Source organism: Lutra lutra, chromosome 4, assembly GCF_902655055.1.
Source record: "Lutra lutra chromosome 4, mLutLut1.2, whole genome shotgun sequence".
Taxonomy (NCBI): domain Eukaryota; kingdom Metazoa; phylum Chordata; class Mammalia; order Carnivora; family Mustelidae; genus Lutra; species Lutra lutra.
Window position 1 is genome coordinate 191534376 of NC_062281.1, and position 70334 is coordinate 191604709.

General features: G+C 48.1%; 2 protein-coding genes across 5 annotated transcripts in view; one reads left to right on the forward strand and one right to left on the reverse strand.

Annotated features, from left to right (window-relative positions):
- Positions 1-7431: 7431 nt before the first annotated feature.
- CA6 (carbonic anhydrase 6) lies at positions 7432-31769 on the reverse strand. Of its 2 annotated transcripts, none has more exons than XM_047724031.1 (9): positions 31727-31769; positions 26966-27104; positions 24691-24870; positions 19184-19332; positions 18417-18509; positions 14787-14856; positions 10847-11004; positions 9780-9903; positions 7432-7897 (listed from the first exon to the last, which is right to left on the reverse strand). In XM_047724031.1, the coding sequence occupies exons 2-9, from the start codon at positions 27042-27044 to the stop codon at positions 7791-7793; spliced, it is 960 nt and encodes a 319-aa protein (XP_047579987.1). In that variant the 5' UTR covers positions 27045-27104; positions 31727-31769; the 3' UTR covers positions 7432-7790. The 2 variants fall into 2 exon arrangements, with proteins under 2 accessions (XP_047579987.1, XP_047579986.1); XM_047724030.1 differs by lacking the exon at positions 31727-31769 and adding an exon at positions 27630-27738.
- Positions 31770-63484: 31715 nt separating this feature from the next.
- Positions 63485-70334, forward strand: part of ENO1 (enolase 1) — a 14596-nt gene continuing 7746 nt past the window's right edge. Inside the window, exons 1-4 of one of the 3 annotated variants that reach the window (XM_047724028.1) lie at positions 63940-64096; positions 66488-66581; positions 69042-69137; positions 70160-70218. In XM_047724028.1, coding sequence (XP_047579984.1) covers positions 66497-66581; positions 69042-69137; positions 70160-70218 — 240 coding nt within the window. In that variant the 5' untranslated portion in view covers positions 63940-64096; positions 66488-66496. Of the gene's footprint in view, positions 63608-63939; positions 64097-66487; positions 66582-69041; positions 69138-70159; positions 70219-70334 lie in introns of those variants that run through there. The other 2 variants (XM_047724029.1, XM_047724027.1) reach the window with 2 other exon arrangements.

The window sequence follows — 70334 nt, forward strand, 5'->3', positions numbered from 1 at the left end:
CAGTGAGCAGGAACACAACTAGACAATAATATTATAGTTCCCAGAGAAGTTGTAACAATGTCAGTGGATGATTGAAAACTTTCATTTTCAATCTTTCGATACAATTAAAACAGAATATAACTGACTACAGAAAAGTGGAAGAATTGGTCATGCTGGAAGATTCTAGAATTTTCCTTCTTTCTTTTGTTGTGCTGCATTTTTTTCTTATTACAGAGGTGACGCTTGCTCATGAGGCGGGAAAATGTCATGCTCCGACCCACTCAAGAAATCCTTGGTGTGGAAACTTCCGGATCTCTTTGTACGTGCGCGTGCACACACACATACATGCATACACATACACGCACGAATGTCATGCCAGCCTGGTCTTCAGATGAATTCTTTAGGGCTAGACATTTACAAAATTCCCAACTTCTTGCTACGTCAAAGCTGAGCTAGCCTGATGAGCTGAAATGTACTGAAGTGTTCAAAAACTTTAATAGAAAATAATAATAATAATAAATAAATAAATAAAACCCTTGATAGAAGAATTTTTACCTGCAAGTGTTGCAGAGTGGACAAACCCCTTCCATGGTCACTTCCTGGTGCCTTTATCTCTCCATCTCATTTCTGCTGCCTCCAAGGGGTCTCCATCAGGCCCAAGGCTTCCGCTCCCCCAGGAGCCCCTGGAAGGCGCTGGACAGGTCCCAGCTGGGCTGGTGGCAGGTTGGCCAGGTTGGCCAGGCCGGGTGGCTGTGGGCCCCTCCACAGAAAATCAATTCCTGCCACCCCGCCTGCCCGGGCCTCCCTGCCTTTTCCAGCTCCCACCCTTCCCGCTGCTGTGCCTGTCCCCCCAACTTGCTCGCTTGGCAGTACCAGGAGTCCCTGCCTCCGGCCGCCCACTGCGACTTCCAGGAGCGTGGCACCTGGCCTGGTAAGGCCTCGGGACACTAGCACGTGAGTTTCTGGTCATACCAGCGGCTTCCTGGCTAGAGTGTCCTTTCCAGAAAACAGCCAAGCCCTCCGCCCTCAGTGAGAAACCACACTTCAGCGCTAGTGAAGGCCAGGGAACTGGAAAGAGTGGCGTTCAGTGTCCTCACGGTGCAGCGGAGTACGTTTGCTCAGGAGCAAGTGTGCCTGAAACTCGGGCTTTCGTCCCCTTGATCATTTCCTGAGTGCTGAAAGCCGTGATATTTTTGGACCTTTCCCACTCCTGGTGGGAGAGCTGCCTGATCTCCCTCCTCGCCCCAGGGAGAGGTATCACAGGATGGTGGAAAGACACAGAATCCCGTTCTATCCCTATGGCACTCTGGGCCTCAGTTTCCCTGTCTTGAATTTGGGAGTCAGAGTCCCCACCACATGGCACTGCTGTGAGGCTCAAGGGGAGGTGAAGTCTTTGGGAACTTAAGGTAACTTTCGAAGCACAACATAAATGCAAGCAACCCTCATGACTGAAACACCTGCAGAAGCCGGGTCAGGGCCGAGCCCCCACCAGCGTCGCTCGCTGCACTTGGAGCTGTGCCCTGGGCCATTATGTGATCTGCCAGTGGCCCAGGGTGGCTGGAGGGAGCCCGTGGCTCATCGGCCCAGGAATCCACTGGATAGGATTCTAGAGACCTCCATGATTCTACCTGGGACTACCTAGTCCACCCCTCCTCCACAACGCATCCTTCCTAGGGCCATTCTGCAAGCTCTTCTCCCAATGCACAGATAACTCTGCCCGGAACAGGATCACACAGCAATGGGCCCAGCCCTGGGATCACCGTTCCAGGCAAAATGGTGAAGAAGCAGCCCACTACAGTGTTACATGAGATAGTCAGTGTCATCTCAAGCTCATTGTCAATCTCTGGGGCAAAACAGAAGATGGCCTGGTGGCTTTTGTGGTGATGTGGGTGGAAGAAGCATGGCAAGAAAGAACAGAAGCCAGTGCCCCAGGGGCGCCTGGGTGGCTCAGTGGGTTAAAGCCTCTGCCTTTGGCTCAGGTCATGATCCCGGGGTCCTGGGATCGAGCCCCGCATCGGGCTCTCTGCTCAGCGGGGAGTCTGCTTCCTCATCTCTCTGCCTGCCTCTCTGCCTACTTGTGATCTCTGTCTGTCAAATAAATAAATAAAATCTTTAAAAAAAAAAAAAGAAGGCTGTGCCCTATCTGCAGTGCAAAGAGAACAGTTGTGCAAAGGCCCTGGGAAATGTATTGGTCTGTCTGAAGAACACTATAGCCTGAGCTCAGTGAGCAAAAGGGAGAGATGACATCCAGGAAATAGTCAGGCGCCAAATGGTAGAGACCACAATTAGGGCCTTGGTATTTGGTCAAAGTATAATGGGAAATCATTGGAGGGATTTGAGTAAGAAAGTGATGTGATCAGATTTCTATTTTTAAGGTATTAAATAATAATTAATAAAGAGTAATGAACACCATGTATCCACCACCCACTTTAAACAATACATCATCACAGACACAAGCGAAGTCCCTGTGTTCCCCTCCCTCTCCCCGTAATGAGCAGCACCACTGTTCTGAATTTCATGTTTTTCTCATGAATCCCTTTTACTATGGATTATGCCACCTCAAGATCACATATGTGCATAATTATTTTGTTATTGTTCAACTTTTTTTTAAAGCTTTTATTTTTAAGTAATCTCTACACCCAACGTGGGGCTCGAACTCACGACCCTGAGATCAACCCTGAGCTAGCCAGGCACCCCCTGTGATTATTCAACTTTTTACAAATAATATTGCAGTATGTATTTTTCCTGCTACTTGCTTCTGTGGCTGGTGAATGTCTTCTGCACTGATACGTGTGGTTCTGGTGCATTCATTCTTTACTACTCTACCACCTCGATGTTATGGAACGTGATCCCATTTGCAGACATTTAAGATGTTTCCCATATATTTCAACCACAGGTAATTCTGATGCAAACATTTTTGTTTCTGATGCACATATGCAAGCTTCTCTAGGGTCAGTACCTACGAGTGGGATTTCTGGGTCATAGGCTATGACATGTTCCATTTAATAGATATCACCAAGCTGCTTTCAGAGCATGGGTTCCCGTGGACAATCCTGCCAGCTGATGATGAGGATGGTCCCTCGTCCTCAGCCGTGCTTGATACTGTCAGACTTTTCGAGGCTCGTGCCTGGCTGGGGGTGTGAAACGGCATCTTGCTGTGGTTTCCATTTTCGTTACCTTAATTACTAGTGAGAGCAAGTGCTTTCATGCATTTACTGGCATTCCCATTTCCTCCCCTGTAAATCGTCAGCTTGTCCCTGTTTATGATTTTTCTCATAGGTTGCTAGTCCTTTTCCTGCTGCTTTTTAGGAATTTTTTTCTGTGGTCTGGATTCCTTCCTTCGGCCCATTGTCCCCAAGCACCGTTAGACGCCAGCTACTCTTCTCCGATACGTGGAGTTTCCTGCGGAGGACAAGTCCTCATGGAGCCTTTGTCTTCCCAGTGAACACCTGTCCTTCTTTCCCCTGCATTTTCCGGAAACTGCTCATAGCTACAGGCTTAATTAGATCCAGGCTCAAAAAAAAAAAAAAAAAAAAAAAAAAAAATCTCCAAAAAAAATCTCCCTTGCAGCCCATTTCATTGGCAGAGCTGTGTAGTCCCAGAAGCACAGAATGTTAGTTTATTTCACCCGCAGTGATATTAACACTGCTGAGTGTCTCCAAAGGTGACCTGCCCAGCCCATCTGTTGGACAAAGACCTTCTCAACCTGCCACCTGCAGGTGCTAGGAGCCGGTGAGGGTCAACACCTGCGTCCACCGCTCCACTGTGGCTGCAAAATGATTCCTTTTGAATTTACGAGCTGGAACGGCTCCAGGAAGAACTTCATTCACCAACTGTAGAGGGTTGAATGGTGCCCCCCACCCCCACAAAAGATACATCCACCCAGAGACTGAGACTGTGACCTTATCTGAAAAAAAGGATCTTTGCAGATGCCATTAAGGATTTTGTAAGTTAATGAAGGATTCTGAGATGAAATCGTCCTGGATTATGAGGTGGGCCCTAAAGCTGATGGCGAGTGTTGTAAGAGACAGACAGAGGGACACAGACACAGAGGGAAGAGGAGAAGGTGATGTGAAGCCGGAGGCAGAGATCAGAGGCACGAAGCCTCGGGCAGAGGCTCCTGGAGACACCAGAGTTGGCAGAAGCAGGGAAGGGCTCTCTGGTAGAGACCAGAGGGGACCTTGGCTTTGCCAATACCTTGAGTTTGGATTTATGGTTTCTGGAACTGTGGGGGAAAAAATACATTTCTGTTCTTTCAAGCCAGGCTGCTTGTGGTCATTATCTACAGCAGCCCGGAACCCACTACGAGATTTCTCCGAGATAGAATTTGGACAGAAAAGGCAGGACAAACACTTACTTCTTCCCCTCTATTTGTCAATTTACAGAATAACAAACGGTTCCTCTAGCAACCTCCAAAGTTGACCAATGAGTTTTCTTTCATTTTTTAGCACCATATGAGCTCCTCTATTTTCTATATATTTGGTATGTTTTGATCCATTGAGTTTTAGTCTTTCTCTTGATATTTTTTTCCGCACTTAGTTTGTCCCAAGAGCCCATTCCAGAAGGCCGCTGTGTCTTTTGGGCATGACTTCAGTAGTCTTAGGTAAATTTCTTGTTTTCTGGCCTAAAATGATATCCCAGACCCATCCTATATATCCTTGCCCCAGATCTGGACTACTCATCTGCCCAGGGAGCCCTGGTTCCTCCATGTGGGAAAGAGAGAAACCACTGGCCGGGCCCAAGGTGTCCACTGATGCCCCTGCTTGTGGTTGTCTCCAGGCCTGAGAAGTACACAGGGTTGTAAAGGACAGGCTCCTTAGTAAAGACTTTAACTAGGGGCGCCTGGGTGGCTCAGTAGGTTAAAGCCTCTGCCTTCGGCTCAGGTCATGATCGAGCCCCGCATTGGACTCTCTGCTCCGTGGAGAGCCTGCTTCCTCCTCTCTCTCTCTGCCTGCCTCTCTGCCTATTTGTGATCTCTCTCTGTCAAATAAATGAATAAAATGTTTAAAAAAAAAAAAAGACTTTATCGACTCACACTGATTATTTCCAATTCGAATTTACGATTACAACGTTTTTACTTAGATTTCTTGATTTTATATTTGGATCTCTGTTTTATTATCCTGAAATTATTGTTACTGAGGGCAGAAACCTAACTATTTCTGTACACGTAGTAACATAGTGTAGCAATTACACATACGTGGGTACACACTCAGCTTCAAAATAACAATACTTGTACTGACCAGATACCGACAAGATTCCTGTGTCCCGTTTGGATTTCTTTGCAACCCTTCTTGTCCTTAGGACATACCTACCCCATAGATGTGATGGTAAAATCACATGTTTAAAGATAACCCAGAGGGGAAAGAAATAAATTAAATTTTAAAAATAAAAAATAAAAATAACTCAGAGAGGGGGTTCAGCTGGTTCAGTCAGCAGAGCATGCAGCTCTTGATCTTGGGGTCATGAGTTCAAGCCCCATGTCAGGTGTAGAGTTCACTTAAAAATAAAATCTTTAAAAGAGGGGCGCCTGGGTGGCTCAGTGGGTTAAGCCGCTGCCTTCAGCTCAGGTCATGATCCCAGAGTCCTGGGATCGAGCCCCACATCCGGCTCTCTGCTCAGCAGGGAGCCTGCTTCCTCCTCTCTCTCTGCCTGCCTCTCTGCCTACTTGTGATCTCTGTCAAATAAACAAATAAAATCTTTTAAAAAAAAAATCTTTAAAAGAAATAAGCCCGGGACACCCGGGTGGCTCATTCGGTTAGGCGTCTGCCTTTGGTTCAGGTCATGATGTCAGGGTCCTGGAATCGAGCCCCACATCGGGCTCCGAGCTCAGTAGGGAGTCTGCTTCTCCCTCCGACCCTTCCCCCTCTCTGTCTCTGTCTCACTCTCTCAGATAAATGAATAAAATCTTTTAAAAAATAAAATTAATAAAATAACTTGGAAAAAATTCTTCTCTGTGTATGCTACCAACTCAATGTATAACTATTTGATCATTTTACTATGTTTTCACATCTTAAGTATTCTGGATTTAAAAAGATGTTTAAAATTTAGTTTTGTTTTATAACGATGTAAAATGGAAGGTTCCAAGCTTAAAACTACCGAACAGGACGCCCTCAGAGAAGCCCAACCTCCAGCCCCATCCCCCACTCTTCTTCTGCCTCCCCTTTCAGATAACCATTCTAATTAATTTTCGGTTCCTTCTCCCCTCGTTTTGGAGCACAAACAGCCATGACCCCTGTCCCTGCTGGCTCACGGTGCCCCGAGCCTGCCCACTGGGCTCCCCACGTGAAGTCCTTCAACGCAGGCCGAGCACCAGTCCCTCTGCGGAGGTCGCAAACCGTGGTTCTCCCGGGAGACGGTGATGGCTTAGGTCAATATCTGTCCTGCTCATGGGGCTTGAGTGCCCACTGTAGAAACCATCCCTCCTGTCCCATCTCTGTGCCCCAGGCCTCAGCCCTATGCCTGGCACGCGGCAGGTGCTTTAGGAAGCTTAGATAAATGAAAAGGAAGACTTCGTGTTTTTTTTTAAAGATTTTATTTATTTATTTGAGAGAGAGAATGCACACAAGCAGGGGAGAGGGCAGAGGGAGAGGCAGGCTCCCTACTGAGCAGGAGCCTGATGCGGGACATGATTCCAGGACTCTGAGATCATGACCTGAGCTGAAGGCAGATGCTTTAACGACTGAGCCACCCAGGCATCCTGAGAGGGAAGACTTCTGTAGCTAAAGCAGCTTGGATACCAAAGACCTGGTTTCAGATCCTGTCTCCACCGTCTTCTACCCTGGAAATGGTGGGCGCGTCACCCGGCTGTCCCCCATCTTGGCTTCTGTTTCAATAAACTGGGGGAAACGCAGCTTCTCTGAGGATGGCCCGGAGCGGTGAATGAAGTCAGAGGTGATGGATGACAGCGTGGGGGAACAAAGCCAGTAAAGAGCAGACAAAGCAACTGGGAAGAACATGGTGGTGGGGGCTGGGCCGGAGATGGGGGAAGCGAAGAGGGAGTGGCGAGAAAGGGCCTCCGTCAAAGACGTGCATCCGTGTACTCAAACCACGGCAATCATCGCAGCGAGCGATTGTGACAGTCAGCGGCAGAACTGGACCTGGAACCTGGCTCTAGTGACAAGGCCCAGCCACCAACTGACCCACGAGGATGAGATGTGCAGGGAGGTCCTCTCTCCTCTCCTCCCCTCTCCTCCCCATCTCTCCTGCAAGTCCGGGGTCCTATTCCTCTGTTCCTCCTTTGCTCGCCCAGCCTAGCCCAGGCTCCAGACCTCACCACCAACAAGTTCCAAGGTAAGACTCTCTTTCCTTCTTCCTAAACTTGGTCCTAGAACCCTTCCCACCTCGATCTCTGTCCCCTCACCGGTGTCCCTGGGGGGAGGGCAAAGAAGGCATATTTGAAGTGGTACAAAAGAAACAGAAAAGAGAAATTTTCAAATGACCAATTCCCAAAGACATTTTATTTCACCTAAATCCCACAGGGCAGTCCGGGCTGCTTTGTAATTTACACAGATCAACGTGCATGATTCGATAGGAAGATACTTAGGGCTCCATTTCCTTTACATTTCTATTCCAATCAATTCCCATTGGTGTCGTCTAACAAACCCCTTCTCATACCCTTAAACCACCTCATTTCCGCTCAGGGACAGTGGTTTACTCAGTCTTACTCAGAAACGGGACAGGAGCCTCGGGGAGGCTGCAATCCCGGCACCGGATTTCTTGGAAGAGCCGGGGTCGGGGAGGAGCCGGGCAGGGCGTGGGCTCAGAGGAGGGCCCACTTGTCCCGCACACCTGCCGCTTCAAGTTCGCCATCTCTAGGATTTCTCTTTGTTGTTCCTCTTTTCAATAAGTCTTCTCAAGTATTCGAGCTTATTGTCGAGCTCATTTATGTAAAGCTGGAACTCGGGACCTAGATGATACGCTATGAAAAGAAGAGTTCATGCGGGAAGGTCAGAAGTTCGGTGGTCCTTGTGGGACAGCCAGACACCATTCCCCACACATGTACTAAAGGGGGGGATTTTAGGTTCCTTAGAATCCCCTCCATGTCCTGTCCCGCCAGCTTCAAGCACCTTCCCGCTGTCTGAATTTAGGCGTGGAAGCTGCCTTAATCCAAGGGCTGACACGTCAGCGGTGGTTCTGCCCCTGGACCTTGGTTTCTCATGCGACGCTCAGTAGCCCTTACCTTAAGGGGACATGCATGTTTTCTAATAAATGAATTGCAAGACATCTATATTTGGCCATTATCTTGCTTTTGTAATCTTGCTTCTTTGCCAGGTCATTCCTTATTGTTGGGGTGACCATATTAACCCATCGGGGGTGCGATTCAATGGAACTAGGAGGCATCAGGTGGGTGACGCAATGGGGCTGGCTGGAGACCAGCGCTGCTACCTAGAAGTCTGGGTCTGAGGGCCGGGGGAGCAAAATGGTGCCCAGTTCTCTTAGCAGCAAAGGGAGGCCGTTGCTCCGGTCCCCTGACTGCGAGTGGGGGAAGAGACCTTCTTATGATCTCCTGGGAGCTGAAGTAATAACCCTAACTGGCGAGTCTCAGAAGGGTGGGCACAGGGGACACCCAGGCGAACTGCAGCGTGGGGCATCTGGGTTGGAGACGCGGATATCTAGACCATCTGTGTTCCCTCCTGAGGGTGAGTTGGAGCGACACTCCCCTCTTCGTGGAAAGAGCATTTGGGGTGTGGCATAGGGGAAACTGTGCAATCTGTACCTGTCTATTGCAAGAGCCATGGGACATTTCATCAGGGAAAAGGGGACATGGCAGAATTAGAACAAGGGGGCAGATCAGGGGGTCTGTGTCCCTTCAGCCAGGCTGCTAGCATTTGGACCTAGTTAAGAGGATGTTGTCCTTTGGGAAAGGAATTGGTACTGTTAATATGGTATATAGTGTAATACGGGGAAATGATCATTATGACAGGTGTCCTTTTTCCTCTGTTGGTATTGTTGGAGGAGCAAACAAATGCAAGAGAAAACAATCAATGAACCAGGAAGGAAGGATGGGGAGAGAATCACAAATGGGCCTTTGTTGATGGGGAGGCGGGGAGCCTGTCTGGAGATTTAAAGGTTTTGAAAGATATGTATAATCAGTTGGGGTCGTACTGAGTGGGTAATATTGATTGGAATCAATTCTATCGTATTCGAGGATGTAAAGGTCTCAGGAATGTTTAGCAGAAACAGACTGTAAAAACAATGAATTCAGGGAATGTGTATAGCTCACCATAATTTTACAGAGAAACGGGCAAAATAAAGATGGGGAAATTGCAGAATATTTGCACTCTTGCAACCACATTAATAAGGTGAGCCAAGAAGCCTGACCCAGTGGGTTAGAGGGTCCCAGGGAGGCTGGACTGGTCATACCTACTTCCAGCACCCTGGTGTCTGGGGCATGATCCCCAAGAAAATGTAGTAAACAATACATGCTCTAGTTAACCCCACCTTGAGGGGATGTGTGGGAGTTGGGGATGGGCTTGCCTGCACTCTTATGGGAGCATCAGGATGTTGTTAAGCATCTTGCTCTCCTACTGGGTGTCTCTGGCCAAGACCAAGTAGGTAATAAATCATGTAACTGTCCATCCTCGTGGTCTCCTCTGTTCTACTCACTGGCATCTGCCTGGACTGGGAAGATGAGCCACCTCCTTTGCCCACACATCCCCTGTACAGATTGGCCCATCTGAGCCTCCTGCCCTTTAGATGACTGTCCGTCCCCTACTATTGCCAGAAGAGATGCATGCACCCAGAGAAGGAAGAAAACAGGACTCAAAGAATCGCAAAGGATAAATAAGAGTTGATCTTACATAGGTGGGGGAAATTCATGAGGTTGGTTTCCACCACTCTGTTGTTCAGGGGCTGGGTCCTCCGGTAGTGATTGTGGAGGGTCTTGTTCTGGTGATCCACTATGGAATTCTCTAGCTTCCAAATCTACAGGCCACATGAAGTGAATTATGGAGGGGAAGAGGTACTGGGTGGTTAAAGGAGCGTAGTTTATTGGGTTTATTTCTATAATCCCGATAAAGTGAGTATGAGAAGATCTCAAGTTTTGCTACATGGCAACAGAGCATCCACCCACCCATCCACCCACCCACCCACCCATCCATCCATCCATTCATTCTTTCAACCATCTCTTTAAATTGTTTTCTGTGACTATTTGATCACCAGTAGAAAGGAGAAAAAGAAGCAAATAGATTTGTGGGTGGGTATCTTTGAATAGTGTTCTTTCCACCTTTTCCTGCATTGGGGAAATGAAAATTTAAAGAAAAAGATCTACTTGTTCCTGAGGAAGAACATGACCCGGAAGGAAATGCCACCTTTTCCTCTGCAACTTCAGTTACGTTTGTCCTTTCCCTAAGGCAACAAATATTTACTGTGCACCCATGCTATGCTGGGGAACCAAAGGTGGCTGACACAGCTCTTCTCCTCAAAGGACTGCAGGCCTGCTAGCATATTAAAGAGCTAACAATGTCAGTAAGTCCTTGTGTAAAGCCATTTATGGAAGTTAGAATGTAAGCTCCACGAGGACAGAAGTTCTGTCCATCAAGGACCAAGAACACTACCTGGAGGCAGCATCCTCTCAGCAAATGTTTGCCTTCGCAATGCAGCCCTTCTTCTCTGACCCAGGTCAGGTCCCAGTCCTTTGGCTGCATCCAAGGTCCCAGGGTTCCCTGGATTCCCTGATGCCTCAACTTGCCCATCTCTGTCCAAGCACTAGTAAGGTCACCCAGGCCAGGAGGGGTGAGGCACAGCAGCCCCGGGGCAGGAAAGCACCTGGGAGCCCGGGTGCTGACATTAAGGTGAGATGTGGGGAAGCGCTCTCGTCAGCCAGGCAGTCAGAAGGGGACCTGGGGAAGCGGTGTGGGGGCCTTACCTGTGCACTGGAGAGCGGCACGTGATGGGCCAGCACAAACCAGTGGACGTTTTCAGTGCAGGGAGGAGTGGTGAGCGACCCCCTGTAGCTGTAGTAGTGTTGGGCGTCCTCGGGGAGCATGTCCAGAATGTCAAGGCCACTCAGAACCGTGCTTTGTCCTAACAGAGGAGACAAAGAATAAAGGAATGTGAGGGGCCACTGGTGCCCCTTGGGGGGACAGCTCAGGCTCAGACCGCCCCACGTTTGAATCTTCTGAGTCACCAGAACACAGAGGCTGATCATTCGAAGCATTTGCCCAGTCTGCTGCTTCCTAGAAGGGGGTAAGAGCACAGACTCTGGGGAAAGACCCACTCAGATACCTCCTCTGGCTGTCGCCTCAAAGGCAACAAGGGAATGTTCAATAGGATTCCTACGAGGATAAGCGGGGAGGGGTGTGCTTATAAAATCTGGTCATTGAACTTGAGCTTGGAAAGTCCTCGTGAGCCTGTCAACCAGTTAACAGCTAACAATCTGTTAACCAGCCAACAACTGTTGGGCAGAAGATATGCTTTATGATAAATGAGAGAAGAGAATTATGACTGCTAGGGGCTTCTGGATAAGAAATCTCAAAAAAGAACAAAATGCCTTGGTTTGGGCTCACTTAGAAATGGGTGGATAGGGACGCCTGGGTGGCTCAGTTGGTTAAGCAGCTGCCTTCGGCTCAGGTCATGATTCCAGCGTCCTGGGATCGAGTCCCGCATCGGGCTCCTTGCTCAGTGGGAGCCTGCTTCTCCCTCTGCCTCTGCCTGCCATTCTGTCTGCCTGTGCTTGCTCTCTCTCCCTCTCTCTCTGACAAATAAATAAAATCTTAAAAAAAAAAGAAATGGGTGGATAGAGAGACACCAGGGGGGCTCAGTCGGTTAAGGATCTGCCTTTGTCTCAGGTCATGATCCAACGGTCCTGGGATGGAGCCCCGCATCAGGCTCCCTGCTCAGCAGGAAGTCTGCTTCTCCTTCTGCCCTTCCCCCTTCTTGTGCTCTCTCTTTCTCAAATGAATAAATCTAAAAGAAAGAAAGAAAGGAAGAAAGAAAGAAAGAAAAGGAAGGAAGGAAGAAAGAAAAAAAAAAGAAAGAAAGAAATGGCTGGATAGAGATGAGAAAGGCAGACTCAGAACCAAGTGGGGTTCAGGCACCTGGTCCTGAGCATTTCCCGCCATGGTTCCCGAGAAACCAGGCTCAGCCCCCGGGTGTGGGGGCTCGCGTGGGGAAGGGGGGCCATGGGAAGAAGTGTTTCCACAGGGTCTCCGGAGAGTCCCAGCTCAAGAACCCATCACTGCATCTCAAGAATCCCTCTTCCATTCATGTCATGACTCTGAGCTCCTGAGCTCAGCATGATGCCAACGAAGAAACACAGAGTTGAGTTGAATTTTTTCGTTTTCCCCAAAAATGCACTTTGCATTCTTTTAATGGCAAAGAGGTTACAGTTTTTACGTAGACGTAAATACACTCGCTAAACCAAGGCGTCAGAGTCTGGTAGTGGATAATCCCATGAATAGGCTAAAAAAAATTCTAAATTTTAGTGTTATTGGAAGAGCTTCCAGATACAACCTTCCAAAGGAGCATGGATTTACCTTGATCCCTGTAATATAGTTAAGTGAGTCAAGAATTCCAGGACCACGGTGCAGCCACTAGGGAAAGCGATGTGATGGCAGCTTTAAGAATTAAACCTAGAATTACCATATGACCCAGCAATCCTGCTTCTCGGCTTACACACAAGAGGACTGAAAGCAGGGAGGTGAAAACAGTAAGACGCGTGACGGTTTGGATGTGAGGGATAATGGAAAGCGGAAAATCGAGAATGATTCTGGGAGGGGCACCTGGCTGGCTCAGTTTGTAGAACACGCGACTCTTGATCTCAGGGTCGTGAGTTCAAACCCCACACTGGGGGTGGAGGCTATTTAAAAGAATTTGTTTTTTAAGTTAAAAAAAAAAAAACAGCGATTCTGGGGTATGGGGCTTCAACAGTGGGATGGCTTATGATGCTCTCTGCTGAGATGAGGAAGTCGGTTTAGGGACGAGCCTGGGGGATGGGTGGTAGGGAAGGTTCGGGCCATATTAAATTTTAGATCTGCAGGGCAGTATCAAGCAAGCTGTTGGATAGAGGAATCCAGAGTTGAGAGGGAGGCCAGTGCGGAGAGCAGTATTGATCAGAAGCACCATTTATTGAATTGGAAAAGGAAATGGGTCTGGATCAGTTCGTAGAAACGGAAGGTCTAAGGTCCATGCATTCAAGGAAACGCCTCAAACCACAGGCCTGTGGTTTCTCTTGCTGGTCTTGCTAAGGGTCCGCAAAATAACCAGCTGGTTCTTGCGTCTGCTTTGCCTCCCTGCCCCGTGATCCTGTCACTGCATGGAGGACCTCAGATTTTAAGAGTCCACTGCGCAGAGAGGGCAATGGAGGCCATGGGATGGAATGAGGCCCCCTGGAGAAGGCAGAGCCGGCGCCTCCCACCATGAGAGCAGGAGCAGAAAGAGAGCGCAGCCGGGGGTGAGCCTGAGTGTGGGCAGAACGAGAGTGAGGTGGGATGGATCGTTGTTTCCAGGTCAATCGAGAGAAAAGAGAAGTGGCCAGGAGATCTAACAGGGGTGACCTTAAAGGGACGGTGGCTGGCAGGGTCAGCCAAGGGTGAGCGAGAAAACGGAACAGGACCACGAGGCAACACATTCAAGAGCGCATCGAATGGGACAGAAGAGGGGAGGATGGCAAGGGGCTGGCTGGGTCAAAAGAGACTCGTGGGGTATTAGAGCGCAGATCTGTGTGCCGAGCCAGCGGCAGGTGAACAGTAAGAAATGGGGGCTGCGGGACAGCAGAGGCGAGCAGGTGGAGGGACCCTAAGAGGGAGGCCCAGTGTGCGCTTGGGGAGGGCCGGGCTCTCGAGCAGGGACTCTTGCCCACTGTGACAGAGGAGGGGACGAGGAGCTAGGCCCGTGCAGATGGGTTAAGAAGATGAGTGAGGGTCTGACCACCTTTTAGATAAAGCGGGAACAAGGCATCCAATCCGCTCAAGGGGGAAGCTGGGGCCGGGGGCAGAGGAGCTTCGAGGGACGGGAGGAAACGTGAAATAAGTGTTCTGGAGCGGGGAGAAGCAAAGGCCCAGATGAGTGTTTGAGGATTTCCAGGCCGTGTTAACACATACTCATATTTGTAGCTATGAATAAAAATAACAGTGGTTGGGGGCGCCTGAGTGGCTCAGTGGGTTAAGTGTCTGCCTTCAGCTCAGGTCATGATCCCAGGGTCCCGGGATCGAGTCCCAAGTCGTCAGGCTCCACGCTCAGAGGGGAGCCTGCTTCTGCCCCTGCCTCTCCCTCCACCCCCACTCATGCCCTGGGGAGAACAGAAGGCCCACGGGTCGGAGGTCAAGGGACCCCCTGGATGGGCGGGACCGGAAGTCAGGGACCTGCAGTCTGGGAGCGGTGGCCAAAGTCAGAAGCACAAGCCCAGGGTGTCAAAGCTGATGTGGTTGTGGCTCAGGTCACAGGCCGTAGGGGTCGGCAGCCACTCGGACATGAATCCTGCCTTCTGGAGGCAGAGGAGGGGGAGACCAGCCCTGTCCAGGCACAATGATGGGAGGTTTTCCTCAGCCTGAAGCTAAGGAGGACATCTCTCTCTCTCTCTCTCTCTCTCTCTAGTGCCCAGAGTCATCACTACTCACTGGAGCTAGAGGTGAAGCGAAGATATCCCCTGTCCGTGGTCCCCTGGCTTCCAACCGTGGGAATCAACACATGGGGTTTGTGAACAGGTTTCTCAAGGGTGTTTGCAGCCTGAGCCGACAGCAGGAGCCGCTGGCATGAGAGCCCTGGCCCCCTGGCGGGGCCCGTGTGCCCCCCTCTCTGCCGATGTCCCCCTTCCAGGCCCCCTGTTCCCGCAACACGCTCCTGCCTCCGCTGTGGGCTTTCCTCACCTGGATGCCGGATGTTGTTCAGGTGGGCAATGAAGTTGCTGTAGTAAGTGTTTTCACCGTGATCCTTGACCTGGAGGAGAAACAGAGCAGTGCATCGAGTGGAAAGGGGACCTCTGTCTGGTAATCCCATGCTTTGGTGTCCCTGCTGACTGGGCAGAGCCCAGGGGCATGGAGGAGGCAGCCGGTCCGAGCCCCAGCTGTGTGGGGAGAGACTGGTCATTCTTTGCCACCGACTGCCTGGGCTCACTGGTCTCTTCCAGGGAGACAGGACGGAAGCATTGGGACAGCTTCCAGGGAAAGAGCCTTCTTAAGGGTGACCGGTGAGGCCCTCAGGGCATGGCCCAAAGTCACTGACACCATACCCCCCAGGGACTCTGTTTGGGCGGGGTTCACCTCAGGCCAGTTCCCTGTGATGAGAGGGGCTTGGTTCCATGTGCCCGGTTCCTCATCCTCAGGACTCCTGCCTGAGCCGGGGACAGCCTTCTGTCCAAGCCAAAACTGCTCCAATTCTGCCCCCTGCCAGGTCACCACTGTTTTGTGTGAGCGTTGACTCTTCAGAAGTCAGAAAAATTACTTTTGGTGAAAAAGGTGAATTTCAATGATTCTTTTCAGTCGGTGGCAGTGGTCTAATTCTTCTTCCGCTGTGTATGAATTCTGATTTCTTGGATCTATGACCGCCACTCGCTATTTGTTTTGCTAGGTCCCTCGTGGATTTTTGTTCCTCTGTTCCACCTTTTGTGTGAAACAAATAACTTCCATGCACCATTTAACCATTTTTAAGTATTAATGGTTGTTCTAGTGATTACAGCTGTTCCCCCTTATCTGAAGGGATTGCATTCCAGGACCTGCAGTGGATGCCTAAAACCATGGGTAGCGCCAAACCCTGTAAATACTACATGTTTTCCTATACATACCTGTGGTAAAGTTTAGTGTATGAATTAGATGCAGTAAGAGACCAACAACAATAAACTAATAATCAAATAGAACAATGATAACATTATACTGAATTAAAAGTTATATGAACGTGGTCTCTCCCAAAATCTCTTGTTGTACTTCACTCACTCTTCTTGGGATGATGCATTTGATCAAATGCCTGCGTGACAAGGTCACAGGGGTGAGAGACGCAGGCGCTGTGACCTAGCGTTAGGCTCCTGGAGTAAACATCACTAGAAGGAACATCTCCTTCTGGGCTGCACGTGACCACGGGTAACTATCACCTGGGAAAGTGAAACCAGGGATAAGGGGGGACTACTGTTCAATATACAACTTATCACACCCTACCTCAGGTTAGTATTAACTTAATTCCTATAAAATATGGGGACTTGGTTCCAAGCTAGCTCCATTTCTTTCTATTTTCCTCACTTTTGTCATTGACATTACATCTACCTACGTCGTAAACCCAACAATAAGTGGTGTAATGATTGCTTTCAACAATCTGATGAGTTTTTTGAAAGAAATCTTTTAAAGACAAGACAAAAACATTTGTAGACAGTCTTTTATAGTTACCATTTCCAGCATTCTTCGTTTCTTTCTGCGGATTTGAGTTACCGTTTGATGTCATTGCCTTTCAGCCAGAAGGGTTTTTGGTAATATTTCTTGTAAGACAGATCTGTTAGCAATTATCTCAGTTTTTCTGTATCTGGGAATGCCTTTGTTTCACCTCATTGTTGAAGGGTGTTAGTTGGATTAGGATTCCTGGTTGACATTCCATGGCCTTCTGATGACTTGTTTCTAATGAGAAGTTGGCTGTTAGTTGTACGTCAGTATCCTATTTATAAAAAGTCCTTTTTGTCTTGTTGATTTCAACAGTTTGACTCTGATCAGACAAGGGTTTTGTTCAGTTTCCCAGTTTGTAAATTATTGTTTTTTCCATCAAATTTGGGGGAAAATGGGACCATTATTTCTTCCATTTTTTTTTCTTTCACTTTCTTTCTCCTCTCCCAGATTCCCACTATATATATGTTGGGCTGTGTGATCTTGTTCCCATGAATCTCTAAGGCTTTGTTCATTTTTCTTCAGTCTTTTTCCTTTGTTTCTCAGATTGAATAAATTCTTCAATTTCTCTCCAAATGTACTGACTCCTTCTGCTGTCTCACCTCTGCTTTGAGACCATGTCGTGAATTTTTCATTTTATTTATTATATTTTTCAACTCTAGACTTTCCACTTGTGCATTTTTGTCATTCCTGTTTCCCTTTTTTGAGTCATTGTCATTATACTTTCCTTTAATTCTTTGAACACAATTTCCTAAGTCCTTGAACATGTTTATGATGGTTGTTGGGAAAGTCCTATCTGATAAGTCCCTGAGTCCACTCACAGTCATACCTGTTGGCTGCAGTTTTTTCTCTTAAATGTGGATCATATTTTCCTATTTCTTTACATGTCCAACTTTTTTTTTTGAAAACTGGACATTTAAGTAATATAGCATGTAAATATGATTTCTGATTTTTAAAAAATTCTTTTGTTTGTTTGTGTATCCGTTTAGGAATTTCTTCCACTTCATCTGCAAGATGGGTCTCCCCAGCCACACACAGCAGCTGATGTCTTGGCTCTGTTCTTAAATCTTATTCCTAGGGCTCTCTAGGAAGCACCTATATGGTCAACATAGCTTTGTGGTCAGTCAATGATTTTAGCAGAAGTTGTTGTTCATACCCCTCAAGCCCATCACGTTTGCACCCTCTGTTGCTGGATCTGGATGAGCTGTGAAGCACATCCAGAGGTCAGCCAGTTAGTGGGTCAGCCGCAACTTTCACTTTCTATTACCTTTACTGATAGATCCTGGGGCATGGGCTTTCAACTCACACTCCAAATCAAGTGAGTCATCCACCTCCAGGCAGTAAGACTGCTGGGTCCCCTGTCCAGCCTGCTCCAGGAAAACGACCTTGCTGACCAAGCTGGAGTTTGGAGATAGGAAGAGCCCCACTGTTCTAACTCAAAATTCTAGTCACTTTTCAGAAACAAATGCCTTGATTTGTTGTTTGACTTTGGTCCAATTCCAGAGCAGAGATATGGTTGGTTTTGGCCATTTTATCCAACTTAGCACTTGTTGGGGGAGACTGAATTCATGACCATTTCTTGCCACCTAGCCACAGGTCCTGCCCTCCAGACCTTCTGAGAAAAGCGGAAAAGCAGGTGTTGATTTACCTGGTAGGTGGCCAGCTTCCCCCTCCCCTCCGGCCAGTTTATGTTTGGCCAACCACGCTGTGATCCCAGCTCCTTTAAATCAGTTGTCCCACTCATCCAATGTCCCCGAGATTGGGGACACAGAGGGAACACAGTGACTGTGAGCAAGGGCTTCACTGGGTCAGAGTTGTTTTAAGAACGGTGAGCTCAGGGGCGCCTGGGTGGCTCAGTGGGTTAAAGCCTCTGCCTTCGGCTCAGGTCATGATCCCAGGGTCCTGGGATCGAGCCCCGCATCAGGCTCTCTGCTCGGCAGGGAGCCTGCTTCCCGCCCCCCCCCCCCCCGCCTGTCTCTCTGCCTACCTGTGATCTCTGTCAAATAAATAAATAAAATCTTAAAAAAAAAAAAAAAGAACGGTGAGCTCAGTAGCAGATGAGGAGGGAAGACCCTTTGTCTACACCTGATGCTTTGGACACCAGTCTCTGATGTCACATGTGTCACTTCAGCCTACCTCAATGAGGGCTGCCAGCACAGCCAAGCCATCTGGTTCACTCTGCGCTCTGTCGTAGCTCTCGTATTTAGAATTGTAGTGAACAATGTGAATCTGTGGAAGCAAGAAAGGGTAAGTCAAGGGCAGTCCCTACAGACTTCATGAGCTTCACGTGTTCAGGGAAGAACGAAGAGAAAGGTGCTCTCTACCCAAAGCCTCAGCCTGTCCCTCCTAAACAACTCTGACCTCCTTCCCTCTGGGTCTGAGATCTATCAAGACCAGAAAGTTCTCCAATGGAAAGAGCATGAGTGGGATTCTGGGGAGATGGCAATTCAAGGGCATTTCCCTGACCCCACCCTCCAGGCAGATGAGCTGGCAGTGTCCAGAGGGCTTGTCTGAGGTCACTGGGTTCTCCTGTGGTCTCCCAGGAGTGGGCATGAGATACCTTGCTCTGGAGAACACTAAACCATGGTCATCTTAAGGACAGATCTATGCAAGAGAGAGAACCCTGAAAATCTAACACACAGACATTCAGCTGAAACCAAGAGGACTTGCCCCATTCTGTGGGCTGTAAAATCCTGCCTTGCACTGTGCTTTCTGTGAGAGCAGGGACCCTGCTTGAATCCCTGACATGTAGCAGAGATCACTAAATGGTTGTGAATGAATGAAAAAAAATCAAATTAGGGTGACTGGACGGTCACCATGCAGTCTCTTTGGCTGTTTTCATAAGGAAAGTGACTGTGGGATTGGAAAGAAGAAAGAGGACCTGGCTGGGGTCTCCAGAGTACCTCCGCCACAAATCGGATGCCGTCAATGGTATGCTCAGAGCCGCTGATCTCCGAGGACGCTCCACCCCAGTGGAAATGCATCTGCTCAGCTGTGTACTGGGTGCCGTCTGGAGCCGTCATGTGCATGGTCGGGGGCAGGCTGATCTGCACTGGGAGAGAAGACGAGAGAGGGCTGCGGCCGGTGCACACAGGCACAGAGGGGTCGGGTCTACCGGCCAGGCAGCTCCCTCGCGCTCCCCTGCACACTCATGGAGCAAGCCAAGACCATGCTGGCTTAGGATGCCCTGAGCAGGGTCGCCCACGGGGAGGAGGTGACCGGCGCACAGGGCAGGCTGGGAGAGCCCGGCTGGGCAGGCGCCCACATCAGGGCCCACACCCTTCTACCCAGACTCGGAGGTCAGGGGTAGGACCACTGGGGGAGAGGGTGGCAAGGCCAGCTTGTCAGCCCTAGCGAAGGAGGATGCCCTAGAAAATATGGCCAGTGGGTGTGGAAATCAGAATCCCGCTCTCGGCTTCTGACCAGTTTTGTGATTTACCCACAGCATAGGAATAGGAAGGGGGATTGGGGGACCTCTTGGGACTAATGTGACGACTTTTATTCCCAGAGCACTGTTTGCGAGGCCAAGTTGAGGTGTTAAATATCGTCATCCTGGGTAGCCTTTTGGGAATAGCTCGACTGAGCTCCTTGCTCAGTGGGGAGCTGCTTCTCCCTCTGCCCCTCCCCTGGCTCGTGCGCTCGCTCGCTCGCTCTCTCTCTCTCAAATAAATGAATAAATAAATGAATGAGTAAATAAATAAATAAAAGAACAGCCGACTCCATTCCATAAAACCCTGTAAGCTTCAGTGCTTTTATGGACAAGGAGGCCAACCTGGGGAGGGGGAAGCCTTCCTTGCTCAGAGGCACAAGATCACACAGTGGGTGGGGGAGGGCAGACCGGGCCAAGAATGGGTGGTGGCAGGGACAGGATGTCACCATTACAGGCCTCCACTTCTCTTTGGAAGACAAGAGACCACATTCTGCAGCAAGCCGGGAAACACACAGACCCCTGGCCTGGGGTTTAACTTGTTCTGATCAGTGGATGTGTTCAAGTGTTAAGTTCTTGCCGACAGGAAAACGGGCCACTCTTCCCACTTCCTCCTCCTGCCCGGTGCCCTACAGATTGGCCCAAGGGAGGTCCCTCTGGTCACCTAGCTGCTGTTGTTTGCTTCACCGGTTCAGGCCTCAGAGACATTTGAACATTCTGGAATGAGCCAGGGAAAAGGGAGGCTCCAGAGGGTGAGAGAAGAGAGTGAGGAAGGAAAAGATCTATGAGGATATACACAATTTAGGTCTGGGACAAGAACAAGCAACATCTAGTCTGTTAGCCAGGCCTTCCTATTGGAAGTCATTGAAGAGAGGCACCTGGGTGGCTCAGTCATTAGGCGTCATGATCGAAGGGCCCTGGGGTCCAGCCCACGTCAGGCTCCCTGCTCAGCGATGAGTCTGTTTCTCCCTCTGCTGCTCCACCTGCTTGTGCTCTCTCCCCGTCTCTCTCTTTCCCAAATAAGTAAGTAAAATCTTTAAAAAAATAAATAAAAACTTCTATCTTGTAAAAGACACTATGAGGAGACTTAGGAGAAGATATTTGCAAAAGACGCATCTGATAAAGGACTCCTAGCCAAAATATACAAAGAACCCTTTAACACTCAACAATAAGAAAACAACCAACCTGATTTAAAAAAGGGGCTGGACACCTTAGCAAACACCTCACCAAAACACACAGACTGCAAATAAGCAGGCCAAGGGAGACTCCACGATGTAGGTCATGGGGGAAATACAAATGAACAACAGTGAGACACACCGCGCACTTATCACAACAGCCCAAATCCAGGACACTGACGACAGCAAATGCTGGGAGGATGTGGAGGGCAGGAACTCACTCAGGGCTCGTAGGGGTGCGACATGGTGCGGCCACTTTGTTAGACAAAGCTAAACACAGCCGTACCATCACATTCCTTGGTCTTTACCCAATGGTAAAACCAAACTCTGCACATGGATGTCTATGACAGCTTTATTCGTAATTGCTGAATGATGAAAGTAGCCAAGATGCCCATTCAGTAGGTGAATGGATAAACTGTGGTCTATCCAGACAATGGAATGTTATTCAACGGTAAAAAGAAACGAGCTATTGGGTGCCCGGGTGGCTCAGTGGGTTAAGCCTCTGCCTTCAGCTCAGGTCATGATCCCAGGGTCCTGGGATCGAGGCCTGCATTGGGCTCTCTGCTCAGCGGGCAGCCTGCTTCCCCTCTCTCTCTGCCTGTCTCTCTGCCTACTTGTGATCTCTCTCTCTCTCTCTGTCAAATAAATAAATAATCTTAAAAAAAAAAAGAAATCAGCTATCAAGCCATGAAGAGACATGGAGGAACCTAAAATGCGTTACTAAGTGAAAGAAGCCAATCTGAGAAGGCCACCTACTATGTAATTCCAACTCTGTGACATTCTGGAAAAGTCAAAACTATGGAGACAATCAAAGGGTCTGTGGCTGCTGGGGTAGAGGGGGAGATGAACAGGCAGAGCACAGGGGATAATTAGGGCCATGAAAACACTGTGTATGATTCTGTAACAATGAATACTGTCATTCTACATTGGCTCAAACCCATAGAATGTGTAAGACAAGAATGACTCCTAAAGCAAACTCTGGACCAAATTATGCTGTGTCGAGGTAGAGTCATCCTTGATTTAAAAAAAAAAAAAAAAAAAGTATTTTTCTGGGGGACCTGTGTAGCTCAGTTGGTTGAGCAACTGACTCTTGATTTCGGCTCTGGTCATGATCTCGAGGTCGTGGGATGGAGCCCCGTGTGGGGCTCCGTGCTCAGCCCTGAGTCTGCTTGAGATTCTTTTTCCCTCTCCCTCTGCCCCTCCCTCTGCTCACTCCCTAAATAAATAAATAAATAAATAAAATCTTTTTAAAAAATACCATTCTGGTTAGGAATATGGATAATGGGGGGGACAGTGTATGTGGGGGCAGAGGGTACATGAGAAGTCTCTGCATTTTCCTCTTAATCTTGCTATGCACCTAAGACTGCTCAAAAAAAAATGAAGTCAATTAAAAATACATATATATAAATCCGTATGTGTGTATATATATACATATATATATATATATATATATTAGGTTCTAAGATCTAAAAGGTAATAAATATTTAATCAAAGTCAAAAGTGATAAATGTTTAATTATATCATATCAACTTTCTTGTTAAACTTACTCAACAGAATGTTATCAGATTTGAGAATTGGTTGAGTGGGGTGTTGTTGCCTTTTCCCTTCAGGAGAATTCTTGAAGCTTGGAGCTTGCTGACAGTGTAAAGCCAATTGTAAAGAATTCCAAAAATCTTTCAAAATACTTGACATCAAAAAATGTAAGTAATCGGGCGCCTGGGTGGTTCAGTGGGTTAACCCGCTGCCTTCGGCTCAGGTCATGATCTCGGGGTCCTGGGATCGAGTCCCGCATCGGGCTCTCTGCTCGGCAGGGAGCCTGCTTCCCTCTCTCTCTCTCTCTCTCTGCCTGCCTCTCCGTCTACTTGTGATCTCTCTGTCAAATAAATAAATAAAATCTTAAAAAAAAAAAAATGTAAGTAATGGGAACTGTTTGCGTGCTTTCTCATAGGTTTGACCTGATGTGGGGTAGACTGGGGACCCTACAGGCTTCCAGCCTCTAGAGAGCCCAGTACAACCCATAGGAGGAAGGTCCAGGGCCTTCTCCAAACTGGGAGGAGGGAGCCGCTGGGAAGCCACCCTGGGAAGCTAGGGCCTTCCTAACACATCCCCTCTCCTGGGTCCTCAGCACAAAGCCCTACCCGGCAGGTGTGCGACGGAAACGGTCCATGTTACCAGTGGGGGTTTTCAATCGTTCGATACTTCTGGCTGCCTGTCCTGGTGGGGTCAACCCAGCTTCCCCCCTGCCTTCAGTTGCTACCTGTAGCCCCTCTTCATCGAGGGCAAGGACTGGAAGAAGGGCAATTTTAGCGATTGATAATGTATTTAATTATTACTGTTTTAAGAAAGAAAAGGAGTCCTTAAGAAAAAGCCTGAGATCAAATTCTTAGATTTCAAATACTGAGAACTGCAGGTCTAATTATCCTCTCTTGGAAGAACCAGGAGACTTAAGGTTCCCCTAATCTGGTCCAACCATTACTGTAATTATTAATGCTCATGTTGGTGTGAACCAAAATAAATGTTTATTGAACCAAAAAAACGAGGGAAGGGGTTTGCCACATGCCAATTTGCTGGAGGCTTCAGAGAGAAACTTTGGAAGTAGGAGCTTGACATTAAAGATAAAATCAGGCTTTCATGAATTATTTGTGGAGTTCAGGGATCCAGGCCACATGTGCCTGAGGGCTTTTACGGCTCTTCACTCTCCTGGGTCTACCAACCCCATCAAGGGCAACTGCTTTTATCTTCTCAATTGTGCAAATAGGAGATCTAAATCCTGTGACCCCAGGCACCTATGTGGGTGGGCAGTAAGTCGGCCTAGCCCAGGAGGAAGTGGGGAGGGGGGTGTCCAAGGAGGAGGAGGACGGGTCGAGGAATCAGACATCCAGGGGCAGGGAATGGCCTGGGTCCAGCTCAGCCGCCAGAGACCAGGTGACCTTAAGTCCTTCGGCCTCCCAACATCCTCACCTCCAGCCTTAACAATGACCCCTGCCAGGGGTGGGGGGTATCATGAGACTCAGAGGAGAGGGGCCCACTTGGAAAATCAAAAGTATGTTCAGTAAACACAAAGCAAGGATTTTCCAGTTGTCCAATCCAGGCTTCTGAACTGGGGTTGGTCTACAAGACCCAAGTCAGCCTTTTCCTGTCTGACCTCTACCTCCTCCCTAGAAGAGGACCCATTCAAGACCCCAAGAGTCTCTTTTTAAAACCTTTGAAGGATGCCTGGATGGCTCAGTCGATTAAGCATCTGCCTTTAGCTCAGGTCACAATCCCAGAGACTTGGGATCCAGATCAGGCTCCCTGCTCATGAGGGAGCCTGCTTCTCCTTCTCCCATTCCCCCTGCTTGTGTTCTCGCCTTGTCTGATAAATAAATAAATCTATCTCTAGAAAAATAAATAAAACCTTTGAGAAATCCTGGGCCCTCCTGTCAGGCATTTTGAGCCAATCAGACTCAATGCAGAAAATATGGAAAAATCAGACGAGAGCACAGATCCCCGAGAGCAGGCAGGTCCCTGGCGTCAGCGGCACAGACTCCGTGGGCTGGATTTCCCAGGGTGGGGTCCGAGTGAGCTGGGGGAAAGGTCAGCCCGCAGAAGGAAGGATCCAGCCAGGAATTGAGGCCAAAGACTGAGCACCATCCCCCCCACCATCCCGTGCACAGCTTGGAGTGGGAACCACCACCGTCTTTGGCCTGCAGCGCCCAGACTGCACTCTGTGTCTCCAGCAGGCTGCTCCGGCATCTGGCACCTGCTGCTAGGGCTGAGTGCAGGGTGGGGTGGAGAGGGAGACAGTGTCCTGCCACCTGCCCCTTACCTGTGTGGCCGTTGTTGATCATGTGGAACTCGCCCGCCTGGACCCCGTAGCCTGTCAGGTTCAGAGCCGTCAGGGAGGGGTTGTAATGAACTTTTCTCCTCTGCAGGTTGATGGGGGACTGTCTCTTCCCACCGCAGGTGGGGTACTCCCTTGGCCAATGCAGTTCATCCAGCGCCCCCTCTGTGACAGAAGAGAGCCAAGGGGGTCAGAGTTGGAGGGGCTCAGCTCACCACAGGGCCTGCCCAGCAGAAGGCCAGGATCAACACCAGAGGTCTACCTTCTAGAAAGCAGAGCCTGACCCCTAGAAGTCAGAATCTGCTCCGTGAAACCTGGTGTCTCAGGGACTTGACCCGGATTCCAAACTCCCCTGTTGTCACTGGCACCAAGAACAGTTGGTGTTTGGAAAACAATAAAGGTCTTTAATATATAGTTTTTTAATATATTTTTATGTTTATATTTTTATATATATGTTTATATTAAATATATTGTATATATTATATAAAATCTATTAAATATATATTTAATATATATAACATGTATGATTTATATTTTTATATTATATATTTTATGCAATATATATTTTTATATTTTTTAATATTTATATTTATGTAGCTTGGTTTTCCCCTGGAATGGGGATAAATGCACTAGAAGTCTCCTCGGGGCTTGGTGTTACTGAATTACTCTCAGGGGTCCTGTCCCCATTTCCTTCTAATGGCGCAGTTTTCCTTCCCCTCTCCCAACAATCATGCAGCGCCCTCCCCCTCTACAGGGCCCCCCCCCCCCCGCCACTGTTTCCTTGTTCCAGCCCCTTGCACTAGGTCTCAGTAGGGTAGAGACCCCCAGGTTGCCTACACCTATGGATTCAGGACAAGAAGGTAAAGCATCAGGTTCAAAGATGACCAAAGTGATTAGTTGAAAAAAACCAAAGTAAGGAAATGTCTCATTTTTAAAGTGGGTGATAATTCTAGGGAGAAAAGGAAGAAAGCTAGTTGCTATAATGGGCCCACACCTTTGCAGTCGGGAATCCAAGCTCTCCCGCCGTTAGGGAGTAGCTCTATGGCAAATGCCTGGCTTGTTTTAAGGAAGGTGTTTGTTTTGGGGCCCCTCACAGCTGCTTGGTTTTACAATCAACAGAAAAGCCAATTTTTTATTTCTCTGCTCTTCTTGGTTTAATGCCAGGATCGAGGTCAGTGGCCCCGAGCACAGCCGCTGCAGGGATCAAGAGGCTTTAGCCTGTGTCCGTAGCAGTGTTGCAGATTTCTCGAGGATTCCTAAAAGGCCTTTGAGGTAGCCTCCCCAAGTGTTGCTGGGCCCCTGACGGCTTTCAGGAAGGCCTGCGGTCTCATAGGCTGGGCTGAGCCTGGGAAGGACAAGACCTACCTGTTGGAATTCTCTCTCTGGCTTACCCTTCTGAACCCCCCTTAGTACCAACAAGCCACATGAAGCAGAACCCCAGGGCCTCCACGGCTCTGGCCACGTGTGGCCTCCTCTGCTCCAGAGCGGACCCATAGACCACAGCTGATCTCCCTGCCCTCTGACGCCAGACTCTCTGAGCCACCCATGATGTCCCTAATTCTGCTGCCCTTGACTCAACAAGACACGCATCCACCATGAATATATGCTTCCCTTGGGGTCCAAAGCTGGTGGGGGCACTGTGGGGAGAGTAAGTCAGTCAGCAGCCCTGAGAGTCCTCCAGAGCCCGATCCCTGGGTGCAGTGTAGGGAAAGGGGAGCAGGGCGGGAGCTCTCTTCACCACCCCATGGGAGGGGGTGACTCGGGTCCAGATGTGCAGATCTGGACCTTAGCAAGGTCATGGCTACTGGGAGGCGGCAGCCCCGGGAGCCGTGCAAAGGTGCTGGGTTCTCAGGAAGTCAGGATGTTCTGGGTAAACTTCAAACCATGAACTCTCCAAGAAGAAAGCTCCACAAACCCGCACGTCCTCTGCGAGATGGCAGGGAGCCTGTTCTAGCAACTTCCTCCTCCACTGCAGAGCCCGAGAAAGCAGAGGGCTCCGCAGTCAGAGGCGGCAAGCAGGCTCTCCAACCAGGAGCATGGCCAGGAAAGGTTCTAAGGCAAAAACACCTGCGGGGGGAATCTTGGGCGCCCCCCACCAAGACCTGGTTGTCCAGGAAACAAGAGCAAACTCCCTTTGTCCCCGATCAGAGGTCTGAGTTCCACACGCTCTCCGCTCTCCGTAGGTGGGTAGGGCAGCTCCCGCAGGGTTGAGGGTGACAAGGAAAGGCACAAACCCGGCAGGGGCAGGGGGGGCGCTTACCTGAGTAGGTCCACTCAGACCCGTGCTGGGCCTGGGCCCCCAGGAGGAGCAGAGCCAGCAGAGCTACCAGAGCCGTCATGGTGCCACGGGTCTGGAATCGCGCTGATCCTGAGGAGCTCTTCTTTTAAAAGCTCAGAAACTGTAAATAACAATTTACCCAGTCTTGCTGACTGACCCACCCTCCGCTGCGCCCACTGAAACAATAACACCTTCCCACAATGGTCCTTGTGACTCTGGTGATGGGCCAGGTGACGCGCGCTCGCCCAGGCCCGCTGGTGTCATCGCCACGTGTCCTGAGCCCACGCTTGGGGTTGTTCCATGTCCTAACTTATGAAAACTCCCTTGAAGGACCACACAGTGCACCCTTTGTGGATGAGTGGCCACAGGACAGGGGAAAGGCCCAAGGCAGAGAGAGGCAGGGTGGGAAGGATTTCCCAGGACAATGACATTTCCTGTGCCCTTGATCCTGGCAAGCAGGGACTCTGGGAATGGGTGAGGGCCGTCCCCTGAAAGCCCTAGCCAGATTCGGCTTGGCATCTCTTGCCCATCTCAGCAGTGCCCAGGGGCTGCCCCTGCAGACCTGGGCTGCCTCGGCCAGCTATCCTGGGAAATGGCCTGCCTGGCCCCCACCTCCCAGGCTTGGGCATGGACCAGAGATTTCCACCCGGAGGCCCTTGTTCTTGGCCTCGCTCTTGAATCGCCTGTGGACCTGGGAGCCCCAGCTCGGGACTCACATCCCAGGGCGTCCCTCGGGGCCATGGAGCCCGTGTGGGCACCCTGTTTCTCCAGGGGAAGCCTTTGTTCTGACAGCTGCCATGGGCCCGGTCACACCCAGACGGGTTGGATGGGCGGTGTGCCTAATCCTTCCGTGTCTCCTTGGGTAAACAGTCCTTGAAACCCGCTGAGGGAGAAACTTTTGAGTTTATACCTGCTGACAGGTCCGCATTTCCCATGCCCTTCCGAGAGGGCAAAGGCACAGGGCAGGCAGCATCCCCCAGGGCGCATGGGGCTCTGCCCGGACACAGAGGACATCCTGTTCTGGAGAATAGCGCTACCCCGTCCCTCATCACACGCCCCCTCCCTGGAGCCCAGAGGATGCTGGACCCACTCGGTGCCAGCGAGAAAGGATTCTGGCCAAGAGCAAGGGTTCTTCCGATCCCCTCTCTGCCACTGACGAGCTGTGTGGGACTCCGAGCAAGTTACTCACCCCCTCTATGCCTCAGTTTTTCCACCTTGAATAAGCGTTCGCGAGAGGACCTCCCTCCTTGTGCGTGGCCACTGGCAGCACCCTCTACTCAGATCCCTCACTTTACGAAGAAAGGAAGCCAGCCCGTTAGTGACGGGGCTGGAGGGAAAATAAAGGACTCATTCCCCGCCTGCTGGAACTCTCTTACACATTTTCAGAAATTAGAAGCTTGATCTCTGGTCTTTGCAAAGTGAGTCACGTCCTGCCTGCTGGGCTCCAGCCCTGGGCGAGACCCCACTTCTCCTGAGGACAGCAAGGATGCCGGGGACCTTCCCCAAGGCCAGGGACCCCTGACATCCAGCAGGCAGAGAAACACGAACCAGGCGTCTAAGCGTTTTTTCTTGGGAATCTGAGGTGGGACTCGGGGAAAGAGGGAGCGCAGAGGGAGCCTGAAAGTCACAGCTGGCTGGTGGCTGGTGGTGCAGAGCCCTAGCAGGAAGGCAGAAGGGAAAGGGAGGCTAAGTGAGGGGTAGGGGGCAGCCCGCAGAGAGAGGGAGGGAGTGGGGAGCCCGGGGCAGTGTGAGGAGAAGGACCCGTCCTCACAGTAAGGAGGGCTCGGGGAGCAGGTGTCCACAGCCGCTGCCAGGGAATTGGAGGGCGTGGGTTACTCCCCATGACTCCATTTCGCACGGGTTCCCCTGTCCTGCACTCAGAGCTTTGGGGACGCCCAGGGAGCCCCGGCCCTTTGGTTGCCCCACGGAGGCCTCCAGTAAGCACATGTGAGTCTGTCCTTTTAGCAACCTCGCCAAGCAGCCATCCTTCTCCGAATCCTTGGCTCAGGCAAGAACGGGGCGGGCTGGGAATCTGTGCCGCTAACGTGGCTAACGTGGACAACAGGCGGTTAGAGTGAGTAATTGGGTTAATCTAGTGGTCGGACCAGCCGGGACCCACCTGCTAATGAGGGCATCTTACTAGAGAAAGAGGGTCCCTCCCTCTTCTCGGTGGCAGACTCCAATGACATCGTCAACATAGTCAAGCAGGGTCCCTTTCATTGCCTACGCTCTAACTCACTGTCTTCTTTCTTTTTAGACATTTTTTTCTCTTTAGATTTTATTTATTTATTTGGCAGACAGAGATCACAAGTAGGCAGAGAGGCAGGCAGAGAGAGGGGGAAGCGGGCTCCCCGCCGAACAGAGAGCCTGATGCGGGGCTCAATCCCAGGATCCTGGGATCATGACCTGAGCAAAAGGCAGAGCCTTTAACCCACTGAGCCACACAGGTGCCCCTAACTCACTGTCTTCTTCAACCACAAAATTTTCCATTCACTTTGAACATGAGTTTCCTCCTTGTATTTGCGAAGCATGCTGCTTGTTTTGGTTCGGGTTTTTGTTTCATTTTAACTTGTTTTTTTAGGGTGTCACATTCGACTCTGAACTCGCTTCTGCCGTCATCAGACCACATCTCTGGCTCATCAAGGCTGTGTCTAATTCTAAACTCCTGTTTTTCTAGCCCTATGGCTTGAGGGACTGGCTGAGATGAACTGACAAGTATGCCATTTTCAAAGTAATACCATGTCAAAAATGAGAAGGGAGCTTTGTTCTTCCTCAGTGCCACCACAGCGCCGAGACGGAGGCCCACAGAGGCAAAGGAAAGGAAGAGGCAAGGATGTGTGATCAGCCCAGGTAAACAGGGAAGCACCATCAGCCCAGGTGAGCTGGGAGGGTTGGTCAACCCAGGTGAGCAGGGAGGAGAGGTCAACCCAGGTGAGCAGAGCAACAAGGTCAACCCTGGTGAGCAGGGAGGGGTGATCACTCCAGGTGAGCAGGGAGGAGTGGTCAGCCCGGATGAGCAGGGAAGAGTGGTCAAGTCAGCCCAGGTAAGCCAATGCTCAGGTTTGCATAAGACTAGCCTAGAAGAATGGGTCTGTCTACCCAAGAATATGCACATTCTGGTTATAGTAATACAGATGGGCCATCATTTCCTTTCATTCAGGAGAGCTAGCTCAGGAATCCTAAAGAATGAGTCATGCTCAACAAATGAACTTTCTAGCTGGTTAAAGACTCCGTTCTACATAAGTACCAACGCACAGTCTCTTTTGGATTAAAACTTCCCAAATGTATCACACTCATGCCTGTTTTCTTAAACAGATTAAGCTAAACATAATTAAACTTTTCCTAATGACTGAGGCTCACTGAGAGGAAAATCAATTATCCTGCATCGTCACCTATTAAATGTCCCCTGGGCCTATAACTATATAAGACTGTTCTACCCTACATGAAACAACCCCTGTTATATTTTTTGATTTCTTAGATGTTGAGGGGGGGAATTGGCTAGCTTAGTTATTAAAGCAATATACGCTGATGTTCCTGAGAGGTATTCTAATTATTAACACTGAGAAGGCCAGGGAGTGACCAATCAGGACAGAAGTGAGACTTGGTGCCTTGGCAGGTCTGGAAGCCCCGTGCTTTGCCAGGAGTTAACCCTTTCAATGGAGGACCGCATGGAGATTGCCAGGCCGGAGCTGCGTGTCTGGAGGTACCCGTGTGTCTCTGTTTAATTTTTGCAGGTAGTGCTGGTCACACGGGCTGCCAATTGTTTCCTCTTAGGGTCTTCTGTTTGCCTGCGCTCATCTCCTGCCTTTTTGTGTACTGGTTTTTACCAGTTTGGCCAGAAATCAGTTGACTACACATCTTAGAATTACATGCACAAGAAGAATGAATAGAGCTGAACTGAGAACCCATAGGTTGTACAAAAGCCAAAATATGCAAACCCTGAAGCATCTTTTTTTTTTTTGCGTATCTTTTTTTTTTTAGATTTTTTAAAAATTTATTTATTTGACAGAGAGAGAGAGAGATCACAAGTAGGCAGAGAGGCAGGCAGAGAGAGAGAGCGGGGAAGCAGGCTCCCTGCTGAGCAGAAAGCCCAATGCAGGCCTCGATCCCAGGGCCCTGGGATCATGACCAGAGCCAAAGGCAGAGGATTTAACCCACTGAGCCACCCAGGTGCCCCTTATTTTATTTTTTTAAGTAAGCTCTACACCCAGCATGGGGCTTGAACTCACAACCTAGATCAAGAGTCGTGTGCTCTTACCAAGTGAGCCAGCTAGGCAACCCTGAAGCATCTTTTTTAGCTTATGCAGAAAGTTTTTATTTCCTTTCTGACTTGCAGCTATGTCCCTATATGTAAGTATTAATGTAACTAAATTGTCATATTAAGTAATCTGCTGGCAGACTATTCAGCCATATCCACCTGCATCAGTGGGATGCCCATGTTTCCTCTCACCAACCTCTCTGGGAAGATACCCAGTCTTATAGGATATCTTCCGACTCATCCGTTTCCCCAGAATTCAGCATTTAGGGTGTCTACCAGCAGGCAGATCCCTCCATCATATCTACCCTTCGTCCAGTAACAACCCCCCCACACACACACACAAATACCACCCAGACCAAAACCCTGGTGGAAATTCTCTTCTCCATTATTAGTTTAGGTATTAACAAAACCGGAACCAATTCCTAACAACATTTACAGCCCAGCCTGCCATTAACATTCGGAGCGCCTTATCTGTGTAAACTCACCATAAGACCTGGTGTTGGAACCGGTCCTCTCTTTTGCACCTGCTGGCTGGACCATCTGCTGCTGCTTCTTCATCTGCAGACCAGAGTCTTGCTTATATCCCTTTCACGCACTCCACCCCCACCTGTCTTCTGGAGGACAGTCCATGCCTGTCAGCTCCACCCTGAAACCAGTCAGTAAACAATCCCAAATCTATACTGAGTCCTGACTCTCCCCTTACACTCAAGTGAATGGTTGTGAAAGTAGACTGTATCAGTTTCCTGTTGCTGCTATAACCAACTGCAGCAAACTCAGGGCTGAAAACAACATAGTGTATTCTCTTCCAGATTCAGCGGTCAGAAATCCAAAAATCAGTCTCACTGGGCTCAAGTCAGGCTGTTGGCAGGGCTGGTTCCTTCTGGAGGCTTTGAGGAGAAAATCCATTCCCTTACCCTTTCAAGCTTCTGCAGCCACTGGCCTCCCTCCCAGAATCCCTCCCAGCTCGTTTCAACTGCCACGCCTCCTACTCCTTGCTTCTTCTTGCTTCCCTCTTAGGAGGATGCTTGAGACTGGATGTAGGACCCACCCCAAAAATCCAGGATAATCTCCCCCATCTCGAGGTCCTTAATCATATCCGCAAGTCTCTTGTGACATTCACAGGTTCCAGGGACCAGGACATGGACATTTGGGGCCAGGGGAAATATTCAGCCTAACACAAGGAATGAGGTAGGGACCCACCAAGCTAAATGAAACTTTGAGCCACTGAAAACTGGGTTTAGATTCAATGTCACAAAACACACCAGGGATGGTTCGGGCTGTGAGGGAACAAGTTGGAGAAGGGCTGATCTGTGGGGAGAAGACCTACAGCTGGGCAATTTTCTGAGTTCTTAACAGTCACCACGGTATGACCCAGGTCAGCTGGTTGAACCAGCAGAGCAACCCAGTAACCTGAAAACGTGTCAGTAGCACTGTAGGAAAGGGTGTCAAGGATCCAGTGTGGTCCCACCCAGGAGCAGGTGGGACCAGCACCCCTCCTTGATATGCATCAAGGGGGACAGAGGAGTCACCTTTTTTGGCTCAAGTTACAGTCTGACATGGAAGGACAGTCTCTGCATCAGAAATATAAAACCCTTTGCCTTGTGCCCACACATACCTCTGTGATATTGATCTAAGACTGAAAAGGAGAAGGTAATAGATAACACCAAAATTTAAAATCTTTAAGGTCTTTCCTCTTCAGTAAAGGAAGCCTAACTCACTTTTTTACCAACACTTTCAACAAGAAAATTAGAAATGCTGGACAAATTATTTTTTTAATATTTTATTTATTTATTTGAGAGAGAGAGGAGAGAGAGAGAGCACGAGTTAGGGGGAGGGGCAGAGAGAGAAGCAGACTCCCCGCTGAGCAGGGATCCTGATGCGGGACTCAGTCACAGCACCCTGGGATCATGACCTGAGCTGAAGGGAGACGCTTCACCGAGTGAGCCACCCAGGTGCCCATTTTTTTTTTTAAGATTTTATTTTTAATTAATTTCTGCACCCAGTGAGGGGCTGGAACTCACAACTCAGAGATTAAGAGTCTCGCACTCCTCTGACTGAGCCAGCCAGGTGCCCCAACGACAAATTAGTTTTTTGAAAAGTCTCTTGGAAAACATTAGAGCTCACCAAGGCAGGGATATATAAACAGAATATTATGTCACCAGAGGTTGGGAATGCAAGGTTAGTTTAACATCCGAAAATCAATGTAACAAAAAATAGGAGAAAAGGATATTAAAAGCATTTCTGCATGTGAAGAGAAAATCAATCAATAAAATTCACCATGCAAAAGAAAAAATCAAAATCCACTTACAATTTAAAAAAAAAGCCACGGGGTGCCTGGATGGCTCAGTGGGTTAAGCCTCTGCCTTTGGCTCAGGTCACGATCTCAGGGTCCTGGGATCCAGCCCCGAACTGGGCTTTCTGCTCAGCAGGGAGTCTGCTTCCCCTTCTCTCTCTGCCTGCCTCTGCCTACTTGTGATCTCTGTCTGTCAAATAGATAAATAAAATCTTTTAAAAAATAGAAAATAAATTTTTAAAAAGCGTCTTCAGAAATTAGGGGAAAGAGGGAATTTTCTCAATTTGACAGAGAATATCTACAAAAAATTCTACAATAAACGTCATAATGGTGAAATATTGGAAGTTTCCCTCTGACATCAGGAAAGAGACTTGCTACCCCAATTTAAAATTTAAAATTTACCTGGAGGTCCAGGCCAGAGCAATAAAGAAGGGAAAGTTTTCTGGATTAGAAATTTTAAGTCAATCTCACACCCAACATGGGGCTCAAACTCACAGCCCTGAGATCAAGAATAGCGCTCTGGCCAGTGAGCCAGCCAGACGCCCCCGTGGTGGTATATCTGCACAGAGGAATGAATTAGCTACTTTTACAGGCAACTACACAGAGGATTCTCACGATATGTTAAATGAACAAAGGCAATCACCGAAGAATAAAAAATGATTCTATTTGTATAAAGTTCCAAAGCCAGCAAAACTAGTCTCTGGTGGTGGGGGTGACTGGAGGGGAACACAAGGGGCCTCCTGGAGAGCCAGTGAGGATTCTGATCTGGGCGTTGATATGAGATGATGGAGCGAAATGCTCATGTATGATTCATGCACTCACCGATGCGTGAAACGTCAATTAAACGGTTAATAATGAAGGAAAACTGTTTGACAATTCCTCAAAAAGCTAAATACAGAATTACTGTATTAGGGGTGCCTGGGTGGCTCAGTTGGTTGGGCAGCTGCCTTCGGCTCAGGTCATGATCCAAGGGTCCTGGGATCAAGTTCCACATCAGGCTCCCTGCTTGGTGGAGAGCTTGCTTTCCCTCTCCGTCTGCCTGCCACTCTGCCTGCTTGTGCTCTCTGTCTGTCAAATAAATAAATACAATCTTAAAAAAAAAAAAAAAGAATTACCGTATCATCCAACAATTCCACTTTTTTAAGTTTTTATTTATTTATTCATTTAAGTAATCTCTACACCCAACATGGGGCTCGAACTCACCACCCAGAGACCAAGCGTCTCATGCTCTTCTGACTGAGCCAGGAGTCTCTCCACTTCTTGATCCACACCCAAAAGAATCGAAAGCTGGAACTCAGACACTTGCACACCCATGTTCACAGCAGCATTGTTCATCATAACCAAAAAGTGCAAACAGCCCACATCCCCTTCGACAGATAAGTGGACAAACCAAATGCGGTATATGTATACAGCGCCGTATTACTCAGCCTTTACAAAGAAGGGAAACATTTTTATTTATTTCTTTTCCAGCTTTATTGAGATAAAATGGACAGCTAACCTTGTGTAAGTTTAAGGTGAACAGTGTATTAACTTGATACATGTCTATGTCACAAAACCACTACCACCACAGTGTGAGCTAGGAATGAAATTCTGACAGACACACACTACGACCAGGATGAACCCGGAAATCAGGCCAAGTGAGAGAAGCAAGACACAAAAGGACACACACTGCATGATTCCACTTACAAGAGGTACTTGGAGTGGGCAGAGTCATAGACACAGAAAGGGGAATAGAAGTTACCAGGATCCCGGGGACAGGGCACTGCTGTTGAGTGGGTCCTGTTTCTATTCGGGAAGATGGAAAACTTCTGGAGAAAAAAACTTCTGGAGATGGGTGGTAGCGGTGGCTGCACGACATCATAAATGTGCTTAATGACGCCAAATTGTGCACTTAAAAATGGTTCCAGTGTTCAGTTCTGCACCTTCCGCTGAGGTCATGATCTCAGGGGTTGTAGGATGGAGTCCCAAGTCAGGTTCCCTGCTCAGCGGGGAGTCTGCTTCCCCTTCTCCCTCCACTCCTCCCCCTGTTTGTGCTCTATCCCCCAAATAAATAAATGAAATCTCTTAAAAACTAAATGAAATTAAAAACAAAAATGGGGGGTGCCTGGGTGGCTCAGTGGATTAAGCCGCTGCCTTTGGCTCAGGTCATGATCTCAGGGTCCTGGGATCGAGTCCCGCATCAGGCTCTCTGCTCAGCGGGGTGCCTGCTTCCCTCTCTCTCTCTTTCTCTGCCTGCCTCTCCATCTACTTGTGATCTCTCTCTGTCAAATAAATAAATAAAATCTTTAAAAAAAAAAAATGGCCAAGATGGTAAGTTTTATGCCGTGACTACTCTACCACAATTAAATGTTTTAAATTTTGGGGGGTTTAGAATGGTAAATTTTACTCTATAGGGAGTAGTAAAATATAGTAAAATTTTCCATATAATATATATCATATGTATATTTATAACCCCACTTTATCAAGTTAATGATGAATAATTCTTTGTCCATTGGTGTGAAAACATAAACCAAAGGGACAACCCTCTTCAAGAATATAATGTAATGTCTCTTAGAAAGAGACAAGCGGAATTATCCTATCATTTTTAAAGAAATTAAATCAACAGTTTAAATACCTCTTCACAAATCAAAAGCAGGCCCATGAGGTATTACAAGAGTGTTTTCTCAAACACTGAAGACACAAATAATTCTAAACTCACACAAAACATAGCCTAGTGCAGGGATAGGTAAACCACAGTTTGTAGGCTGAATTTGGCTGTGTCTGTCCTCCCCGTCATCTGTGGCTACTCTGGCCCAGAGACCAGAGAATCTGCAAAGCCTAATATGTTTACTCTCTGGCCCTTTACAGAAAACATTTGCCAATAAGAGGGAACTGCCTCCAACTCATTTATAAAGCTAGTATATCCCTGGCACCGAAATCTAACAAGGACAGCATAACAAGGAAAAATTATGCTTTCTCTCATGAATTTAGATAAAAAAACCTTAAACAAAACAGGAATGAAGGAAGGAAGGAATGAACTAATGAGTGAACAAACAAGCTTCCTAAGACTTCCTGAATTTTCAGTCTGCAGCCCCTGGGCATGTTTGGTTCCTCCTGTGGCGTCATTTTGTTAACGATCAGTCTCTTTTAGTTCATTTATTCAACCGTGGAAGGCACCATTGCTAACCATCCCTTTTCCTTTGCCTACATCCCAGCCCCTCTTGCGGGTAATAGGAGCCACATCACTCACTTTTAGCCAATGAGACATAAAGGGAAATCTGCAGGGAAGACTTCTGGGAAAGCTCTTGCTTGCTCTCTCTCTTTCTCCTTTTTTTAAATAACAGTTTCTTCCCCCACCCCCCTTTTTAAAAATATTTATTTATTTGATAGAGAGAGCAGGAAAGCACAAACAGGGGGAGCGGCAGAGGGAGAGGGAGAAGCAGGCTCCCTGCTGAGTAGAGAGCTCAAAGTAAGGCTCGATCCCAGGACTCTGGGATCATGATCTGAGCCAAAGGCTGATGCTTAATGGACTGAGCCACCCAGGTGCCCCAAAGCTCTTGCCTTCTTATAAAAACAGGCAAGAAGGGAGAGAACTTGCCAACATTGTTTCCTCCTCTTTCTTTGACAGTAAAATTCAAGTTTGATGCATCGAGCTGTGGCAGCTATCTTGCGACCATGAAGGCAAAAAGCCAACATGTTAATGATTGTAGAGCAGAATGAGAGGAAGAATGTGGGTCCTCTGGGGCGCCTGGGTGGCTCAGTGGGTTAAAGCCTCTGCCTTCAGCTCAGGTCATGGTCCCGGGGTCCTGGGATCAAGCCCCGAATCGGGCTCTCTGCTCAGCAGGGAGCCTGCTTCCTCCTCTCTCTGCCTGCCTCTCTGCCCACTTGTGAGCTCTGTCGAATAAATAAAAAAAAAATCTTAAAAAAAAAAAAGAATGTAGGTCCTCAACGGCTTCATAGAGCAGCTGAGGCACTACCAACAACTGCCTCTAGACTTCTTGTTATCCAAGGAATCAACCCCTTTTGTCTGGGTCTCTGGTAGTTGGGAGTTCTGCCACCGGCATATGAAAGAAAGCATTCCTAAGAGATACCTCCACAAATATACAACATTTCTGTCACTTTCCTAAGCTATGCTTTCACAGAGCTTACATTCTGGTTGGAGGAAACAAATATTTTTTAAAAAATAAATAAATAAATAAATATCAATAGGAAATCAATAAATAAAAATGGGGCACCTGGCTGGCTCATTCTTGATCTTGATCTCAGACTCTTGATCTCAGGGTCGTGTGTTCAAGTGCCATGTTGAGCTCCATGCTTGGCATGGAGTCTACTTTAAAAAATTTTTTTATTTTATTAATAAATAAAATTTAAAATAAAATAAAATTAATATTATATATAAAATAAATACTTTAGAATAAAATAAAAATTTTTATTTCAGGGGCACATGGGTGGCTCAGTCGTTAAGCATCTGCCTTTGGTTCAGGTCATGATCCCAGGGTCCTGGGACTGAGCCCCGCATCGGGTTTCCTGCTCTATGGGAAGCCTGCTTCTCCCTCTCCAACTCCCCCTGCTTATGGTTTCTCTCTTGCTGTGTCTCTCTGTCAAAAAAATCTTAAGTTTTTTTTTAAATTTCAAATAGTGGTAAATGTATTAAGAAGATAAAGCAGCTTAATGGCATAGAGGATAAGGGAAGGAGGAAGACATCAGACAAGGTGGTCGGGGAAGGCTTCTCAAAGGTGATGTTTGAGCTGAGGCCTGACTGAGAAGAAGCAGCCAGGTAAAGGGGTGAGGGGGCGCATTCCTGACAGAGCAACCCACAAAAACCCAAAGATGGGAAGAAACACAGTAAGTGTGAGGGTTCCCCCGCACACCCAGTGCATTAACAGACCCTGTCAAGTCTACCTTCAAAATACTTCTGACCATCTTTCTCATCCTGCACATTGTTACCAGCCCAGTCTAAGCCACTATGTCCCTTGCTTGGACACCTGTAGTGGCCTCCACCCAGTCTCCTACTTCTACTGAGGTCCTCCCTTATAGTCTGTTCTCCAAGCAGCCATAGGGAACCTTCTAAAACATGAACCAGCTCATTGCAATCCTTGCTCAAAGCCACCCAATGGCTTTGGTCTCTCTCAGGGTAATAGCATCTCCTACCACTGTGCCCCCCTTTCCTGCTCTTCTATCAAATGTGCTCTCACCACAGGGCCTTTGCACCTGCTGTTTCTCTCTGCCTGGAAGGCTCTTTCCCCAAATAGTCATATGACTCCTCCCACATCCCACTCAGATTACTGGTGGAGGGACATCCCTTAAGAGAAGGTCACTCCAGCCCTCACCCTAAAACACCCATCTGTCATTCCTGGTCCTTCTTATTTCTCCTTGCGCCATTGTTCTCAAGAATGATCAAATTTTCTTTTTAAGTTCTGAATCAGGTCTTTATCCCATACAGAAGTTGTTAGCATTAAGGATGGGGAGAGTTTGAGTGCATTCTTAAAGTGCAAGCATTCCCTTCCTACACTCCTGGGTTTGCTCAGGGGCTGGGCTGCTACTTTAAATCACCTACTACTGAATACCTCCTGGAAATAAAAATGTAGTGGCACCTGGGTGGTGCAGTCAGTTAAGTGTCCAACTCATGGTTTCCGCTTAGGTCATGAGCTCACAGGTCATGGATTGAGCCCTGCGTGGGGCTCCAGGCTCAGCAGGGAGTCTGCTTGGGATTCTCTGTCTCTCCCTCTGCCCCTCCCCTCACCAGCACACACTGTCTTTCTCTCTCTCAAATAAATATTTTTTTTTTTTTAAAGAAAGAAGGAAGGAAAGAAAGAAAGAAAAAGAAAGGAAGGAAGGAAGGAAGTTTGGTGGGTGTATTTTTTAGATGTCTTACCTACTTTTCTAGATATAGTCTTTTCCTCCAGCCCCCTGGTTCCAATTTCTCTAAGCCCCAGATTGCAACACTTCCATCTTCATGAATTGGCTTTTAACAAACCATTCAAATTCTTAGAACTTGCAGACAGATCTACCCGGTGGGGTGTGTGTGTGTGTGTGTGTGTGTATGTGTGTGTGTGTAAAGAACCGCCTGTCCTTGGAAGTATGCGATTTAAACTATCAAGAGCCCAAATTTACTTCCTACTTAAAACATTGACATTCCTTCCTAATTAAAAAAAAAAAAAAAGGTTAGCCGTGTTAGTGACACAGATGATTTCTGCAGCCAAGAGGGATAATTAGAGCTGCTGGTTGGCACACTCAGGGCTCCCTGACTGCCCCAGCTTAGAGAGGGGCCGAGAGCACTTCCATAAATGAGGAAATGCTGATGTCAAAACTGGGCCTATCTGAACATTCCGTAGTCATACGGTTCTGGAGTGGGATCTGCACCAGGATGGCTTACACAGAAGTTACTATCCGGAGGAATGAAAGACTATTCAGTGGAAAATAAGATAGTTACAGCAAGTATCTACTTGTCCTTTTTTTACTTTGCTAAATGAGTGAAGCTCTGTACCGTCTGAGACCAAAGGGTACTCCGAACGCCTCTCGGTGTCATGCTTGCACAATCAAGGCTTTTCAACAGCCCATCGCTTGCCCCATGCCCTCTGCTCAGACACACGGGGGGACCACCACCATATTGAATAAAGCGGAGCTCCTCCAAAAAGGCTGTTTTTCTAGCTGGAGGGATACACTGTGCACTCATGACATCCAGTGGCCAGAAAAATACTGTGCAGCATTTTTATTTATTTATTTATTTATTTATTTAATTTTAGTTTCGTACACCACCCACAGTGCAATTGCAGACAGCTGTTCTGTGCAGGTATAGAGGATCCACAATCAGAGGGGAATGAGTTGGGTGTCTCCCTGCTGCAGTGTGAGCCAGAGTCCAGGCTAACCGGGGAAACCTACTGGATGGATGCCCATAAAAGGTCGTTTGGCTATCCAGAAAATTCCATTCCCCACACCATCAAATAGGCGGTTACAGAAAGAGTGAAAAAAATATATTTAATGTCTTAAATTTTAACTAAGATTTAATTTAATTTAAATAAAATTAATTTTTAAATTTAAATTTAAAAAAATGTAATTTTAATTTTCAAAAAATTTATTTTTTTTAAATGGAGGTGAAATTTACACAACATAAAGTTAACCTTTTTTGAAGAGGCAATTCAGTGGCAGTTAGTATATTCACAGTGTTACGCAGCCATCACCTCTGTCTAATTCCAAAACATTTTCATCACTGCCACGAAAATCCTGTACCCATTAAGCAGTCACTCCCCATTCCCTCGTTCCTTCACTCCCTGGCAAGCACCAGTTTGCCTTCTCTGTCTGTGGATTTACCCATTCTGGCTATTTCATGTACATGGAACCAGCCCATATGTGTGACTTTTGTCTCTGGCTTCTTTCACTTGGTGTAATTGGGGGGGGGGTCATCCATTTATAGCATTGTATTGGCATTTCATTCCTTTTCGCGCCTGAGTAATATTCTACTACATAAATATATTATCACATTTGATATATTTAGCAAATTCAACTATTGGTGTACATTTCAGCGCTTGCCACTGTTCGGCCACTGCTAATGGCGTTGCTGTGAACATTTGTGTACGAGTATTTGTTTCAATACTGGTTTTGATTCTTTGAGGTATATACCTAGGAGGGGAATCGCTAGGTCACATGGTCATTCTCCTTAGTTCTTCGAAGAAAAAAATTTTTAAATCCTTGAAATCAATAGAAGAAATTGAAATAGATTTTTTGTAGACTCCTTGAAATTGATAGAGGAAGAATTTTATTTAGACCAGGACCTAACTCTAACCCTAACCCTAACCCGTTGATTTTTTTAAGATTCCATGATGCATGTGTATCTAAAGATATTAGTCCAGCCCGAAAGTACCCAGGGGAATGAAAGCAGATGGAGGAGATAAAAGAACCCATTCGGGGGAAAGTTAATTTGCCTCAGGATACTCTGCGGACATTTGTTTAACTTGGGATGACAGTTCAGCAAATCCCTGCCCCAAATCTTTGGTATAAGCTCTGTCAGAATCTTTATTTGAAAATAGCCTGCAAACCTAAAATGAGTTTGGACAACGAAAATGAATTAATTAAGCTGAAAATAACTCTCTAAACAACCATTTCCCTGGTGTGTTTTTTGATTCAAATCTTCCGGGTCGCTAATTTGTCATGTTTTCTTTCAAAGGCGAAAACAATGAGGGGATGTATTCGGCTCCCTCTACGGTGTAATAGTCTTGATCCAACAACAGTGGCAGAGGGGCTGCTTGGCGTCAACGAATGTTCCCGTAAGTCCCTGTTATAAACACGTTAACCGTGTTGGAGGGAATGCTTTCTAAACCAGCTCTCGATTTCTTGTCTTCTCGAACAGAGGATTCGGAATGTGATTAGGAACATATTGGTCGGACCCAGTCTGAGCGACAGCACTGTGGTCTTCTCCAGAGCGAAGGGCCTGCAATTCACCCTAAAATCCTTCAGCGCCATTTGTACGTGTGACTGAGTTTCAATCTACTTCCCGGATTCAGCCAGCTTGCTCAATGGGGAATGCGAAAACTCGGAAACCGGAGGTAGTTAGAACTTATATATTTGAAAGACTCATCGAAAAGGAAGGGTAACTGGAACCCACAAGGTAACTGGAACCCACAAGCCAGACCCCTGTTGGTCTAGTTGGTCTATCACTGCCTCAAAGCCTCCAACTTCAATGGTGTGGGTGACCTGTGAGAGAAGCCAGTGCCTTCCCCCGCCAGAGCTGCACACAAACCTGGCTGGAGGAGGTCTGGCAGGAGCTAAAACTGCCTTTTCTCGCCTGGGGCTCCACTCCAAAGAGGTGAGCCAGCGATCAGCCATACACGTGAGATGTCTCAGCGCCTGACATGACACAGACCCTACCATCAGCAGAAACACACCTGCTGCTCTGCTTTTTTTTTTTTTTTTTTTTTTAGAGAGAGAGAAAAAGTGAGACAGTCTGTGCTTAAGATATACACTGGATTCCAAAGACTTAGCCCAAGGAAAGGAATGAGAATATCTGATGAATAAGTTTAATATTGATCACATATTGAAATGACATTTCGGATCTCCTGAGTTAAAAAAAGTAGAGTAATGGGGCGCCTGGGTGGCTCAGTGGGTTAAGCCGCTGCCTTCGGCTCAGGTCATGATCTCAGGGTCCTGGGATCAAGTCCCGCATCGGGCTCTCTGCTCAGCAGGGAGCCTGCTCCCTCCTCTCTCTCCGCCTGCTCCCTCCTCTCTCTCTACTTGTGATCTCTCTCTGTCAAATAAATAAATAAAATCTTTAAAAAAAAAAAAAAAGTAGAGTACTAAAATTAATTTCACCTGCTTTTTTTTAAACTTTGTCTAATGTGCCACTAAAAAACTTTTAATGGCATACATGGCTCATGTTATATTTCTTTTGGACAGCAAAGGATATAGACAATCGTGTCATCTTCAAACGATGACAGTTTGGTTTCTTTCCAATTCAGCATTTTATTTATTTTTCTTGTCCTACTGCATTAGCTAAGACCTCTTATTTAATACTTAATAGAATCAGTAATGGTGAGGATCGTTGTTATGTTTCCAACTCAAAAGGATGGTTTCTCAGATTGAGGAATTTCCTAGCTTACATTATAGCTAAATTGTACCCCTCCCCCCAATTTATATGTTCAGGTCCTAACCCCCAGCAATCTCCAAATGTGACCAATTTGAGGACACGGTTTTTAGAGAGATAATATTCAGTTAAAATGAGGTCACTAGCAGGGGGGCCTGGCTGACTCAGTTAGTTAAGTGCCTGCCTTTGGCTCAGGTCATGATCTCAGGGTCCTGGGCTCCCTGCAAAGCTTCTCCCTCTGCCTGCCGCTCGCCCTTCTTGTCCTCTCTCTTTCGCTCTCTCTCTCTGTCTAAAAAAATAAAATCTTTAAAAAAAATTTTTTAATGAGGTTATTGGGGTGGGCCTTAATCCACTATGGCTAGTGTCCTTATAAAAAGGGGAAAGTTAGCCACATAGAGGGAAGATGCTGGGAAAAGGAATGGGAGAAGATGGTTGTCTACTAGCCCGGGAGAGCAGCATGGAGCAAATTCTCCCTCACAGCCTCAGAAGGATCCTGCCCTGCCGACACCTTGACCTCAGATTTCCAGACTCCAGAATTGGGAGGATACATTTTTCTCCTGTGCAAATCACCTAGTCTTGGTACTGTGTGATCACAGCCCTAGCAAACTAATACAAATTAAGGAATTTCCCTTCTATGCCTACCTTGGTGAGCATTCTTACCATAAACGATGACTGACTTTTCTCAAATGCCTTTTCCATGTACATTGAGATCAGCATATGGACTTTTTCCTTCAACCTATTTATCAATAGTCCATAGCTTTTCTGACGGAGCTGGCCAAGCGCCCCCATCTGGTCATTTTTGGAAGCTTCTTCTGTTGCTCAATTTTTAACTCCCTTTTTCTTTTTGTCATATTTAGGTATTTAGTTATCTGTATCTGATCGCTCCACAGTCTGAAATATTTCGCTGGCCTAAGTCTGTTGCTCATAGTCTCTGCTGAATGTCACTCATGATGGCTCGTTTCTTATATGTTTACAAACCGTGTCTCATGAGTTTGTCTTTAGTTGAACCTGGTATAATCTGGAGGGCCAAGCTGGGGTGCTCTCCTCTAGACAGGAGTGACATGCAGCCCAGTCAGCCATACAACGGAAAAGCAGTGAATGAGATATACTCAAACATCAGGTGGTCTGACACCGTGGAAACTGTTAAGTGCCCCAGAAGAGGAGGAGGGGACAGATCTGAAACAGGTGTTAGTGAGCGAAACAGGTTGCTATATCATGCAGTCATGTGATATCCTTTTCCTTTACATAAATTTATTCTCAGGGCGCCTGGGTGGCTTAGATGGCTAAGCATCTGCTTTCAGCCCAGGTCATGATCTCAGGGTCCTGGGATTGAGCCCTGCATCAGGCTCCTTACTCAGCGGACAGCCTGCTTCTCCCTCTCCCTCTGCGGCTCCTCCTACTTGTGTGTGCTCTCTCTCTCTGTCAAAGTAAATAAACAAAATCAGAAAGAAAGAAAGAGAGAGAGAGGAGGAGGAGGAAGGAAGGGGGGGAGGAAAGAAAGGAAGAAAGGCAGGCAAAGGGAATGTTGAACACAACTCAGGATCCTGGGGTTCTGGGAGGGGACGAGGAGTGGGTGGAATGGGGGTGCAGGGGGCCCAGGGGACGTCACTGAGAACTGCCCCATGCTTTTTCTCCTGCCCTGTGGTCCTCCCAATGCTCAATAGTAACTGACCTTTAAAATATCATTTTGTGGGGCTCCTGGGTGGCTCGGTGGGTTGGGCCGCTGCCTTCAGCTCAGGTCATGATCTCGGGGTCCTGGGATCGAGCCCCGCATCGGGCTCTCTGCTCGGCGGGGAGCCTGCTTCCTCCTCTCTCTCTGCCTGCCTCTCTGCCTGCTTGTGATCTCTCTCTGTCGAATAAATGAATAAAAAAAAATAAAATAAAATATCATTTTGTTTCCCATCAAAATTTACTCAAAACAATGAAAAATAAGAGACATATGCCTGGGTCTCTGCAAATACCTTTCCCGCTCCTGCCTCTCTCCGTCCCCTGTTTTAGCCTCCTCACTTAGGACAGGATCAGACTGTCTGATGTGGAACCCCAAGTCTCTTGCATTACCCCAATAGAATGTTTTTATTTTTAATCATTTTTAATCACATAACTTCATTTTAGGTACTTCTTTTTTTTTTTTTTAAGATTTTATTTATTTATTTGAGAGAGAGCAAGGTGCCTGGGTGGTTCAGTTGTTCAGTTGGTGAAGCGTCTGCCTTTGGCTCAGGTCATGACCCCAGGATCCAGGGATCGAGCCCTGAGTTGGCTCCCTGCTCAGTGGGGAGCCTGCTTCTCCCTCTCCCTCTGCTGCTGCTCCCCCTGCTTGCGCACTCTCTTTCCATGTCAAATGAATAAACAAAATCTTTAAAAAACAGAGAGAGAGAGAGAGAGAGAGAGAGCACATGAGGGGGTGTGGGGGGACAGGCAGAGGGAGAAGCAGGCTCCCTGCTGAGCAGGGAACTGGACTGGGGCCTCGATGCCAGGACCCTGAGATCATGATCTGAGCTGAAGGCAGACACTTCAGCGGCTGAGGCACCACGGTGCCCACCCCCGCCCGTAGATACTCTTCATGTACTTGGTGTTGTACTTGGTGTACTTTTCATACCCAAAGTGACCGTGTTTACAAATTGAGTTGAGAAATCCCTAAACCCTTTCTGGGGAAGTCTACTCTGTTGCCAGTTCAGGTCACTCTACCACGGGCAGGGGGTCAGTGGTCACCCGGGAGTGGGGACAGCAAGAAGCTCCCAAGGGACCCCTCGCTAGCTACACACTTAGCCACTCCCTGCAGTGCCTCTGGTGGGGAAGGAATCCTGAGGCTGAACGTATACAAGTGGAAATAAGTAGCCCAAACTCCCAACGAAAAGGAATCCTTGTTACCCCTTAGTATTGGATTGTTAATATTTAAAAGTTGTGCATCATGCCACGTACACAGGCTGCTTGTGTGTTGACTTTACTGTTAAAATAATACTAGAACCTTCCAGATAGTTTGAGGCAGGCACACCTGGAGAGCTGCCCTCAATTCCGCCCCCTAAATACCATTTTCCCAGACCTAGGCTGTATTTTGCCCAAAACACCAATTCGTTTTTCAGATTATAGGTTAGAAATACTTAATGATATGAAAAGATGTCTCCAAGTATGTTTTTAAGTGGGGGGAGAAAACATGCTACTTAACACTACGTTTAAAGTTAGTCCATTTGTTGGGGAGGAGGGCCCTATTATCAATATAAAAACAAAGGAAAAGCGAGTGTGATCCAAGAGTTTCACTTCTAGGTTTAAACACAAGAGAAATGATAATATATGTCCACACAAAAACATGTGTATAAATGGTCATAGAAGTGTTATTCATGGGGCGCCTGGGTGGCTCAGTTGTTAAGCGTCTGCCTTCCACTCAGGTCATGGACCCAGGGTCCTAGGATCAAGCCCCGCATGGGGCTTCCTGCTTGGCGGGGAGTCTGCTTCTCCCTCTCCCACTCCCCCTGCTTGTGCCCACTCTCTCCGCTGTGTCTCTCTCTGTCGAATGAATAAATAAAATCTTAAGAAAAAAAAGAAGTATTATTCATAACAGCCAAAAGGGGAAAACAACCCAAAGTCCACCGACTACTGAATGGATTAAAAATGTGGCCCATCTGGGGCCCCCGGCTGGCTCAGCTCTTGATCTCAGCCCAGGTCTTGATCCCGGGATCAGGAGTGCAAACTCCACGTCAGGTGCCACCTGGGCATGGAGCCGCTTAAAAAACAAAAAGTCTGGTGTATCCGGGGTGCCTGGCTGGCTCACTCGGTAGAACATGAGACACTTGATCTCGGAGTTGTGGGTTCGAGCCCCACCTTGGGTGTAATTACTTAAAATGAATAAATAAAATGCTTTTTAAAGTGTGGTATATCCCTAGAATAAAATATTATTCAGCAAAAACAAGAAGCATCGACACTATAGCAATCTTTAGAAAGATTATGGTAAGTGGAAGAAGCCAAACACCAAATATCACATATCATGTAAGGCTATCTGTATAAAACATCCAGGACAGACAAACTTCGTCAGAGACAGAAAATAGAGTAGTGGGGGACGCCTGGGTGGCTCAGTGGGTTAAGCAGCTGCCTTCAGCTCAGGTCATGATCCCAGTGTCCTGGGATCGAGTCTCCCATTGGGCTCCTTGCTTAACAGGGAGCCTGCTTCTCCCTCTGCCTCTGCCTGCCACTCTGTCTGCCTGTGCTCGCTCTCGCTCCTCTCTCTCGCTGACAAATAAATAAATAAAATCTTTTTTTTTTTAAGATTTTTATTTATTTGACAGATCACAAGTAGGCACAGAGGCAGGCAGAGAGAGAGAGAGGAGGAGGAGGCAGGCTCCCTGCTGAGCAGAGAGCCCGATGTGAGGCTCGATCCCAGGACCCTGGGATCATGACCTGAGCCGAAGGCAGAGGCTTTAACCACTGAGCCACCCAGGCGCCCCTAAATAAATAAAATCTTAAAAAAAAAAAAATAGAGTAGTGGGTGCTTAGGGCTGGGGAGAGCGGGAACAACCTGCGAATGGGTAGGGGTTTCTTTTAGGGAGGGTAAACTGCCCTAGAATGAGATTGTGATGGTGGCACAATGCTGTGAACATTAACATACTGAAACATTTTTGAATTGTGTACTTTACTTTTTTTTAAGATTTTTTATTTCTTTATGCAACAGAGAGAGATCACAAGTAGGCAGAGAGGCCAGCAGGGAGAGAGGGGGGAAGCAGGCTCCCTGCTGTGCAGAGAGCCCGATGCGGGGCTTGATCCCAGGACCCTGAAATCAAGACCTGAGCCAAAGGCAGAGGCTTAACCCACTGAGCCACCCAGGCGCCCCTGAATTGTGTACTTTAATTGAGTGGATTCTATATTATGTGAATTCTATCCCAGTAAAGCTGTCAAGGAGAGAAAAAACAAACTCCAAGTTGTTAGTAGGCTCGTTTAGGAGTGGATATATGTATGGATTTTACTTGCTTCTTTTCATTTGTCTGTATGTTCTAAACTTGACTACTTTTGTAAAACGAGAAGGACTATTTTTAAAAGATTATGTTTTCCAGGGACAATGTATATTAATATTTCAGCTTTGTTCATTCATTCTGACCTTGGTTCACAAGCTCCATCTGTTTTCAGAAAACAAGGGAATTTTTTTTTTTCACTTAATACCAGTCAACAAACATTTATCTAGGTCATACTGGGCCTTACTATACGCTCTTATTTGCCACGAAATCTCATTTTTACTTGTCCTAAAGCTCACTGGGGACATGGGTCTCCGCCTCCATCTGAAGCTAACTTCAGAGATTCGAGCTTAAAGATCTTTAAGAGCTTAAAGAGCTTCAAGATGCCTTGATACTATTTTTTTAAGCTTGAAATTTACATGACATTATTCTAGCTAATTCTAAAAATGCATGCAGGTTTAATAACGCCAGCTAATGAAAAAAAAATAACAATGCCAACTAATGGTGATCTTGTGATTTGGTGGCCCTTATTTCTGGGGGGGGTTTGTTTTTGTTTTTGCTTTTGTTTGGTTAAGACGGTAAATTTTATGTCATGTGTTTTGACCACAGTTAAGAATAAAGTATAATAATTAAAGATGATAATAGAGGTACAAAAGTTGGTAAAAATTATCTTCAATTCAAAAAAGTGTTTCTCAGGCACCTGGGTGGCTCAGTGGGTTGAGCCTCTGCCTTCAGCTCGGGTCATGATCTCAGGGTCCTGGGATCAAGCCCTGCATCAGGCTCTCTGCTCAGCGGGGAGCCTGCTTCCCCATCTCTCTCTGTCTGCCTCTCTGCCTACTTGTGATCTCTGTCTGTCAAATAAATAAATAAAATCTTAAAAAAAACAAAAAAGTGTTTCTCTTACACAAAGAGAATATAAATTCATCAATAAACAGATGATGAAATTAATTCTATTTTTATGACAACTTGTCGAGACAGGATAACACAACCATTGACCTCTAACCAACCAAAAAAATGAACAAGGTAAGTCGTGAACAAAGCATGGGTAACATACAGACAAATACATACATAACTTTACTGATAATAGACATATGGCTGATTCGTACTTGAATCAAACCCCATTTTGTCTTAAAATGCACTGAGTTGTGCGTTAAGCCTCTGCCTTCGGCTCAGGTCATGATCTCAGGGTCTGGGATCGAGCCCCGCATAGGGCTCTCTGCTCAGCGGGGAGCCTGCTTCCCTTCCTCTCTCTCTGCCTGCCTCTCTGCCTACTTGTGATCTCTCTCTGTCAAATAAATAAATAAAATCTTTTAAATAAAAAAAAAATGCACTGAGTTGGGGCGCCTGGGTGGCTCAGTGGGTGAAAGCCTCTGCCTTCAGCTGAGGTCATGATCTCAGGGTCCTGGGATCGAGCCCCGAATCGGGCTCTCTGCTCATCGGGGAGCCTGCTTCCTCCTCTCTCTCTCTCTCTCTCTGCCTACTTGAGATCTCTGTCTATCAAATAAATAAATAAAATCTTTGAAAAAAAATGCACTGAGTTGAGGTTCCTAAGTGGCTCAGTCAATTAAGCATCTGACTTTGGGCTGGGTCACAATCTCAGGGTCCTGGGATGAGTCCCACATCCAGCTCCCTGCTCAGCGGGGAGCCTGCTTCTCCCTCTTCTACTCTCCCTGCTTGTGCTCTCTGTCTGTGTCAAATAAATAAATACAATCTTCAAAAAAAAAAAAAATGCACTGAGTTGAAAACTATCATCAAAAACCAGAGTACATAGGTGAAAAACAAAAACACAATTAGCTAATGTTGTGGAACCTACCATTAAAAGAGAAGCACATTGTTATGGAATTGCAAACCAAGAATAAGAGAAACTTTAACCCCAGAAATTCTAAATAAAACACAGACGTACCAAGTATGAAAAAGAATCCTACATAGCTGTGATTTTAAATTATGACTGTGCGCCCATGAAAAGCAAGCGTTTCGAACCACTGTCATGTGTTTTAGGGCAGCAACACTAGGCAGCAAATTCATTATAATCAATCACAAAAGCTTTAATGAAAGTTTTATGAATAAGCATTTAAATGACATTAGAGGAATTTATTACATTATTAATACATTGCTCCTACTCTTACACAGAATGCAAAGGCTGTAACCCATCTCTTAGAGGCAAAAAGAAAAAGAAAAAGAAAGATAGAAGAAAAGGTAAATAAACAAACAAAAAAGCCACTTCATTTCTGATTAAAGAAACACCATGAGGGCGCCTGGGTGGCTCAGTGGGTTAAGCCTCTGCCTTCGGCTCAGGTCATGATCTCAGGGTCCTGGGATCGAGTCCCGCATCGGGCTCTCTGCTCAGCAGGGAGCCTGCTTCCCTTCCTCTCTCTCTGCCTGCCTCTCTGCCTACTTGTGATCTTTGTCTGTCAAATAAATAAATAAAATCTTTAAAAAATAAAAATAAAAAAATTTTAAAAAAAGACACCACGAAAGTCATAAAATGCTGAGAATCCCTGAAACACAAAATAAACATTTGGGATTAAGTTACAGCACAATTCGGAGACATTTTAAAGAGAGTGGACGATTATTGCAATAGTTACTTCTTGCCGGAACCTATATTTATGAACCAAACATTTTAATAAATATGGAGAGCCTATTAGGTATCTGACTCACTTATAAAATGTGTGTACATTCTAGCACATTCTATCAGAACTTACAGATCTAAAATCACAGACGAATTTCACATAAAATGTCCTCTGTTCACATATGTTCTCACATATAGGACATAATCCCAGGAAGCTTCATATTAAACAAGGTGAAATTATGGAATGATAATTATTTAAAAATAAGGTGATGGGGCATCTGGGTGGCTCAGTTGGTTAAATGTCTGCCTTCGGCTCAGGTCATGACCCCAGGGTCCTCGGATCGAGTCCCGCATCGGGCTCCCTGCTTGGTGGGAAGTCTGCTTTTCCCTCTTCCTCTGCTGCTCCCCCTGCTTGTGTGCTCTCTCTCTCGTTCTCTGTCAAATAAACAAATAAAATATTTAAAAAAAAAAAAAAAGACAAACGAAAGAATTCTCTGATGCAGATCCACATAGCGAGCTCACTTACCACTGAGGAACCGGAGCACACAGAGTTGAAATGGCTCAACGTGCGTTCACTCAAAGAGAAAGGAACTTTTTTTTTTTTTTTAAAGATTCCATTCATTTATTTGACAGAGAGAGAGAGAGATCACAAGTAGGCAGAGAGGCAGGCAGAGAGAGGGGGAAGCAGGCTCCCCACCGAGCAGAGAGCCTGATGCGGGGCTCGATCCCAGGACCCTGAGATCATGACCTGAGCCGAAGGCAGAGGTTTAACCCACTGAGCCACCCAGGTGCCCCGAGAAAGGAACTTTTTAAGCAAAATCGAGGATCGGGCTTTCCCATTTTAGGGAGGTGTTTGTACTCTGACGAAATCACGGCCTCTGAATGTTGCTGTTATGTTTGAAGCCTCCATTAGAGCCGAGATAATAAAGCTGAAAATATGTCAGTCTCAGGTGTTCCTGAGATTTCTGAACCAAATCCCAATATTGTCACGCGCCTCACAGACTTAAGACATGAAACCAAACCAGAACTTGAAGGACTTAATGCAGGGGTTTCTCGCAATGGGCACAGATCCTTCCAGACTGCACCCCGCCCCCCAAAGGAAGCAGCGGGAAAGCAGGTCCCACCGGCCTGGCCTTGACCGTGATGGAAGACACTGGAGCCGAGAATCTTCCAAGGAGCGGGCAGGACGGTGTCGGACAGGTGTCCTTTCTGGGCGGACAGCCACTGTCTCTTCCGCTTCACGTCCCCGGGCTCCTGCCTTTGCTCCAAGAAGGTGCCCAGGTCTGGCTTAGGAACAGAAGGACCGCAGGGCTCTGACTTCCAGTCACGCGAAGAAGAAGCTGTCAAGAGACGTGCCTCAAAGGAAGGAAATGAGCCCTGAGTGCGGTTTGGGGATCCTGGAAGGAAGTTATCCTCGGGATGCCTGTGTGGCTCAGTCAGTTAAGCGCCTGCCTTCTGCTCAGGAGGTCATGATCTCAGGTCCTGGGATCAAGTCCCGAGTAGGGTTTCTTGCTCAGCGGGGACCCTGCTTCTCCCTCTGCCTGCTGCTCCCCCTGCTTGTGCACTCTCTTTCTCTCTCTCTGACAAGTAAATAAGTAAAATACTAAAAAGAAGGGGTGCCTGGGTGGCTCAGTGGGTTAAGCCTCTGCCTTCGGCTCAGGTCGTGATCCCAGGGTCCTGGGATCGAGTCCCTCATCGGGCTCTCTGCTCAACAGGGAGCCTGATTCCTCCTCTCTCTCTCTCTCTCTCTCTCTGCCTGCCTCTCTGCTTACTTGTGATCTCTGTCAAATAAATAAATAAAATCTTTTTTAAAAATACTAAAAAGAAGAAGGAGGAGGAGGAGAAGAAGAAGAGGAAGAAGTCATCCTCGTGCAAGGAAAGGAAGCTCAACCCTAGAGAATTCCCACCCCTCTTGAGGGAATTCTGTGGCCCCGTCCTGGAGCAGTCAGCAGGCTCCCAGAACCTGCTGTTTTTTTTTCTCTTCCTCCTCTTGCTCCACGTTTCTTTCTCAGAAGACAGGATGTGGGAAAATCACATCTGCTTCTGGAGAAGAGACTGACTTAGTTTCCATTTTGGAGCTCCTCTCCATTAACACAAGGGAACCCCCAGCCTGTGAAAGGCCATGCTGCCGGGGGGGTCCCCCCGGCTTGGGTGAGGCCCCAGAAGAGCGAGGCTCAAATTTCTTTGGCCGCCCCCGCCTCTGCTCAGAGGACTGGAGCGCTGAGGAGTAGACAAGAAAAGAAGCTCAATTTAGGGACGCCTGGGTGGCTCAGTTGGTTAAGCAGCTGCCTTCGGCTCAGGTCATGATCCCAGCGTCCTGGGATCGAGTCCCGCATCGGGCTCCTTGCTCGGCAGGGAGCCTGCTTCTCCCTCTGCCTCTGCCTGCCATTCTGTCTGCCTGTGCTCGCTCTCTCTCCCTCTCTCTGACAAATAAATAAATAAAATCTTTAAAAAAAAAAAAAGAAGCTCAATTTAGCCAAAGTCCCTAAAACGCCAATTAGAGCAAGTTAATGCTTTTCACCTCACAGACTAGCAAAAACTAAAATATGGGTGTTACGGAATGTTGGGAGAGATGCAGAGATAAGCGTTATCTTCTGCTGACAGAGTAGCAATGGACGGTAATGGTGTGGTCACTTTAGCGATATTTATGAAAACGGTATATATTCATGCCATTTGTTCAAATTCTAGAAATGCCAATTCTTGTTCAGTTCGAATTGTAGAAATCTGTCCTACAGAAATACTTGCACAGGGGTGCCTGTGTGGCTCCGTCAGTTAAGCCTCTGTCTTTTGATTTCGGCACAGGTCATGAGCTCGGGGCTGTGAGATCGAGTCCAGGGTCAGGCTCCATGTGGAGTCTGTTTAAGATTCTCTCTCTCCCTCTCCCTCGCCTCTCCCCTGCTCTCTCGCTCTGTCTCAAAAAAAAAAAAAAAAAAGTGGGGCACTTGGGTGGCTCAGTGGGTTAAGCCTCTGCCTTCAGCTCAGGTCATGATCCCAGGGTCGTGGGATCGAGCCCCTCATCAAGCTCTCTGATCAGCAGGGAACCTGATTCCCCCCCACCCCCGCTCTCTGCCTGCCTCTCTGCCTACTTGTGACCTCTCTCTGTCAAATAAATAAATAAAATCTTAAAAAAAAAAACAAAAACAAAAACAAAAAGAGTGAAAATTTGGAAATGACCTAAATGTCTACCAGCAAGACACTAATGAGATCACAAGTGATATTTAAACTCTGATGGTCAGCGTTGTCTCAAAAAGAGCAAGGATAGATGAACTGAGAGATCTACACACAATAGAATGGGTTGGAGAGGAAAGCAAACTGAACAAGTATATACATCTACTATTATTCTAGTTTAGTCTTTTTAAAAAGTATTTTTCCATCTCTATAGGTTTCCTGGACCATACACAGAAAAAAAAATCTGGTGGGTCACACACCAGACTATTAATAGTGCAAGTGAAATAGGGATGGGAAATGAGTATGATTCCGTTTTGCTTGAATTATTTAATAATTAGTATCGAGTACTTTTGGAATTTTAAAAGGAAGTAGTGAAAAACTCAACCGCTTCTTTTTCTGCCCTATTTTAAGAACTAGGAGGGTCTCTAAAGATAAAAACTGCTAGAATTTTAGATTAATAAATTGATCTGTATGTCTCACATAGCACCCTGACCATAGGTGTCCCACCTGGACTCCCTTCCCGCCTGAGACCTGCTTTAAGGATCTTCATAGCATTAGCCACCAACTGACTAACTTTGTCTTACTTGCTTATGGCTTGTTTCCTGCATCTTGGGATAAGCGCCCTGAGAGCAAGAACTTTACCTCGCTCTCTGTTCCATCCAGCCCTGAAACGGTGTCTACTCATACAGTAGGCTCCCTATAAATATTTGTTGAATGAACCTTAACCAGCAGAGGAATAGCTAGGTAACTTCAGGATACATAATCTGAATCAGATTTCAGTACAAGTCAGAAACCAGAGGTGTTGCTGCCCCAGGTTTGACATTGTCAGAGAGGCAAAACTGTTCTTCTACTCTGTTGCGCTTAGTCATGGGATCCTGCAAATTAAACTGACAGAAGACAGATCAGCAAGACAAAAGACAAATTTTGAATTTTGCAACATATATAATTGTTGAATCATGATGTTATAGACCTGAAACTTTAAAGAAAAGAAAAAAGGACAGATTTTCATTTTTGTATGTAGGGGAGGTCACAGAAAAATATGACTCAAGGAGATTAGAACTTGACCAGGGAACGAAGGGGTGAGGGACCCTTTGGAAGATAGATGGGAATTTTGGGACAATGTCTATCGGTAAGAGTCCATCTTCCCTGGCTGCTCCTAGGAAGGGGATTTATGACGATTTGAGTTCCTTTGGGGGTTCTACTTTTACATGGATAAAGGAGACAAAACAACAACAAAAAATCCCATTCTCAAATGCCTCCAGCTCCGAATAATTCTCATGCCATAGTCCACATCGCGGACGCCTTCAACATTTAATTTTGCTTCGTAGCAGTGTGTGCTCTGTCCACCCAGCCCGTCCAGCTGCCTCCAAGGCAGGAACTGTGTCTGACTCACCTTGGAATCCATCCCTAGCGCTGAGCTGGTGGCCGGAAGGCATTTAATAACCGTTGCTACATGCAGAACTCTTCAAAACCACTCACAAAGGAGGCCAAAGAAGAAGGTGGGGCTCTCTCCCCTTCCAAGTCGAAGAACACCCAAAACTGTGTGTATCAACACATAAATGTACATTTTTTACTGGGCAAGGAACTTGAACTCCAAAAGGGTATGTAACCTTCTCTAAAAGGTAAAAAAAAAAAAGGGGGGGGGGGTACCTGGGTGGCTCAGTTGGTTGAGCCTTTGGCTCAGGTCATGATCCTGGAGTATCCCGCATCGGGCTCCCTTCTCGGTGAGGAGCCCGCTTCTCCTTCTGACCCTTCCCCTTCTCGTGCTCTCTCTTCCTCAAATAAATGAAATCTTTTAAAAAGTAAATAAAAATAAAAGGTTAAAAAAATACCAATACAGGTGGTAGAAATTGATGCCTTCCTCCCACTTTCTGGTTCTCTTCTCCTGGCATATTTAGCATAGATTCTGGCCCAAGGCATTGCTCCTGGCCAGGAGTAATGCTGCCTGCCAAGACGGGGGCCACTTCCCTGCCTCCCCCCATAAGATGCTGAGCGACGCTCCCGACTTTGTAAGTGTAAAATGCCAGACTTTGTATTTCGGAGGAAATGTCCTGGTAAATGGGACATATAGGCTATAATTGACTCTTTGGGTGAATGAGAATACATTAAACTCCGAGCATAAGAAGCAAGACATAGGCTCCTGCCTGGGGAGCCAGTATCTGCGGGTCTAGCAGCAGAGAGTAAAAGCTTCGGTCTGGAGCGAGCCCAAGGACACCATTAGGACGGGACCCAGAGAGGGACGTTGGCATGGCCAGCAGGGGCCCTTTCCCTGCCAGGAGTCTGTGCACAAGCACCTCATTGGTGAGGCCTGGGATGGCGTCCAAATGGGACACTTTAATTGGAAAGTGACAGAAGCATCTCTGTCTTTCCTGGTTCCGAAAATCCATTCGTTAGGAAGCGAAGCCGTGTGGGTGTTTGTTCTCAGCCTCAGGGGTTTTGTTTGTTCTCCTTTTTTGTTTTAATCCCCAGTGTTCACAAATCATCTCAAAGACCTTCTAAAAATCTCAAAAGGGTTGACAGTAAATTGATTTTAATTCGCCTTAAATATGTAGGCACATATGCCTTTCGGGACCAAGGGAGCTACGGCAGCCCCCAGATTCTCCCGGCACAGCTAGCCCCCAGAGGTGGAACCGTGTGTCATCTAGAAAAGCTGCCTCCCATTTTTCTTCTACATCCTTCTGTAGCAGACTCCCAGCCTCCTCGAGACTCTCTTTCAGCTCTCAAGTCCTCTGAAGTCTGCTCTGCTCCTGAGCGTAGGAGGTGGGTGGTCCTGCCTTCCCCCCATGCTGCCTTCCTAGCAGGGTCCTCTGTAGGTTGGATAAGAATCTTCTATCGACTTGCTTTAGCATTGACCACTGTATCACCCGGGCCAGAGATTAGGGGGAGGCAAGCAGGTGTTCGTCTGGGGCACACAATTCAAGGAGGGGGCTCAAACCTCAGCAATGTAGAGAAATCATATCTTTTTTTAAAAAAAGATTTTATTTATGTGACAGAAAGAGAGAGAGAGAGATCACAAGCAGGCAGGCAGAGGGGGGTGGGGAAGCAGGCTCCCCACCGAGCAGAGGGCCCGATGTGGAGCTCGATCCCAGGACCCAAGGATCACAACCGGAGCCGAAGACAGAGGCTCAACCGACTGAGCCACCCAGGCGCCCCTAGAAATCGTATCTTAAAACATCAAAACTGACACCAAGATCCATGATGAGCAAAATATCACAATTCTATTTTCTTTAAGATCTTTTTTTTTTTTTCAAGGAATCTCTACACCCTATGTGGGGCTCAAACTTACAATGGATCCCAAGCTCCATTGACTGAGCCAGCTAGTCTCTCAAACATCACAATTTTAAGTAAGAAGACTTGCAATATTGGAGCTCAACACAGGGAGAAAAATGTATGACCCCAAATACATATGTTTATATATTTTTTCATAGTTTCCCCCCCCCCAGGACATTAAAGTGGTTGAGGGATTATTTAAAAATTGAAAAGTAAGGGGCACCTGGATGGCTCAGTTGGTTAGGCATCTGCCCTCAGCTCGGTTCATGATCCCAGGGTCCTGGGATAGAGTCCTGAGTCGGGCTCCCTGCCAAGAGGGGAGTCTGCTTCTCCCTCTCCCTCTGCCCCTCCACCTGCCTGTGCTCACTCTCAATCTCTCTCTCAAATAAATAAAACCTTTTCAAAAACTGAAAAGTAAGTGTATTGAAATTCACGTTAAGTGTAAATATTTTACTTATACACCCCCCCAAAAAAAAGAGTCCGTTATAATCTTACTTTCCCAGCTTTAGTGGAGACAAACTCATCAGTAAGCCTTTACAAAATCTTCTGTAATATATTTGGTATTACAGTGCCCAATCGCACCCCTGGGCTTACAGCACACTTGGTCCCCAAGCAGGACCACTGCCCACCTGCGGTCAGAGACTGCACCACCCAAGGGTGCTGCCTCTCAGGGGGCACCATTCCCTTCATAGCCATCTTGCTCCTTTGGACACTTTGGTATTTTTATTATAACTATATTAATTCCTAAGACAGAAGAAAAATGTCTCAAGGAACAAGTGTGCCCTGGGCCAAGGCAGCCCTTGCTGCCAAGCTTTTCCCTCCCCTGTGGCTGTTTGCCCATTCTCTTGACCGCTTGGTACATATCTTTCCAGTCTTGATTGAATATGTATGGATTTTATTGCACGCAGCTCTTTTCAAGGAGTCTCAGATCCTCTTTGGAAGTAGGTGAAGTAGAATCAACAATTGGGCGCTTTCCTAACATCCAGTCCGTCTGCAAAAAGTGTCAGGTGTGTTTGCGAATCTATGTGGAACCAGTCACTTCTCATTCATGTTTTGCTACCACCCTTGGGACCTATGCAGCCAACACGCACTGTGGTCTGTCCCCTGGACAGGCAAGAGTCCCCTCTCCAAGCCTCCCCATTTCTGGCCCGCCCTCTGTAGCTGACTGTTTCTTTGAGGTCCCCATGAAATGGCCTTTTGGGAGCCATGCTTGGGGGTAGCCCCCCCCCACAATGATGTGGGGCCTGAGCGTGTGACCTGCTTCAGCCGATGGGACAGCAGCAAGAGGTGTCTCCATCACCTCTTGTCCTTTTGGATGGCTGCTTCATGGGCTACAGCTGCCATGTGGGAAGCTGGAACAGATGTGGGTAGGGGGCAAACTTTCTCTATGAAGGGTTAGGTTAGGCTCCATGGGCTTTTCGGTCTCTGTCACAACTACTCAACTTGGCCGTTGCAGCTTGAAAGCTGCCACTGACAATATGTAAACAAAGGGCCACAGCTGTGACCAATAAAACTTTATTTACAAAAACAGATCCAGTTCATGAGCCAGTTTGTCAACCACGGGGCTAGACTACTGCATGATGAGAGGCTACAGGGAGAGACCCTGCAAGATGGGAGGCTGTAATTTGTTGAATGGTGTCCCCCAGAACGTCATGTCCACCTGAAACCTATGAACATGACCTATTTGGAAATAGGGTCTTTACACACAGTCACATTCATATGAGGTCATGGTATATTAGGGTGGGACTTAAACCAACAGACACCAGACTCCTTCTCACCACCTCATGGAGTCTGTTTCCTCCTGGACTTTCAAGCCTCATGGCTTCTGCTTAGGGCCTGTTCTGTGCCTTTCTACCATGAGATCATTCTCTTTGTATGTCCAGAATTCAAACCTGGCCACCCAGTCAGCCCCAGGCCATTAGGACGTGCTCCTACCAGGCAGAGCTCTCAGGCCAGGCCAGCTCATCGGCCATTTCTGGTGCTTATCTTCGATCCAGTCGGCGGCGTCCAGTAGTAAGGGCATGCCCTGTCTGAGAGAATCTTCCACGGGCGCTGTGGGCGTGGCAGGCAGTCAGAAACTCCTCAGGAGGGGTAGTTTATCACCCCTACATCTCGGCCTGGCCCGCCTGGGGCAAACCCTGAGTCAGCCACTTACCCACACAGCTGTCTGGCCCAGACTCTGACAACCTAGGACTTTTTAGCGTCATGTCCTTGCCACCCTCATCAAGAAGCGAGCCTTCAGGGACACATGGGTGGCTCAGTTGGTTAAGCAGCTGCCTTCGGCTCAGGTCATGATCCCAGCGTCCTGGGATCGAGTCCCACATCAGCTCCTTGCTCGTCAGGGAGCCTGCTTCTCCCTCTGCCTCTGCCTGCCATTCTGTCTGCCTGTGCTCGCTCTCTCTCCCTCTCTCTCTCTGACAAATAAATAAATAAAATCTTAAAAAAAAAAAAAAAAAAGAAGCGAGCCTTCAGTTCGGAACCAGCCCTTTAGAAGGTGAGGTCAGCCAGTTATAAATCGACCCAGTCTGTACCGCCCTTCTCACCACGAGGATATCCTGACAGCCTCTGACAACTCTGAGCTGAAAGCCATTCTGTCCTCGGCACTTCCCCACCCGCAGGAAGCACTCACACAAAGAATCAGAGGACCCCAGGAATCCCAGTGTAGGAGGCCCAGCAGCTTCGCTTCTCAAGGGAACTGGAAAGGGTTTGTGGAAAATCGGACTTTCTGCCCTTTTGTTTAGGAAATGCCAGTGAATGCCACCATGAGAATGGGGTTGGGGACATTTTGTAATTGGAACTCAAACTGCAATACGGTGTAACAGCTGCTTTGATTCTGTAAGCTGCTTTCTCCTTCCAGCTCCAAACTCGTTCTGGAGAGAATCACACAGTATCCAGCAGATAAGGAAGCCTTCATGAATTTTGTTTCTCAGTGTGAAGCTGTTACAGTTGAATTCCGGGAGGGAGTTGTAGTCCTGGGTAGATAATGCTAGTTACGGGAAGGCTCCCTGGACTAATTTCAGTGTTGTGGCAGCTCATTAAAATCCAAGGACAAGGTGAACTTCCTCTTGGAGGAGCAGGATGCCAAAAGCTGGTCCCCAGGCGCCTCCGTTCACTCGCTGCTGGCTTGGGCACATCATCCCGCCTCTCCGCGCTTTGAGAATGGAGACAACCGCATGGAACCTGTTCCTGGTTTTGTTGACAGGTAAATGGGCTACACCTGGCAGGTGACAAGGCCTCGGTAACACCCATCTGTGAAAAGTGTAGGAGGAATTTCTCATTGTCTTGCAGTCCTCGTGACCGGCCCATGGAAACTGCATTCTGGGTGAATCACAAGGGGCCACTACCTTTCGAAGGAAGAACTCATCTCCTGCTTTCCCATCGGGAGCGCTTACACTGTGTACTCATACCTCCCTTTCCTTCGCGGGGACTCATAGTTCCGAGTGGGCCATCTGGGGGTTCCGCACCCCTCGCCTCTAGAAAAGCCACCAGCCTACTTGACAGCCAGGAGCCCTCTGCGCTGGCCACACCAACAGGGTTTTTTGGCTTCCAAGGCCACAGCTGCCTGGGCCTCCCTTCCAGTGACAACCTTAAGAACTGGGAGTAAAAGAGGGTGGGAACAGATAGGGATAAAAAGAATAGTGCCCCAGGAACCTGTCACAGTGGCTCAGCGCTATCGGTGACCCGCCGGTCTTCACTCCCGCTTTGAGAGACGATTCCCTATCGGTGACCCGCCGGTCTTCACTCCCGCTTTGAGAGACGATTCCCACACGCAAGAACTACCTGGAGCTGTTACAGTTCCTGGCAGCCTCCTGAGGTTGGTATTATCACACCCATTTCAGAGATAAAGGAGTTGAGGCACTAAGGATCTGTCCGGCTCTTTCACACCAAGCCTCCAGGCCCCATGTGCTCTCCTTCGAGAGCTCCTCCAAGGGGGACTCTGCTCAAGGGGCCTGCTCCTTGCTTCCGCAACTTCCCTGGGTTTTTTTTTTTTAATCTTTAGCCCCCCCTCCTCCTTATTCCTCCGCTCTGCATACCCCTAGATAAGTTCCCTCCTAGCAGGGACTGTTTAAAAACCACACTGTGCTCAGTCTTCCTAAATCCAAGTCTTGCCCAATACTTCCTTCCTCCTGCTGACTTTGTGAGGTCATCTCTGAAGAAGGAAGAGGAGGCATGCCCTAAGACATGCCCTCAAAGCTCAAACGCCACCGTAAAGGTAGAGGCTCAAAGCCTCCAAACCGCCATAAAGGTAGAGGGACACGCGGGTTTCTTTGTGAAGAACCAGAAAAGGGTGCTAAGTTAAGAATCAATCAAATTCCTAGCAAAAATTGCAAGGGAAGAGTGGAATTTCCTTTCCTTTCCTTTTCTTTTTTTTTTTAAGATTTTATTTTTTTATTTAACAGAGAGACACAGCAAGGGAGGGACCACAGCAGGGGGAGTGGGAGAGAGAGAAGCAGGTTTCCCGCGGAGCAGGGAACCTGACGCGGGGCTGAGACCCTGAGACCATGACCTGAGCCAAAGGCAGCCGCTTAATCCACTGAGCCACACAGGCGCCCCTAAATTATTATTATTTACACCAGATAACTTTATGTGGTTTTTGGTATATGCGAAATACTTTGCAATGAACACAAAAGCCTCACAGTCTGTTACAAGGAGAGGCCATTCACTTAGAGCCCCTGATGGCCACCATTCTCCTCTGATCTCTTACCACCCGTATGCCCCTTGTCCAACACTGAAGTTTCCTATCTGGTTAGAGACTCGCCTTCTCAAAGAGCTATGTCCCTTTTTCAGCCGGCCAGCAGTTTCCAACCAGAGTGCATATATGGGCCACAGATAGAATCAGTAACCCAGGTAGGTCATAGGCTGCTGTGGTTCACCTTCCCTCAATCCTGGTGTCAGCAAATGTCTTCCAGGAGCTACATGTGCATGGTCTCCTGAAACAGCACTGGACACTCATATCCCTCCCTGCCCACCAGGAAGGTGAGGGCTTTGGATATGCCACTGCAAAAATTGCTCCCCAAGCATCCTGGTGATAACGAACTAAATCCCTGTAACGAGGTAAACTCCCCTGCACTGGGCAGCAGACAAACGTGAGCTCTGTGGCTGCTAACACCACCTCAGGAGCTGTGAAGACCGGGAGGGCATTTGGCAGGCTGTGGATTTGGGGAAAGATTTGAGAGCATCTCTACGAATCATTAACATCTGAGCTACAACTTGAGGTCGAAGTGCTGGCTCGGGTCACTATGCTGTGGCTTCCAAGAATGTTGCAACAACAGCTGAGACCAGGTTCTGCATTTGATTTCCTGCTAGATTCACCGGGTCTGGCCAGGGAGCCCTGTCTTTCTTCTTTATCTCCCTAACCATGTTAATGGAAAAGAGATTGTTTGGGAGCCCTTAGAGGGCCACACCCTAGAATTGCTCTGAACAGGATCTGTAAGTGTCTGATTTCCTCAGAGTTACAAAGCTTAGAAGCTGATTTAGCTGCTGAGTCATGCGGCTGGGATCTTGGTTTTTAAGCAGTCTGCAACACCAGTGTATGGCTGGCAGTATCACAAACTCTGCTTGCAAAACTCACATAATTCTTTAGGAAACATTTTACAACTTCCTTGTTGCTTTAATCGGAAAGTTCTTGCTTCTTAGCCAATAGGAAACAAAATTCTGTGGACTTGATTGGCCCTCACCTTTACCCAGTGCCTTGGAAACCTAACCCAGTAGCTCAGGGGATAAATATGTTAGGAGTGAAGCAAGAAAAGCAGTTTTGCAGCTGATCAGGAGAAATAAGAATTAAATTCCAATGCATATTTGAATCTCTCTCTGCAAGGCGATGCAGAAAATAGGGAGACACATGACATTACTTTAGCTCTCAGATTTACAGACCAAGGTGAATCCTGGCAAATACAAAAGTAGCGATGATAACAGAAAGCCCTTCCTTCCAAGGGGGATTGAGCTACAAAACTGATTTTAAAGGGGGTAGCAGCTCTTTCTTGGATCAGCAAGGTGAAATCTCCGCACCCACCCTTTCCTGTTTTCATTTGCCAGACTACCGTGGAATACTACCTGATTTTAAATACCCAGGTCTGTGTGAAATTCCAGTCCCAATCATGACGTGTATAGATGCTTTCCACGTGCAACATTAGCAAGAGCTAGAGGCCACATTAGCAATGGGGATGCACGTGAAGAAGTGCCTGGCACGTAGGAAGCGCTCAAAAAGCATCAGCTCTAATTGAAGGAAAGTGAACTTCCTTTTCTGCCACCTGGGCCCGATACCCATTGTCTGGCCGATGCACAAGGACAAAAAGACCTGGTCACGCTGGCAGGCGGGCGGGCGGAGCGTCCAGGAGCGGAGCGCGCAGGCGCGGACGGGCGCACGTGGCCCCCGACCCGCGGCCCCGCTGCAGCCCCGGCCCGGGAGCGCTATCGAGGCGCGCGGCCGCCAGCGTTTCGAGGCCGAAGGGGTCTTCCGCGCCGCACTGAGGGGCGGGGCAGGCCGAGAGGGGCGGGCCGCGAAGGTCGTCGCCAAGGTCGTGGGCTGGACGTGAGGCGCCGGAGCGACGCCGCGTGCGTGCGGGACTCGGAGTACGTGACGGAGCCCCGAACCCTCATGCCGGCCGCGCCACTCCGCCCCTCCCCGGGGCCCCGGCGCCACAGACCCGGCTCGGCCTGGGGTCCCGGCGGGGGGCGGGAACAGAGGGCGTCGGGGCAGGGACTCGCCCCCACCCCCACAGAGCCGCGGAGTAGTCGGGACTCCCCACCCCCGCTCCTTTCCGCGTCCCCGGGTCGCCGCTCCCCCCTCCCGACCGCGGGGACCGCCGCAGTCCCACCCCTTCCCGGGAGGTGCGGGCCCGAGTGACGGCGCGCCGGGCCAATGGCGAGGCGGCGCTCCGGAGGCGGGGCGGAGGGGCGGGAGGTGGGCGGGCTCTCAGGGAGCTGGGCAGGAAGTCGGGGCAGGCGGCCGGGAGACGAGCTTACAGTCTTCGGAGCGGCCAGACCTTCCGTCTTAACGCTCGTCCTCGGTGCTTGCAGCATCTTCTGCTTCTTTCCCGGGCAGCGCTATCCGGCGGCCAGGTAGGGACCCGGGGAAAGCAGGCCGGGCCGCTGCCCAGGCCTGCGGGGCCCTGCCCTTGGCGGGGACGGGGACGTGGAAGGGGCGGGTCGGCACGTGCGAGCCGTGCTCCGCCGGAGGGGCAGGAGCGATTAGCCCGGGATTACGCACTTAGCGGGGCCGCCCCGCTGCTGGGAGGTCGGGAGCGGGACGCGCGGGCCTTCCGTGCAGCGGGCGCGGAGGGTGCAAGGCCTTGGGGAGATACGGGCCGCACCCCGGGTGCTCGCTAGAGCTAGGCCTTCCCTAAAATGGAGGAGGGGCAGGGACGGGAGAGATGCCCAGAAGCCGCGATCCCTTCCCCCCACCACCAGCCCCTGCGCCCCGCTGGTGGCCCTCGGCCTCCGGTCGGGCGGCTGGTGACCGAATGGGCAGGGACTGATGAATGGAACTGCAGAGGGTGCTTGTTCTTGAGACTGCGGCCGAGCCTTTCCTACTAGGAAAGCCGTACCCGCGACCTCGCCCAGGTCAGGCAGGAGCTGCTCCGGCTCCCCGGCCTGGCCATCGGCAGTCGGCCCCCGAACTGACATTAAAAGGACGTATTTTAAGAAAACTTCCTGTTCGTTGTCTGTCGTGCAATGGGGTCTTCCCTTTGCGCGGTGTGCCGGTTGGGGGATGCGGCGGGGGACACTCTAGGCCCCGACTGCCCGGTCCACAGGTGCCGCCCCTGGTCCGGGGTTCAGTCCAGGCAGATAAGCGGTGAACACTCCTGGTCAGGCCAGCCCTCCTTGCCGGCCTTGCTTACTGAACCTTAATGACTTAGGAATAGTTTTTTGGCCAATTTAAAGATAAGTTCAATTTTGTTTTCACACCCTGAAAGCACTTTGTCTCAATATCACTGAAATTAAAAAACGGCATCTGAGGGTAGGATGAGGGCATAATGTAGTGAAGATGTGCTTGAAAGTGCATCTAGGGGGCCTGGGGGGCTCAGTCCTTAAACATCTGACTTGGGCTCAAGTCATGATCTCAGGGTCCTGAGATTGAGCCCCACGTGGGGCTCCCTGCTGGGCCGGAAGCCTGCTTTCCCTCTCCCACTCCCCATGCTTGTGTTCTCTCTTGCTGTGTGTGTCTCCCTCCCTTTCTGTCCAATAAATAAATAAAATCTTTAAAAATGAAAATAAAAGTATATCTAAAATTTATAAAGTCAGTCATTGGTGGCCTGGGGATGGGGGGAGATTGCAAAGGGCCTGAAGGGGACTTTTTGGGGTGGTGGCAATCATACACAGGTATATAATTTGTCAAAACTCAAGTTAACTAAAATCTTAAAACTAAATACATTTAAACAAATTTGCCTTTTTGTAGGATAGAAAATAAAAACTAGATACTGTTTTATTGGGTAATGAGTAAAAGTCCATTGTTACATAGACTGCAAAGCCTCGGAAGTGACTTCACTGTCTAATTTTGAAATTTACAGAAAAGAAAGATGCTATTTGCTGCCTCAGAACATTCCAGACAAGATACTGGAGAGGAGCCCAGCTAGATAACGGCTCTGAGCACTAAACCAATTCCGCCGGGCCACTTTCAGTCTTACAAGATGTATTACTTCTTCCTTAGTAGCCGCTGTGGGGGAGGGGCGATGAGAAAGGGCTTTCTTTGAGAACCTGGTATTTGTTCTTTGTAGCTGCAAATCCCCCCCCTTTTTTTTGAGGGTCTTTCAAAGAATGTCTCTAACCTTAGAGTGTCTTAGCATTCAAGGATAGAATCTTTATTGTAGTTTCAAATAATGATGTTTCATAATTCAGTCTTTTTTTGAATGGGTAAAATGCCCATTTGAAATACTAATGAGATGTTATTTTTGGTGTGTTCTGTCTTGCTAAAGATCCAAGTACTGTGGAATGTGAAAGGCCCAGAAATTGGCAGTAGCAGAGACCACAGTGTACAAACCATGTCCCAGCTATGAATTCGCCATTCCACTTCAAACCAGATTTTCCTCCTTGGATCATCTTGGGAGTTTTTATCCTGGATGAGTTTGCTTGTGACCTTCATGTCCCCTTGGTCCTTTTCTATTCTCATGCCAACCCTCGTTGGGAACTATTGACAATAACCCACTTCAGACTCCCTCAGTTCCAGATTCTGCACGCCAACAGCACATTAATCTTTCCAGTTGTTTTTGGTTCTCCCAGGCGCACATGACCGGTCTTTCTTTACTTGACAGGATGGGCACTGGACTAGTGGGATTTGAGGCCTTGCAGAGCCGGGCCCAGCAGGCTTTCCCGACTCTTGGCAGCTTTCTTGCATTCCATGTGTATCTGGTGTAAATTCTTTCTAGTCCAGGAATCCTCAGAAGTGATTCTTTGAATGAATGATCCAAGGCTGCATTATGATTGATGGGAGATATGAACTGTGTTTCCCCACAGAAAGTCACCATGTCTATTCTCAAGATCCATGCCAGAGAGATCTTCGACTCTCGTGGGAATCCCACCGTGGAGGTCGACCTCTACACTTCCAAAGGTACGTGCACCTTTGTTTCTGTACCTCCTCTACCTCACCCCATCCTTTTAAAACGATAGAGCTTTGGGCCAGGAAAGGTCTGTTGTAAAAGCCTTTCCTTCTGATGTGCACGTGCTGGTAGATTGTGGTTCCTGACCGGGAGGAGGTGGGGAGGGCTGCCAGGCATGGGGTCCTTGTTCTGCTGCTCTTTGGTATTTCAAACAAGACTACTTGGCTCTCAGGTCAGTGAGGTCAGGAAGTAAGGTGACCCCTCGTCCCTAAAATGGCCCATCACTAGTTGGCTTCACAGCTTGCTCTGAGCGAACAAGCAGATCTGGTGTGGCGGGATGGAGATTTGTCTCTTGAAAAGGAAAAGGGAGGCGAGTGCAGGGAGATGCAAAGCATTCTCATTTTTGTCTGCAGAAGTCTTTTTTTTTCCCCCCCAAGATTCTATTTACTTGACAGCGAGAGAGGGAGTCGATGCAGGGCTCCATCCCAGGATCCTGGGATCATGACCTGAGCCAAAGGCAGATGCTTAACGACTGAGCAACCCCAGGCGCCCCTAAAAGTTGTTACTAAACCAAGGATTGAAAACAGTTCTTATTATATGTAGGTGTTGGGACGCCAGAGGCCCTTGTTTTCTCCATGGCTCTAAGTCCCCTGGGTGGGGGTTGGCCCATGTGAAACAAAAAAGTAAGTAAATAAAATGGGGACTCTGAAAAGCTCTCCCTTGTGTTAACCTCCAGCAACATCTCAGCTGTTGTCTAAATGGACCTGGTTGGTGAGGTAGGAAAAGAAGCTTCAGGCAGAATTAACGCTGGTGCTGAGCACACAGACCTGCCAGTCAGAGCTGAGTCACTGTGGAAAGTGCAGCCCTTCCCTTCCGGTCCTCTCCTCCCCCCTTGCCCAGGAAAAGAAGGTCCCTCGAGTCCAGGCATCACTGAGCGAAGCCTGCTGCGTTCTGCCCAGGCTTACTCACTCTGGCGGGTGCCCTGGGAGCAGGGTGGCTTCGAACATGTGCTTGGTGGCCAGGACCGTGCGTTCTCAGAGGATGCTGGGAATTCCCTTTCTTACGAGATTGGCTTGCTTAGTCAGAGGGTGGAACTTTCCATCTGGCAAGTAATGGACCTTAACCAATGGTGGAAAAAAGACTCAAGATTAAGATTGTTGGGAAGGGGGCATTTCCCTTGAAATGCTTTAAAATTATCAAAGTTAATATTTTTTGGAAATATAAAGGAATGGAACTCTGTCATGTTTCTCTTGGTGCTTTTCAAAAACAGGAAATCGAGGATCTGTTCAGAGCTTCTCATCACTTTTTTTTTTTCCCCCAATTTACTTCTTAGAGCAGTTTTAGGCTCACAGCAGAATTGAACAGAAGGGACAGAGAGCACACATCGCCCCCTCCCCACACAGGCACAGCCTCGCCACCAGAGTGGGACGTTTGTTCTCGGCAGACCTGCCCTGATGCGTCATCACCCAGAGTCCATAATTCCATTGGGGGCACTGGCTTTCCTAACTTCCTCACCCCGTCGGTGCCTGATGGGGACAGAGCGAGTCAGCGCCTGTGTCCAGACACCCTGCGCCCGGCTGCGCATGCACAGGCGTAGTAACTGATCGTTTGATTTACATCTCTGGTGGTTTTTTTCCCTCTTTGTTCATGTGCCTTCTCCTGCCTCAGACGGGAAATGCCTTACAGTTTCAAGTAGTCTGGAGGCTGCCTTCATTTCCTGCTCCCTGAGCCCGTCTGCCCTTGTAACCAGATCATGCAGTACCTTTCCTGACACTGACCTTGGAGGCCAAGATTAGCCACGTTTATGCCCAGGATACAGGTCTGGCCCGATGTCTGGATTCTGTGTCCGCAAGGCTGCATAGGGCAGTGCTTCCTCGTGTTCTAGTGTTACTACGTTCATACTTTATCTGTGTTCTTTTCTGAAGCTCATAATGTGTCATTAATGACATATCTGAAATGATAGTCTCTTGGATGTATTTGGTTCAACAGCATATTAAATGAGTTTCCCTTACTTCAGCTTAGCTACTGGGAAATCTTAAATCTCTTAGATTGCTTGCATCGTCCTTCCATTGGGCGGTGCTGCTGGGGGTGGGCGCCAGGCCAGCTGCAGGGCCCCAGCCGGAAGCTCGCTGGAGGTGCAGATGCAGTCTTCAACCTCCCGTTTCAGAACCTGCGTCTTAGGTTCACCCCAAGATCGCCCGGTGATCTGCGTGTGCATTAGTGTTTGGGAAGCTCTGCATGAAAACTCTATCTCTAAACTAGACAAATCCCACGAGTTCGCCTTATGGTCAGCGCTAGGGACTGGTACCAGTGTGAAAGGCAGGGGAAACGGACTATCTGAATCTCCAGTTGGTGGAAGGAAGTGGCAGCGTTTCCTAAGAGATGTCCTCTGCTGGGGGGCAGGAGTCGGGCAAGGGCTGAACTGTGTTTCTCAGTCGCAACTCTTCTCCCCGCCCGCCCTCAACATCCAGGTCTCTTCAGAGCTGCTGTGCCCAGTGGTGCGTCCACTGGTATCTACGAGGCCCTCGAGCTCCGGGACAATGACAAGACCCGTTACATGGGGAAAGGTAAGAGTCGGACCCCCGGCCCGTCCCTATGGAGCGTGGCTGCGTGCCCCTTGCAGGCCTGCGGCCCACTGTCCACGTGCCTTGCGTTCAAGGGCAACACCTCATTCAGCCTATGGCGTCAAAGCTGAGCACGTACTCGGGACAGCTGAGAGAGTTGGCCCTATCCTGTCCAGCCTTCCTAAACCCATAATCTCGGGGGCACGCATTTTAACCATGCTTCTCGTGGTTTCTCTCCCATCTAGAAAACTCCTGGGTAGGCCAGGGAACCTCAGGGTAAGGAGAGTGTTAACTAATACTAATTGAGGAGCCCTGCCATGCTCCCAGTCTCTCAGGGCATCTTCTCGGGAGTATCTGAAAGTTCTAGCCTGTGGCTCACCGACAGATCATTCCCGCTAGTTCGAACTTTCTGGTGATGAATTCACAGAAACACCAGTCTGGACAGGCCAGCCTCTGCTGGGCACTGTGCACATGGACTTGTTACTGGTTTTGCAATGCTCGCCTCTCTGGACAGAATCTAGGTGGCCAAATTACAGAAAAGCAGATGGGGCCAGACCATGCTTTCTCAGCAGGGAAAGTATCGACCCAGGGGTGGAAATTGGTTCTTGGGGGAGGCAAAAATATCCTCTGATTTTAGCATGATTTATGGCCCTCCAAAAGGCTAGTATGGATGGACAGTGTATCTCCCGTATTACATTTTCAGAGGAGGGCGATGATAGGGGAAAAGTCTAGAAAGACTGCAGGTGAGGGGCAGTGATGAAGTGAGCTGGGGAAGCCCAGGGCTAGCGATCTGGAGATCGTGCCGCAGGAAGGCCATTTCCCCTGGGTTCCCCCTGCCCATGGCCCCGGGTGGGTACTGGTCTAAAAGCTGGGTTGTGTCTCCCCTGGACTGTCAGGAGGGTGAACTTCTGGTCCCACGACTCTCCTGCCTTCCTGTCTCTCTCTCTCTCTCACTCCTGTCCTTCACAGCCTGTTCTCTTCTGAGTCTGTCTTTTTTTCCTTCTCCGTCAATCTCTACTGGTCAGGTGTCTCCAGACCCGTTAAGTATATTAATGAGTTCCTGGCACCAGCCTTGTGCACACAGGTAATACATTGGACATATGTAGTTTTATGGCTGGTGTCCCCAGTGCATGGTCTTGCCAACTAACGCCCCTTCAGACGTTCTGAGATGGTTGCTCTGTGTGTGGCTCTAATCCTTGG

Coding starts and splice junctions, on each gene's coding strand:
- CA6 (XM_047724031.1), bottom strand. CDS start 27,044: ATGACGGCTCTGGTAGCTCTGCTGGCTCTGCTCCTCCTGGGGGCCCAG. Junction 9,904..10,846: donor TGCCGCTCTCCAGTGCACAG/GTAAGGCCCCCA, acceptor TGTGGCCTGTAG/ATTTGGAAGCTAGAGAATTC. Junction 7,898..9,779: donor CATGAATTTCCCCCACCTAT/GTAAGATCAACT, acceptor TTCTTTTCATAG/CGTATCATCTAGGTCCCGAG.